The sequence below is a fragment of the Choloepus didactylus genome, chromosome X, assembly GCF_015220235.1.
Source record: "Choloepus didactylus isolate mChoDid1 chromosome X, mChoDid1.pri, whole genome shotgun sequence".
In the NCBI taxonomy this organism is placed as follows: domain Eukaryota; kingdom Metazoa; phylum Chordata; class Mammalia; order Pilosa; family Megalonychidae; genus Choloepus; species Choloepus didactylus.
This window is the reverse complement of record NC_051334.1, coordinates 140,181,612-140,252,079: the sequence shown is the minus strand read 5'-3', so window position 1 is coordinate 140,252,079 and position 70,468 is coordinate 140,181,612. Positions and strand designations below refer to the sequence as shown.

General features: G+C 37.6%; 1 pseudogene; it reads right to left on the bottom strand.

Moving 5' to 3' along the window:
• Positions 1-22,093: 22,093 nt before the first annotated feature.
• Positions 22,094-29,752, bottom strand: LOC119522368 (annotated as a pseudogene).
• Between the last annotated feature and the right edge of the window lie 40,716 nt (positions 29,753-70,468).

Here is a 70,468-nt window from a genome sequence, read left to right as displayed (position 1 = left end):
GGTACCTTTGTTTGGACACTTTTATGGCCTTAAGACTGGAAATTTGTAACCAAATAGACCCCATCTTTAACAGTGATTCCATTTCTGGTGTTTTGCAGAATGACAACATTAGCAAACCAGAACACAACCCTAGTGTCCATCAACTGATGAATGGATTAAGAACATGTGGTATATACACATGATGGAATATTATTTTGCTATAAGCAGGAATAAAGTCCTGATACCTGCAACATGTATGAACCTTGAAGACATCATGTTCAGTGAAATAAACCAGATGCAAAAGGACAAATATTGTATGATCTCACTGATATGAAACAATTATAATAAGAAAATTCAGAAGAGTCAGAATCTAGCATATAAGTTACCAGGGGATGGGATGGGGATAGGGAATGAGAAGTTAAGGCTAAATGTGTGCAGGGTTCCTATTTGGAATGACGGAAATATTTTCATAATGGATGGCGGTGATGATATGACAACATTGTGAACTTAATTAAGAGCAATGAAGTATGCATCTGAATATTATTAAAAGGGAAAATATTAGCTTGTATATGTCATAAAATAATACAAATTAAAAAAATCCATGTAACTACACTATACAGTGAACCCTAAGTTAAACCATGCATAATTAATAGTACAATTATAAAAATGTACTTTCATCAATTATAACAAATATTTCACACCAATGCATGTTGTTTATAATAGAGTCTATAACAGTTTATAGACTGTTATAGATTATAACAATTTATAGTTTATAACAGGAGTCTCATATGATATATGAGACTCCTGTACTTTTTGCATGATTGTTCTGTAGATCCATAACTTCTCTAATAAAGATAAACAAAAGATATGCACGAAACTGTTCAAAATAATTACCCCCGGGATGAGGAATTAGAAGGGAGGGTGAGGTCTATTTAATTTATACACTTATGGATTTTCTGGATGTTTGAAAATATGCATGATTGCTTTTATAATTATTAAAGAGCATTCCTATTTTCTACTCATTTCATCTGATGTATCCCTTGTCTAAACTTGCATCACCTGGTATCTGGATCCCTGCAACAGCCTCCCACCAGCTTCAATTACTTTATTAGTTCTCTGACCTTGGACTTTGAGAATCTCTATGAAATTAGGGGTTCAAACTCCAGGAGTTTTAAGGTTCAAGGGAAATATTGCATATGGATGAGTTTGAAAAATGCTTAGGCACAGTGCCAACATAAGGCATCACCTCTAACAGTGGACTGCAGAATAGCCCAGGACCTAAGTACTGGGCAACGTTAGGGGGATCATGCAGTTGGTACCACTGAGATAACAGAACTAACACACTAAGGGTGAAGGATTGGAACAGCCAAGGCACCTCCCCAAACTAACTTTAACATTCACATCACTTTTAATTTCAACTAGATTGTCCGGAAAGCAGTCTCCTAAAGGAATTCATCTTTGCAATGATAAACAATTCAAGCAGTTTGCTAGAGCTCAACCATTAGACTCACATTTATTTTCAAGCCTAATTCACATTATTAACATTCCAAGGACAAGGAATCCTATATAACAATGTGGGCACAGAGATAGAAATATATTCTGAATAGTTTCAAGTGTATCAGTTTCCTCCTAAATGAGCTACTTTAATAAAAGCTTTGGTCTGCCTAATGAAACATCTTATTACTTGCATTGAGCTGTAGCAAACAAATTGCATCTACCATATATGTAGTGCAGGTATAAAGCATGTTTACTGCTGCCCCCATTGCTCATTGTGTCTATGAAGATATCAAAACCTTTGTATTGGTATTATTTTTTCCTTCCTAGGAAGACAAATTGAAGAATTAACTTGGAGACTTGTATTGCAGTGGTCTTGCACTCCTATTATTTCTTTGAGTTCTTGGGCAACACTGTCAAAAGCTTCTTTTTCATGTGGCCATTGCATAGCTATTGGCAAATATAGTGGTTATTATTATGGTTATTATTGTTAACAACTGAAACTCTGGACCCAAAGTAAAATAATGGTCACAAAAGAATGTCTTCTTGGGCCAAGAATTAGAGGGGAAAGGACATTTAACACATATTTTGTGCCTACTATAAGCCAGTAAGTAATAACCACTGTTGATGTAGGAGTAGACAAAGCCCTCAAGAATTTTAGTGTACCAAAGGCTTTGAGCTTATAGGTATTTAACGAAACACTGTTCAAAAATTTGCTAGTTAAGTTGTCAACTAAACTTAGGGAACAGAAAAGCCCATGGTGCTTTCCATGCCTACAAGATAAATTCCAGACACTAATGATTAAGGAAGCTTAGGGCTTATGGAAAATAGTTTATATTTATGGGTAAGCCATGTTCCATTTTAAAGCTGGCAGACAATACCAGTTCTATGACAAATTTGTATGTATTTCAGAATATATACTATATTTGCTGTTTGTAATGCAGAAGGGAGGTATATTTTTTTAAGGAAGGCTTCAATTTCCCTTTGAATGGAGATCACCTACAAATAATCCAGCATGATTTTGCATTTCATAGACAAAGTACTTACTTTATGTGGTAGAATAATATTTTAAATCATTAATAGATGTGATCCACCTCCCCTCCACCCCTACCTGTACAATCATGCTCCTTAAAGCAACATACATTACAGTCTCTACTCAAAAATTTAATAGGGAATTTCTTTCCTAGGTGTTCTGGTTTTCTAATGCTGATGTTTTGAAAAATACCAGAAATGGATTGGCTTTTACAAAGGGGATTTATTAGGTCACAGATTTACAGTTCTGAGGCCATAAAAGGGTCCAAACTAAGGCATCAACAGAGAACACCTTCACTGAAGAAAGGCTGATGGTGTCCAGAAAACCTCTGTTAGCTGGGAGGGCATGTAGCTGGCATCTTCTGATCCTTTGCTCCCGGGTTCTGGTTTCAAAATGACTATCTCCAAAATGTCTCTGGGCATGTCTCTCTTAATTTCTCCAGATCCTGTACATCTAAGCATTGGGGGTCCTTTCTTAGCTTCTCCAGAGCAAACACTGGGCTAGCATCTCCAAACATCTCCAAGCATCTCAAAGCATCAGCAAGTGTCTCTCCAAAAGACTCTCTGAGCTGTTCTTGGGCTTTCTGTCCTCTCTTAGCTTCTCTGGAGCAAACTCTGGGCTAGCATCTCAAAACATCAGCAGCATCTGGACCTGTGGCAGCTCTTTTTAAAGGACTCCAGTAAACTAATCAAGACCAATCCTGAATCTCCATGGAATCATTCAATCAAGAGGTCATACCTTAATCAAAAAGATTAATCAATCTGCCCCCACCAGATTGCATTAAATAATATGGCTTTTTCTGGGGGACATAATATATACAAACCAGCACACTAGGTATTTGCAATTCAATTTAACAATCTCCGTTTTTTTCCTACTGTTTTCTCAGGCACTACTATGGCACTGACCTGGATTACAAGGGTGAATAAGACACAGTCCTGAGGAACTCCTAAACTGATTTTCACAGAGGTTGCACATTTCTAAAGTGTAACCAGCAATATATAATGGTTCCTATTTCTTTGCATCCCCACCAACACTTATTATTTTCTGTTTTTTAAATTATAGTCACCCTAGAGAGTATGACATGGTATGTGGTATCTTGTTGTTTTCAATTTCTTTTTTCCTGATTATGAATTATGTTGAGCATCTTTTCATGCACTTATTGACCATTAATATATCTTCTTTAGAGAACTGTCTATTCAAGTTCTTTGCCCATTTTTGAAATGGGGTTATTTGCCTTTTTGTTGATGAATTATAGTAGTTCTTTACATATTCTGGATCTTAAACCCTTATCAGATATTTGGTTCATAATTATTTTCTCCCATTCCATAGACTGTCTTTTCAGTTTCTTGATGTATAAAAGTTTTTAATTTTGATGAAGTCCATTATTTTTTATCTTTTGTTGCTTGTGCTTTTGGAGTCATATCCAAGAAATCACTACCAAATCCAAGGTAATGAAGGTTCTGTCCTATGTTTTCTTCCAGGAATTTTATGGTTTTTGTACTTACGTTGAGGTCCTTGACTCATATGGAGTTAATTTTTGTATGTGGTGTGAGGTAGTGATCTAACTTTATTCTTTTGCATATATATATCCAGTTTTCCCAACACCATTTGTTGAAGAGATAGTTCTTTCTCCAATTAATATACTTGGATCCCTTATAAAAAATTTGTAAATCCAGAGATATGTGGGTTTATCTCTGAATGCTCAATTCTATTCCATTTGTCTATGTGTTTAACTTTATGCCAGTAACACATTGTTTTGATTACCACAGCTTTGTAGTAAGTTTTGAAATTGGAAATTGTGAGACCTCCAACATTTTTCTTCCTTTGCAATTATTGATTTGGTTATTTGGGCCCCCTTGCAGTTCCATATGAATTTGTGCAACATGGATAAACCTTGAAGACAACATGTTGAGTGAAATAAGACACACACACACACAAAAGATGAATATTGTATGATCTTGCTTATATGAAAAACCTAGAAGAAGTAAACTTCATAGAGACAGGTGGTGGTTAATTTATTAAAAAAGAGGAGCAGGGTGGAAACAGGGAATTATAGTTTAAAGGGTGAATAGTTTCTGTTTGAGGCAATGCAAAATGAAGGGTAATGGATGTTGGTGATGGTAGCATGATATTGTGAATATAGTTAATACTAGTGAATTGTACAGTTGAGTGGGAAATTTTGTGTTCTATATTGGTGATTACAAGAAAAAATTAAAAGGAAAAATTAAAAGGAAAAAAAAGACAAACCTTTCGCTCATGGAGCTTATAGATTCACCAGATAAATTGCCTGGAGCAGCTAAAACCCAGGCTGTGCCCTCACATTATACTTATGCCAACAAAAAAGAAATATCAGTATTCTGGGAAAGTGGTAAGTCAAAAGTAGTTGGGAGGTGGGGGAGGGTTGTAGAGGAGATTGGCAGAATGATGTAGCCTTTCTGGAGGTCACTGTGGTGGTCCCACAAGAAGCTAAGTATGTGGGGGTCATAAGGTCCTGTGACCTCATTATGGGGTATGTACTGGGAAGATCTGAGAGCAGAGACATTAATGGACATTTGCACACTGGTGTTTATGGAGAGAGTATACATGGTTTTCAATTGGTGGAGGTGGCCTAAGGGTATTATTGACTGAAGAACAGAATGGTGAACTGTGTTAAGTGCACACAATGAAATATTGAGCTACTGTGAGAAGGAGAGAAGTTGTGAGATACACAAGGTGGTGAATGGATCCTGTAGACAGCATGTTGAGTGAAGTATGCCAGAAACAAAGGCAAACATTATAATGCCTCACCAATATGGAATAACTACAATGTGTAAACTCAGAATTGAATCTTAGAGCACAGCCTAACAGGGAAATGATTATTGTAATGGTCCCTAGATTGTAAGCTCTTAAACAGCAGTCAAATCTATTCCTGAATTGTAATAGCTATCTCCAAACTCTGAGATGTTGATCTCTTGGTATATAGCCTGATTGGTCTCTGGAACATTGGATATCTGTGTGACACCTGACACTCAGAGCTCGAGCTCAGCAGATATGAATATCAGTATTAACACATACAGCAACTGTTAAAAAAACAAAAGCTGAAAAAGAGCCCAGACTTCAATTAGAGATATGAATGAAGCGGATCTGGTTAAGACTAGGGCAAATCAGGCCAAAGGTTAAAGATTGAAACTGACTGTGTGTTAAAACTTAAACTTCCATGTGAGATCAAGGGAAGAAATGTTTATTTGGTGTAGGATCTATATTTTCTAAACAATGTAACTTCTACAGTCAGTTTGTACAAACACCACAATTACATGGAACTTTGAATAGGAAGTGAGATATGGCTGGTCTGTATAGGTTAGAGTGAAATAGCAACACATCCCAATGTAATTTGGGCAGAGAACAAAAATATATAATTGAGCCCCCCTTGAGAAGCTGGGGGAGGATGCGGCGGTGTTGGACTTCCTCACCTCGATTGTTGCTGATGTTCTCAAACACTAGGGACTGACGGCTTGATGTGCTAAGCCCTTTGTCTTGGGGCTTGCCCCTATGAAGCTTGTTACTGCAAAGGAGAGGCTAAACCTGCTTATAATTGTGCCTAAGAGTCTCCTCCTGAGTGTCTCTTTGTTGCTCAGATGTGGCCTTCTCTCTCTCTCTAACTAAGCCACCTTGGCAGGTGATATCACTGTTCTCCCCACTACGTGGGACCTGACTCCCAGGGATGTAAATCCCCCTGGCAGCACAGGATATGACTCCTGGGGATGAGTCTGGACCCAGCCTCATGGGATTGAGAACATCTTCTTGACCAAAATGGGGATGTGAAATGAAACAAAATAAAGCTTCAGTGGCTGAGAGATTTCAAATGGAGTTGAGAGATCACACTGCTCGACATTCTTACACACTATATAGATAACACTTTTTAGGTCTTATTGTAGTGGTATAGCTAGAATAGATACCTGAAACTACCAAACTCCAACCCAATCACCTTGACTCTTGAAGATGACTGTATAACAATGTAGATTACAAAGGGTGACAGTGCAATTATGAAAATCTTGTGGATCACACTCCCTTTATCCATTGTATGGATGGATGAGTAGATAAATGGGGATAAAAACTAAATGAAAAATAGGGTGGGATGGGGGGATTATTTGGGTGTTCTTTATTTTTTTATTCTTATTCTGATTCTTTCTGGTGTAAGGAAAATGTTCAAAAATAGATTGGGGTGATGAATGCATAACTATATGATGGTACTGTGAACAGTTGATTGTATACCATGGATGATTGTATGGTATGTGAATACATCTCAATAAAACTGAATTAAAAATAAAGTAGTTGGGAGGTTGGGGAGGGCTGTAGAGGAAGTTGGTACAACAAAGTTCAAGCGATGACTATAGGCTTTTTTTTTTTTTTAGCAATCCATGGATGTCGGAGACTGATCCATTCAAAATAAGATCTCCATCTTCATTTTCTAAGTTACTTTCTACTTCACAATTTTAAATGTAAAGCTTGTTTTCACCTTTCTCAAGAAAGTGAAATGACTTAAATGACCCACGGGTATGTATTATGAAAAACAATAGCAACTGAATTAATGAAGTCACATTTTTAAAGCATATTGTTTACATTTATCACCTTATTATTTCAGAGAAAGACATCAATAACCTTTCAAAATAATACCTAGGGTAAAAGAGGGCAACTGAATTTGTTTCCAGTAATAACATATTTTAAGGTGGTTGAGGAGTTTAACAGCAATAAAATGTCAAGGAGCCTGTGGGCATTGATGAGTTTCTGGGTGATAACACCATAAAACCATATTTCAAAATGTTACCTTTCTTTGCATGTAGTTGTTAGAGAGGTTTGCAAAGTATGTTCAGTGTCGCAGATGGAGACCAGCAGTTCGTGGTATATGCCAGGGCCACATGATGACAACTGTCAGCTTCTAACCTATTGAATCAAGGGCATAAAAGATCTCTTAAGCAAAGGCCTTTTTCTCCAGAGGATCATGAGAGCTCAAAGAAGTTTTGATAATGCATTGATGAAGCCTCCAGTTGATTCAAACTAAAAGACACATTAATAAAACCAGTTGATTTTTCACATGTTACAGTTGGTGCTTTTGTATGTGGAATACAGGCAAGAACAGAACTGATTGACCCTCAGTCAGAAGTTTGGAAGCTGTGGAATCTAAAGCTTATATCATGAATTTGGTGGGTAAATATATTCTAGAATGTCCAGAAAAGAGTTTTAAAGTTGCAGATGTAACAAATTTAAACAAATAGTACTCAACTATAAGAATGATGCTTATAAAGAATTTAAAATAGGATAGGAAAATGCTTCTGGGGCACTTTTCTGTATTGTCAAGTCTTGAAAACTAAAAATTTACATCTTTCTGGCACCAATGTAGCTAGGGTTCTGCACAAAATAGATACACTCACATGGGATTTAGAGGCAGAAATGAGGCAGTGGGCATCCTGCTGTCTGCTGCTCTCAAGCCCAGTCATAGAGGTGGTGGGTATTTCTGAAGCAGCCTTTTGGAATTTAGTCAGTAGCTTTGTGGAGTCTAGAGACAGTGTGTTAGTAGCTATGCATAATACCTGAATTATGTCAATAGTTTTGTGTTCTATATCTTACTGGTTCCAATAGTGGCCTCCTGATTGTGGCAAAGGTTCTCTGAGGGGCCAGTTGGGGATGTTGTTCTGAGAGTCATTCTCTGGGGCCCAGCCTAGATCTTGTACCTACATCACTTTTAAAGATCTCATAAGAACCTAATCCCTTAGGTTACATTGCTCTGTGCTTAAAATAGCTAGAGTGGTGTGTTTCCTGCACCTGAATCCTGACAACATGAAAAGAGAGAGATAAGACACCATTGGTTCTGTCTTAGAGGAGCTCACAGGCTAAAAAGTGATACAGAATACAGTCAAATAATTCCCATGCTGTTGATTAAATGCTAATCCAGTTATCTATTAGGTACTATGGGATCACAGAGGAAGGACTACTTTTGTCTACAAGAGTCAGGAAAGTTCTCATGTAGGAGTGACTTGGGGCCAGTCTAAAAAGGTAATATGAGCAGAGGGGACAGCCTGAGAAAGTCTGGAGGCATGTGAATCTGGCACAAATATTTTGGTGTAGCTGAATCATAGGGTGTGTGTGAAACAAAGATTACATTGGCAATTGCATACAGGATAGCTTGGTGGGGCATAAAAATGAAGCCAGGGAGAAAGTTAGGAAAAGAAAAGGACAGATGCAAAATAAAAACTGAATATGGTGGAAGAGAGATAAGTCAAGAAATTCTAAGTTTTTGTCCTGTAAATGCTGGTGCCACTAATGGAGATAAGGAATACAGGGGCAGGCCAGTCTTGGACTTGTTGAATTGGAGTACTATTTGGGATGTGTAGGAGAAGAAATTCTGGAGACAGTGATATATGTGAGCCTAGAGTATTGGGAAGGTTAGCAACCATGCCTATGGTTTTGGTAGTCACTGGCATGTAGATGGTAGTTGAACCCATAGTTGGGATAAGATCATCCAGAAGGTTCATGTAAAGTGATTTTAAAAAAAGAACCTAAATGCATACCTACAGTTAAGAGTGGAGCAGAAACACTGAACCAAGGAGGAATAGACACAAATATAAGAGGAGAACTGGAAGGCAGTGATTTCACAGAAGCTAAGCAGCATGTATATGATCAAATGCCAAATTGGACCATTTTGGATAGCAGGCATGTTATGAAGCCGTTCCTTCTTTAACAGAAAGAAGCAGTAGCCATTGTAACTGGAGCAGAATAAGTGAGGGGGAGAGTGGTGGGAAAGTGATCTGAGATGAAGTCAGGTAAGTTGGCCTACAAGAACTGACTTTGTGATTTTAGGTATGTTGCCACCAAGGGAAAAATTCATCATTGTGTTTATCTGAACTGCCCAAGACATTTTATCTTCACCTTTTATTGCACTGCCTCCTTTGTAAGTATCTTTTAAGTGCCTTCTTCTCTCCCTCTCCTATTTCTTCCCTCCCTCCCTCCCTTCCTTCTGTTCTTCCAACAAAAGCTCCCCATATTAAAGCATAAGTTCATTGCCATGTGCCTGTTTTCTCTTGTGTACCCTATAACATTTAGCACAATGCCTTGCACATGATGTCGCTCAGTAAATATTGGTTGAATATTTGATCTAAGCTACTTGCTTGCACCTGAAAGAGTAGTTAATGGAGTTAAGAAAACCAGTGTGCCATTCTATGACACTGTATGGAAGAGTTAAACCCTTGCAGAAGATTACCATGGACCCTTTACTTTAGCTTATTCTTTATCTTAAGCAAAAGCTCTTTCCCCATTTTATCATGAGATGGTCAGAGAAAGCATTAGCTTGTATCTCTAGCTTTTTCTTTCTAATAAAATGGTTTATGCCTGTCTCTTAAAGCTTTTTGCTAAAACTCCCATTACCACAGCAATCTAGCTCCTTTTGTCTCTAGTGATGCTAATATTAACACTTAAAAATAATGTTAATAACTAATAATTAACTTAATTTTAATAATATTAATAATGATAATGAAAAAGATGTAAAAAACATCATGATCTCTTTACTTCAGAGTGCTTCCAACCCCTGTATTGAAGTTTCTGTAGTCAGAGCTGTGGTTTATTGTGAGTTAAATCAACTTGTAACATTTTTTCTGGGAGTAGATTAAAACAAGCCTTTTTATTTTTCTTAAATATGAAGTGACTTGATAGTTAATTAGAAACCTTGCTTTACTTCAGAGATTCTTTGGGTTACAGTTGGAAAGACCTTTGTAAGAGATACAACAAAACTTAGAACACATTTTGAACAGACAAACAAAAGAATCATCAGCTTTTCCACACAGTGCACAAAAAAGGGAGAGTACAATAGTTAGAAGAAATCAGTGAAAACTCATTTCAGTAAATATTGAGGTGTCCTTTAGGGATGTATAGAATTTGTGAGGGTAGGGGAAGGAGAATTATTCAAGTAAGATTGGATAATAATCCAAATGAGGTTGGACAATGATGTGGAAGTTGGAATGAACATCAAATGTATTCGAAGGACAGAGAATAGGCTATTCTTACAGATGGAAAGTATTGAGAGAAGAAAAGAATGGATGAGTTGGTAGGGCAAATTATTTTCCTTCTCACATTTTTTTTTTTTTTTTTTTGCATTCTAGTTTTTGGGCATGCTTGACTAGCAGTACCATATGGAACCATTGTCCAGGAGTTTGCCATTAGTTGAATTGCACCTTGGAATTGTCTTCCTAGTTGTAGAATTAGTATAATGTCACAGCTGGCAGGGCACATAGAGGTCTTAAGTCCAACTACCTTACTTTACAAACCTGAAGACTGGAGTCCAGATAGAAATGGCTTGTTCAAGTCCACAAAATGAGTCAGGAATTTTAATTCAAATATACTGTTTGACCTTAATGGTGAAATTAACCTGCCAAATACCAGAAGGAGGAGGGAGTTTCATCTGGTTGATTATCTTACTGTCCCCGAAAGGGATTATTGCTGATTTCTGAATTGGGTGCTACAATTTGCACCTCTGTGAGGATTTAGCTTTGAACTGCTGCATGAAACTGAATGGAAAATGGAATTACCAAACTAGACAGGGCAAGAATCATAGGAAAGTCATAAAATGTAATATGAATGGATGTATTGTGTAAGTCTGTGGAATTGTATATGTGTGTGTTTCTCTCTGGGTGTTCGTAAATTCATGGACAATGGCTAGAAGATACATACTCAGCTATTAACGATGATACTTTTGTTGGTGGGGGTGAGATTGGGAGAAGGGTGGGGAAAATAGAGTACTTAATTTTTACTCTTTATTCTTCTGTACCATTTTCTTAATAATGAAAAAGAAATGAAAAGTCATTTAAAAATCATTCATCATATGATTCTTTTAAATAACAATAATGACAACAAATGGAAAATGGATGATTGTGAGATCTTAGGAAATAACTGACTTGACAATGAATAATGTTTAGACAGCTGTTGGAAAACTCTGACTATAGGGCTGCTGAATTTAACTATGTACAGTATATGCAAATATTTACCTATTGTGATTAAATTGCTCAGAAAGCTATGTAATTCAAGAGAGAAACATCAACAAACCATCCAAACTACTTTATGTTTCCATGCCATAAATTTGCAAACAGTGTCAGAGATAATGATGGGAACAGACGAACCTCCCCATAGCTGAGATCTTCTCTCAGGAACTGTTTCTATGCAGTCTCACATATGGCAAATGAAGCCCACAGCTGGAACTCACACTTACTAGCTATGTACATAGACAGTACATGGCAGGAAGCAAAAGAAATTTAGTTTTTATCAGGTTCCATCAGTGGTGCTGACATGCAGTGTACAGTCAAAGAGAGAGCAGAGATGGTTATTATGTGAACTGAAGCCAAGGGCAATGGATGTAGAACAATTAGTTCTACTTCTGGGTAATTGCTGCTTTCTGCAGTTGCTTTCTCTCCCAGTGTCTATTTTCTTCTCTACATGACATTGTTGCACATTTCCTACACAGAAGGCAATTAATAATGGAAGTCATGGTTGTTAGAAAAAGTTCGATGATAGACTAGTAGTTTATTAAACCTAGTTCTGTTCTTTAATTATCAAATAGCTATAACATGAAGAAATAAGGCAAGTGATTTACAAGTCTGATGAGTTAACAAATCTGTTGACACATCAAACATTTATTGAGTGCCTGTTATGTCCAAGGAAGAAAAAAATCTAATAGAAAAATCAGATATATCAGTGTCTAGTACACTCACGGAAATGAAGTAATCCCCAACACTGTAACTTGGTATTGCCAAGAGAATGGAAATATGAATCTTTCACATTAGTTTAGCTTTCCTAATAAATAATAATTTGAATCTGGGAAGCAGAAATTATGACAAATATTCCTTTTAAAAAGTAAAGTAAAATGTGAGATAGTTTGATCTGATTTGCTTATTTAAATAAAAGTCTATAGAACTGATCCAGAATTCCAAATCCCATGGCAGAGGGAGCTTTAAGCAAGCCTCTCTTTGTATTCCAGAATATTATTTTGTCCATTATATTTGCTTATGAGCTATCATGTCTGAATACCTATAGCCATATCTCATTTCAGGTGTTTACTTTTCAGAGAAACTGCTTATAGCCCCATGGTACTTGAGTTTATTTAGGGCCTCTGACTATTGACTTTCTGCAATCTTACTAAAAGTTTAGAAAGAACAGAAAGCTCTCTGCTTGCACACTGGAGTGGGAATCCATTTTTTTTTACCTTTTTTTTAATTGAGATTTTTCCATACCATACAACTATCCAAAGATCCAAAGTACAAGGTGTCCAATCAATTGCCCATGATACCATCACACAGCTGTGCATCCATAACAATTAATTTTCTTTTCAATTTTTGAACACTTTTATTACTCCAGAAAAGAAATAAAAACAAAAAAAAGGAAACTCAAATCCTCCCACACCCCCAACCACCCCCCCCCATCATTGATTCACAGTTTTGGTGTAGTACATTTGTTACTGTTGATGAAAGAATGTTAGAATACTACTAACTGTAGTATATAGTTTGCAATAGCTATATATTTTTTCCCTATATCCCTCTCTATTATCAAATTCTAGCTATAGTGTCATACATTTGTTCTAGTTCATGAGAAAGATTCCTAATATTTGTATAGTTAATCACGGACATTGTCCACCACAAGATTCACTGTTTTATACATTCCCGTCTTTTAACCTCTAGCTTTCCTTTTGGTGACATACGTGACTCTGAGCTTACCCTTTCCACCACCTTCACACACCATTCAGCACTGTTATTTATTCTCACAATGTGCTACCATCACCTCTGTCCCTTTCCAAATGTTTAAGTTCACCCTAGTTGAACATTCTGCTCTTAATAAGCAACTGCTTACCCATTCTTTACCTTCATTTTATATCCTGGTAACTCATATTTCATGTCTATGAATTTACATATTGTAATTAGTTCATATCAGTGAGACCCTGCGATATTTGTGCTTATGTGTCTGTCTTATTTCACTCAATATACTGCCCTCAAACTTTCTTCAACAACCCATTTTTTAAGATGGCTTTGTTCACACATCATACATTCCATCCTAAGTAAACAATCACTGGTTCCCTTATAGTCACATATTTATGCATTCAACACCATTGCCACTATCTGTATAAGGACATCTTCATTTCTTCCACAAAAGAGGAGGAAGAGTCAAAGAAGGTAGAGAGACAAAAGAAAGAGAAAAAAAGAAAGAGAAAAAAAACCACACAAAACATTATAGCTAGGAAGCAACAAAAGGAAAGATAGCATTAAGCTAAAGTAGAATAAAGAGCCAGACAACATTACCAATGCCAGGAGTCCCATATCCTTCCCCTGTTCCCCCATATACATTTAGCTTTGGGATATCACCTTTGTTATACTAAAGGAAGCATAATACAATGTTTCCATTAATTATAGTCTCTAGTTTGCATTGATTGTATTTCCCCCCCAATCCCACCCTATTTTTAACACCTTGCAATGTTAACATTCATTTGTTCTACCTCATGTAAAAAATGTCTGTACTTTTTATCACAATTGATGAGCACCCTAGGTTTCCCTGAATTACACAACCCCAGTCTTTATCCTTCATCTTTTGTTCTGGTGTTCCACATGGCCCCAACCTTCCTCTTTCAACCACAGTCAAAATCATCTTTGTTCACTTTATTTACATTGCTGTGTTACTATCTCCCAAAATTGTGTTCCAAACCTCTCACTCCTGTCTTTTCCTTTCTGTCTGCAGTGCTTCCTTTAGTGTTTCCTGTAGAACAGATATCTTGTTCACAAACTCTGTCATTGTCTGTTTGAGAATATTTTAAGCTCTCCCTCATATTTCTAGGACAGTTTTGCCAGATATAGGATTCTTGGTTGGTGGTTTTTCTCTTTCAGTATCTGAAATATATCACCCTACCTCCTTCTTGCCTCCATTGTTTCTACTGAGAAATCTGCACATAGTCTTATCAAGCTTCCTTTGTATGTGATGGATTGTTTCTCTCTTGCTGCTTTCAGGATTCTCTCTTTATCTGTGATGTTTGATAATCTGATTATGAAGTGTCTTGGCATAGGCCTATTCAGATCTATTCTGTTTGGCGTATGCTGCACTTCTTGGATCTGTAGTTTTATGTCTTTCATAAGAGATGGGAAATTTTCATTGATTGTTTCCTCTATTATTGCTTCTGCCCCTTTTCCCTCTCTTCTCCTTCTGGGGCACCAATGACATGTACATTCCTGATTTTCATTTTGTCCTTAAGTTCCCAGAGACATAGCTCATATTTTTCCATTCTTTTCTCCATCTGCTCCTTTGTGTGTAGGCTTTCAGGTGCTTTGTTCTCCAGTTCCTGAGTGTTTTCTTCTGCCTCTTGAGATCTGCTGTTGTATGTTTCCATTGTGCCTTCCATCTCTTGTGTTGTGTCTTTCATTTCCATAGATTCTACTAGTTGGTTTTTTGAACTTTCAGTTTCTACCTTATGTACCCCCAGTGTTTCCATTTTATGGTTCATCTCTTTTGCCATATCATCCCTTAACTTTTTGAATTGATTTAGTATTAGCTGTTTAAATTCCTGTATCTCAGTTGAAGTGTAAGTTTGTTCCTTTGACTGGGCCAAAACTTTGTTTTTTTTCTTAGTGTAGGTTGTAGTTTTCTCTTGTCTAGGCATGGTTTCCTTGGTTACCCCAAGCAGGTTTTCCCAGACCAAAACAGGCTCTGGTCCCAGATGGAAGAACTATTCAGTATCCAGTTTCCCTGAGTGAATGTCTTAGAAAATTGGTACACCCTGTGAAGCCTTGGGTCACTGTGCTTTTTTGCCCAGCAGGTGGCACCTGTCAGCCTGTAATTCCAGACTGCATAAAGATTTGTGGCCCATGGCTGTTTTCCCTCATGCTCTGGGTTCTGGTTCTGAATGGAAGGTGGGTAGTAGAGCTGGGCCCCACTCCTTTCCTCTTAGGGAAGATAGACCCCCTAGGGAGAGGTCATTAGCATTTTAATGGTCTCTCTCTGCCTGTGCTATCTCCACCCTTGTCTGGGTCAGAGCACTGGAAACTGAAAATGGCTGAGGCTTTCTCCACTGAGCCAGGGACAGAAAGCCCCCTTTGGGGCCAGTCTGCAGCAACCCTCCGGCTCTCCAAGGTCAGTCTTCACCCAAAGCCTCTGTCTGCTTGTTGGGGATTTGTATCTTATCAAGCAGTCCATGATTGTTAATTAAAACCCCAGTTGGAGCTTACATGAGCTATATTCACTGGCTCAGAGAGAGCTGCTCTCTAGCTCCACAAGGCTTTGCATCTTGGGCCATGGGGAGAGGGGGCTCCTGGTTTGTATCTGCAGTTTTTACTTACAGATTTTATGCTGAAATCTTGGGCATTCCTCCCAATTCAGGTTGGTGTATGATGAGTGGATGGTCATGTTTGTCCCTCTGCAGTTATTCCAGATTATTTACTAATTGTTCCTGGTTGTTTGTTAGTTGTTCCAAGGGGATTTACTAGCTTCCAGTCCTCTTTATGCCACCATCTTAGATCTCCCTGGGAATTCATTTTAACAATATTGTAATTATTAAGTAAGATTAGTTACATAAAAACATCTTAAAGATCTATAAAGCATAATAAAATATAAGGTATATTAAGCCCCCCATGAGGTCAGGCTTTCTTCTAGTGCACTCAGTTCTCTGGAGTAATTAGCCTTGGACCCAGAGTTTAGGAAGAAAGAATTTTGAAGATAAGAGCTTATTATTATGAACCCCATGCATAAAAATTACATACTTAAGACAAGAGGATTGTGGTACCTCATTATGAATCTTTTTCTGCTGCTTTTTAACACTCTTCTTAATGAGCTCAGTTATCTGGTTGAAATGCAGTAAACTAGGTAGGGGAAAAGGACAGTTAAAGGGAGTTTAGGTGACAGCAGAAGAATAAACAGCTGGTAGTCTAACAGTAAGAGGAGACAGAGAAACTTTGAGAAAGGCAAAGAGCTGTATTGCTGTACAGCACAATAACTGTGGCTCATAATTTTGGTCTTGAGTCATTGAGAAAATGTTAAATCAAGTTCCATGTCCTTTGAGATGACAGAGAAGTGTAAAAAGAATTTCCATCCAATTTGTTTCAAATATCTGATCTTGGGAGGCAAACTTCAGTTATCTGAAAAGTGTAACAATGTAAAGCATTTAATTTCAGGACAGAGTCAGAAAAGTAAGGTATTGCTATGGTTATATAGTTATGAATTACTCTTAAAGATGACGTACCTCAGCAGTTGCTTACAAAAATGAAGTCAAATCATTCCTATCCATGATTAACACTCCAGAATATTTCCAGTTATGTCCAAGGGTATAAAAAGTCTTATGAAACTCAAACCTATACATTATAAGTAATCATGAGGGCAGGGAGTATCTTGTTCACCATGGGATACCTGGCATCTATACAGCGCCTGGAACAGAGTAATCAGTCAACATTTTGGGCGATGTATTTTAATTTATATATGTATATATATATGTATGGATGAATGTGTGTATATGTAAACATATGTATGCATGCATGTATGTATGTAGATCTCACAAGACAAAATGGCATGCTGTAAAATCAAAGATTCTAGTATCTTGTACCATTTGAAATGTAGGTCTAGAGTCAGCTTTGCTGTGTACCTGTGTACCAAACAACAACAAAATTTCAGAGGCATATAAAATAAGCATTAATTTTGCTCACATGTCTGTGGGTTGGTTGGGTGTTAGGTGTTCTAGGCTGGGCTTAGGTAGGCAGTTCATAACTGCAGATTGAGTATGAGTTTTCTCAGTGTTTCTTGGATTAGCAGGTTAATCAGTGCTTGCTTTTTTCATGGTGATGATGAAAAAAGGACAAGCATAAAGATGGGATACCTCCTAAGGCTTAAGCTTCAAACTGGCACATTGTCACTTTCACCCACATTTCATTGGAGAAAGCAAGTCAGGTGGCTAAGCCCAAAGTAGAGGGATGGGGAAGTTCAGCTCACTCTACCATCAGTGGGAAGAATAGTAAAGCCACATGGCAAAGGAGTGGGTGCAGAGAGAAGTGATGCATTAGGGCCAATAATTCAATCTAGTGCACTTAAAAATTACTGACAATAGGTTAACAAGACTTTAAATTAGATACTTGTTATCACTCTTATGGGACAATAACTGGGTATTTTTCTTTCCTTTCAACAATAAAATAATGGTGAGATTGAAGGCAGGCTCCCAAAACCCACTATTCATTTAGATTTGGCAATTTTCCTGCCAATTCTTTATTTTCTATTTCTTTTGTTTTTTAAACAATCGTTTTAGTAGAGCAGTAGTAGAGTATCAGGAGTGAGGCATCTGCAGCCTCATCTTCTCTATGTCTGATGAATAGCAGTAGCAAAAATGTTACTGTACCTAAGTAAATAAATGACATTAAACCAGTTGCTATTTGGCCTGTGATTATGTCTAATTTAACTTTGCTGTTCAACAGAGGGTTAATGTATTCTAGCTAGTGGAAACTAGAACACCAGAAAACACTTCTTTGGTAAGTGAAAGTGTATTAGGTTGCTTGATTGTATCTTTTCTGCTTGACAGCTTTCCATGCTAAGGTGGGATCATTATTCCATTTAACATGTATTAGAGACATTGCCTGGCACTGATAGGAACATTAGTTTGAAATGGCTCTTGGAAGGGGGTCATAATATTTTCTAACATATCTCTGAACTAAATTTAGTTATATGGATAGATAAGTTAAAGTATTTCATAGTTGGATTCACACAAGTCTCTCATAAAAATACTGAAAGTAAAATTATTTCTATTCTTTTGCTTTCTTTAAGAGGATGAAAATAGCACAGTGTTTAAGTAGTATAGAGCATAAAGATCACCAGAAATAGTGGCCCTGCTGTGCTTTTTCCAAGAGGGCATTGCATGATGCCCTATATCAGTGGTTCTCAACACTTGACAGGTAACAATGGGAGGAAGGAGAGAAACCCCACCCATTTTTTCCCATTCTGAAATGTATGTTAGAATGCAAGTGAGTGAAATTCTTGTGATTTTAGCAATAACCTTGAATCTTCTCTAATGTACTAAAAATAAAGTTTTTCAATAAGTGAAATCATATAACATTTGAAATTTGTGTTACATATATATATATATATATATATATATATATATATATATATGTTATCACAATAAAAAGAGTAAACTGTAGCCATAATAAATGCAAAAACTTATTCCAAAAGGTAAAGTTATTCACACACTTTGGTAATGTATTATTAACAAAGTATTGTATCTGATGCTAACACACCTGTCACTTACAATGCCTTTGTTGCTTTAAAGTTCTGAAATTCCAGTTATGGGGGAACTTAGCCCCCAAATTTTTGTGTCAGATCTTTGCTCTTTCAGGCTCCTGGATTCCATGTTCAAATCCAATCATTATGTCCTCTTGGCTTTTCATGGTCTCTGCATTACACAGTAAAAGACAGTTATATTAGGTGGCAAATTGTGTGATACATCTACAACTGTTCTAGGAGTTAAGAGATGTGAGAAATCAATGTGGGCTAAGAGTTGTTTATTTGAATAAGTATGAGAATGGGTCAGTTATGCCCTTTTATTGAAATCACACAGCAATACTGTGAAGCAGGTTTTCATTCTCCCCATTTAGTGGAAGAGGTGACTGAGGCTCAGTAAGTTTAACAAACTTGTTAGTGGTCACAAAGATTGTAAATATTAGCTGTAAGACTGGGACTCAATTCTCTCTGACTCAAAAGTCAGGGTATATTCCCCTGACAACATCAAGCTATTTACCTAAAAGTGTGGGTAATAGGGTTTGAAGTGGGACTTGAAAGACAGATAGGGTTTAATAGGAAAAGGGGAAAGAAAGGGAATTTCTAGAAGTGAAAGCAAAATAAGCAAAGGAACAGGGATGGTATGCCATGTACTATGTTAGTTAATCATGAGACCAATCTGATTCATGTCCTGGGTTAGGAGCATGAAGAAAAGTTTGGAAGATTGGGCTGTTGGGCCTTGAAATCCATAGAATTGAAAATTTTGATGCCATAAGACACAATAGACCTTTTCTTCTCTGATGTGATAGGTGGACTAGGTCACTGTGAAAAAAAAATCTTCTTGGTTAATAAATCATATGAAGCATTAAGTTATTCTTAATTACTTAAGAGAAAGGAAGATATATAAATGGCCCTTAAAGATATTGAGGGATGGCAGACAATTTTTTCAGATTTTATGAAACAGATAGCTACCATATTGAAGAGGGAGCTCTGCTTTAAAAAGAATGATTCTATTTTTGAGATAATACATCTCCAATTTTGTTGAATTATTGAACTTTAATCAAGAGAAATCAATACCTCCTAAGCAATCTCTTTATGGCAAGATGGGACAGCTGGATTTTTAACTTCAGATAGTCCAGAGAGCAGTAGTTTCCAATTTTGAGTGTGCATCAGAAACAACTGGAGGCTTGTGAAATTTCTGGGCCCCAATCACAGAGTTTCAGATGAAGTAAGTCTGAATTGGGTTCCAAGAATTTCTATTTCTAACAACATCTCAGGTGACGTTGATGCTGCTGTTCTGTTGGTCACAATTTGAGAACCATCATCCTAAGCTGATTTCTCAAAGGACATATCTCAGAATCAATAAAATGATTTAAGGGAGTAGTGAGTGAGTGCTTTGCAGAAATGTCGTATGTTCAGTAAATTTATGGGTAGGGATTAGTAATAAGGAGATCACACCATCTGTTCTTAGGGAAAACAGTTCAGTAAGATGGAAACAATACAAGGCTTTGGAGTCAGATCATCTGGATTCCATCCCAGCACTGCTTTTTACTAGATACATGGCTTTGTAAGTTATTAACATCTTTGAGCTTCAGTGTCTTAACTTCTAAAAGAGGTTTAATAATATACATTCATGTTAGGATTGTTGGGAGGATAAAATAGAATAATCCAGGTCAAACATAGATGTTTGCTCTGATAGATTTGATGTGTTACAAATACACATTTTAACAATAAAAACAGTACTTAAGTAGTTCTTTTTAAAGGTGTGAGGAGAATGGTATGGCTTCACCTGTACTGTAACTCATTAAGTGTGTGTGATAGGTTGAATTATGCACCCAAGAAAAAAAAACATGTTCTTAATCTTAAACCATTCCTGAGGGTATGAACCCATTGTAAATAGAACATTATAAAGATGTTATTTTTAGTCAAGGTGTGCCCTAACAGAATGAGGTTAGGTTTTAATCTTATTACTTGAGGCTTTATGAAGAGAAAGCCACCTGGTGGAGATGAAATAGGAAGTCAGCAGAACCTGGAAGAGAAAGAAGATGATGTCACCATTTGATGGCGAAGCCAAGGAACCCAAGGATTGCTGGCCAGCTTGAAAGCTAATGACCCCTTGAGGAAGGAAGTCTTCTAGCCTCTGAAACCATGAGCCAATAAATTCCTATTTTAAAGAAAATCATTTTTAGAATATTTTGTACATTTTCGTGTTTGTACAAAACAAAACTAAGATAGTGTGCTTATTTATTAGTTGCCCTGAAAGTTGCTTCTTTGCATCAGTTTGTATTCCTTTAATGTCATAGCAGAGTAACATTGTTTTCCAGGAAGGATGTATAACTAGGAAATTAGTATTTCTGAAATTCTGCTGCTTGGGGTTAGACTTCTTCAATTTGGAATAGTTTTGAAGTACAAGAAAGATTGCTGTCATCAAGTTTCAGTGGAGGAGCTCTTTATTTCATCTGTCATGTCTGCCACTTTTAGGTATAAATTGAAGGAGATAAAGGGTCCCATGAGTTGGTAAAAGCTTAAACTCTTTTTTTTTCACAGATAACTTACTTTTAATAAAATACATCATTTTGTTGAAATGAGCTAAACAATCTAAACCTTTTAGATATTAGGTAGTGCAGGTAGGGGGGAATGTTTGATTAAATAAAATGAGTGTTAATGAAACAGATTCTAATCTAAACTTTCATAGTGAAAAATCATGAATCTAGATTCACTGTATGTCATGTAAGTCTACCATTTAAACAAGATCAACCTAGAGTAAACAAAAAACTTCCAAACTCAGGAAAAAATTTAATTTTAAAATTTGTAAAATTTTTACAATTTAGGAAGAACACTTGGTTCCATAAGTTAGTTCATTTAACTAAAGTTTTAAATTTCTTTCTCTTACATATAAAATCATTCTTTAAGCAGACAAAATGTGAAAAGGGGTGCATAAGGGGTGTTTATAGTAAAAGTTGTTATTTTATATAACTTATTAGATTACTTTCTTTTTATCTTGCACCTTACTAAAGTATTACACTCAATGTCAATTTTTCTACATCTCTTATATTTCTTTGTTATGCATTGCATTTCTCTTTTAAATATTAATTATACAAGTAATACATGCTGATGGTAAAAATTTTTACAATCTGTAAGTAAAACAGTCTGCTGTAACCCCTAATTACCCTCTCCTTTCCAAAGGTAGTCACTTTAACATTTTAGAATGTGCTTTTTTCTAAAAAGTTATATGCATTTTGGAACAAAGATCTGTGATGCAATTGGTGAATGATTTTTCAAGTCAGTCATTATATTTTCATGCCTCAGCATAATTTTGCAATTGCCTAAAAACATGTTGATGTGCTAGATTTTGTCTGTAAATAGATACAATTTTTCAAATATGTAGTCAATTCCCTAACTTATATGTCATTCTTCAAAAGCATCAACTTTCTCAAGGCATTTAATATTGCATTTTGTGCCAAACAACCTGTTAATTTCAGTGTCTGGAATATAAAATGGTGGGCCTGCATGTTTAGTTGGATCATAAGAAACAACAGATGCGAGGTAGTGGAACCCTTTTCTTGTTAGGGACAACATTATATCAACATAGCATTCTCGATCACCTGGATTAACAGTGACTAAGGCTCCTCTATCCCAAATCCTGTCAAATTTGTCAATATTTGCTCTGGAAATGTCAAAAATGCTGCCACAGTACAATGAAATGTCCCCTGAAGAGCTCTTAAATACTTTGGCTCCAGGAATTTCAGCAACTGGTTCTTCTGAGTAAGAAGGATTCTGCTCTGCAAAAAATTTTCGAATCCCAAGTTCACTGATCTCCACACCAACTACAGTGTGTCCTAGGTCTGCAAACCATCTCATCTCAACTGCTTTTCCACAAAGAGGAAAAAATATTCTGAGTCTACTCTTGCCATTAAGAAAAGTATCCAAATTCTTCTTTAATAGCTGATGTCCTTGTTCTTGATGAAATGCAATGTTGCGGCTCACCCACTTTTCTTGCCAGTCTTCCAGAGTTAGTACTCAGTTTTTCTGTACCTCATTATTGGGACACTCTTTAATTTTGTGTAAAGTTCTTGTATCATTCACAGTTTGGCAGACACCTTTGCTTCACAAGCAGATATCTCCAATGCTCTTCAGTTGCCTGCTGCCTTGAGGCTTAAACTCTTAAGGTATAAGATTAACTTTTTTTTTAATTCATTTTTATTGAGATATATTTGCGGGATACTGATTACGTGCTTCAACTTGGAGGGCCTGGGCCGGGGGAACTGATCAGCCCCTGGGGAGGGTGGTGGGCACGGGCGATAGAGCCCTCCACAGCCCCCCGGGCCTGAGAAAGTGGAGCCGGATGCAAGCCCCATTTCCTCACCCAAAATACAACCGTTAAAGGAAGCTTGCCGGAGAAAACCGCCCCCCCTCCCCCTTATCTTGCACCACACTCCCCGTTGCCTTGAGCAACTCCCGCCACCGCCAGTGCACATGCACAGTTGCCAAGGCAACTCCCACCCGCTGCGAACAGCTTCCGCGTCCTCTCAGAACCAATCCTAGCCTTTATCCCTTCAGCATTGCCATATAAGGACCCCACACCCCTACACCGACCCCGCCCTCTATGCCAGCCTATATAACTTGTGCTCACCCCTGAATAAACGCTCTTGGTTTTACCCTCCTGAAAAAAGCGTCCCGCCTGTTTCCTCTCGCCGCCCTCCACACCTTGCACGCCACCGCCGGGGACCTGGCCAAGTCCCCCGCCTCGCCCTCGCCTCCGGGAAAGAGCCCCCGCCGCCGGTACCCTCCGAGCAACACCGAGAGCCGAGGGTTCAGCAACCGGCCGCCCCCCGATGCAGTAGACGCGACCACAATATTCACATACCATGCAGTCATACAAAGCATACATTCATTTGTTCACAGTACCATTATATAGTTGTGCACTCATCACCAAAATTAGTTTTTGAACATTTTCATTGCCACACACACGAAAATAATAAGAATAAAAGTTAAAGTGAAAAAGAACAATTCAAGTAAAAAAAGAACACTGGGTGCCTTTTTTTTTTTTTGGCCCCCATTTTTCTACTCATTCATCCATACACTGGACAAAGGGGAGTGTGGTCCATATGGCCTTCCGAATCACATTGTCACCCCTCATAAGTTACATTTTTACACAATTGTCTTCGAGATTCATGGGTTCTGGGTTGTAGTTTGATAGTTTCAGGTATCTATCACCAGCCACCAATTCATTAGAACCTAAAAAGTGTTGTCTATATTGTGCGTAAGAGTGCCCACCAGAGTGACCTCTCGGCTCCTTTTGGAATCTCTCTGCCATTAAAGCTTATTTCATTTCCTTTCACATCCCCCTTTTGGTCAAGAAGATGATCTCCATCCTATGATGCTGAGTCTAGATTCCTCCCCAGGAGTCATATTGCATGTTACCAGGGAGATTCACTCCCCTGGGTGTCTGATCCCACATAGTGGGGAAGGGCAGTGATTTCACCTGCCAAGTTGGCTAAGCTAGAGAGAGAGAGAGGGCCACATCTGAGCAACAAAGAGGTATTCGGGAGGAGGCTCTTAGGCACAATTATAGGGAGGCCTAGCCTCTCCTTTGCAGCAACAGTCTTGCCAAGGGCAAGTCCCTTGGCAAAGGGCTCAGCCCACCAAGCCACCAGTCCCCTATGTCTGTGAGCACATCAGCAACCATTGAGGTGGGAAAGCTCAACACCCCTGAATTCTCCACCAGCTCCTCAACGGGGCTCTGCATATTTTTTCATCTTTTTTTTAATTAACTCTTTTAAATTAACTATGCCAAAAAATAAAAATAAAAAAGCATACAATAAAAAAAACATTTCAAACAAACTGTAACATAACAAGGGAGTAAGAAAAAGACAACTAACCTAAAATAACTACTTCCAACATGTTCCTACTCTACCCCAAGAAAATAACCTAACATAGCAACATTTCTGTAAACTTGGTCCTACCATACCCATCCAAAATTAACAAACCATAGTCATTTCTGGGCATTCCCAGAATGTTAAATCTACCCACAATAGCTTATGTGTTCTTATTGGGTTATTGTTTCCCCTTTATTAATTGCTCTCTATCACTACTTCCCCTACATTCTACATTATAAACCATTTATTTTATGTTTTTCAATGTTCACATTAGTGGTAGCATATAATATTTCTCTTTCTGTGCCTGGCTTATTTTACTCACCATTATGTCGTCATGGTTCATCCATGTTGTCATATGTGTCACAACATTGTTCTTTCTTACTGCCATGTGGTATTCCATTGTGTGTATATACCACATTTTATTTATCCACTCATCTGTTGAAGGACATTTGGGTGGTTTCCATCTCTTGGCAATTGTGAGTAATGCATCTATGAACATTGGCATGCAAATATCTGTTCATGTCACTGCTTTCAGATCTTCTGGGTATATACCAAGAAGTGCAATTGCTGGATTGAAGGGGAACTCTATATCTAGTTTTCTAAGGAACTGCCAGACAGACTTCCAGAGTGGCTGAACCATTATACAGTCCCACCAACAATGAATAAGTGTTCCAATTCCTCCACCTACCATCCAGCCCTTGTAGTTTCCTGTTTGTTTAATGGCAGCCATTCTAATTGGTGTGAGACATCACATTGTGGTCTTAATTTGCATCTCTCTAATAGCTAGTGAAGCTGAACATTTTTTTCATGTGTTTCTTGGCCATTTGTATTTCCTCTTCAGAGAAATGTCTTTTCTTATCTTTTGCCCATTTTATAATTGGGCTGTCTGTACTATTGTCATTGAGTTGTAGGATTTCTTTATATATGCAAGATATCAGTCTTTTGTCACACACTTGGTTTCCAAAAATTTTTTCCCATTGAGTTGGCTGCCTCTTTACTTTTTTGAGAAATTCCTTTGAGGTGCAGAAACTTCTAAGCTTGAGGAGTTCCCATTTATCTATTTTCTCTTTTGTTGCTTGTGCTTTTGGTGTAAAGTCTAGGAAGTGGCCTCCTAATACAAGGTCTTGAAGACGTTTTCCTACATTATTTTCTAGGAGTTTTATGGTACTTTCTTTTATATTGAGATCTTTGGTCCATTTTGAGTTAATTTTTGTGTAGGGGGTGAGGTAGGGGTCCTCTTTCATTCTTTTGGATATGGATATCCAACTCTCCCAGCCCCATTTGTTGAAAAGACCATTATGGCTCAGTTCAGTGACTTTGGGGGCCTTATCAAAGATCAGTCGGCCATAGATCTGAGGGTCTATCTCTGAATTCTCAATTCGATTCCATTGATCTATATGTCTATCTTTGTGCCAGTACCATGCTGTTTTGACCACTGTGGCTTTATAATAAGCTTCAAAGTCAGGGAGTGTAAGTCCTCCCACTTCGTTTTTCTTTTTTAGAGTGTCTTTAGCAATTTGAGGCATCTTCCCTTTCCAAATAAATTTGATAACTAGCTTTTCCAAGTCTGCAAAGTAGGTTGTTGGAATTTTGATTGGGATTGCATTGAATCTGTAGATGAGTTTGGGTAGAATTGACATCTTAATGACATTTAGTCTTCCTATCCATGAACATGGAATATTTTTCCATCTTTTAAGGTCCCCTTCTATTTCTTTTAGTACAGTATGTAGTTCTCTTTGTATAGGTCTTTTACATCTTTGGTTAAGTTTATTCTTAGTTACTTGATTTTTTTTGTTGCTATTGAAAATGGTATCTTTTTCTTGAGTGTCTCCAGGAACATCTGGGAGATTTTATTATTAATGCTGCCCTCCCTCCCTAACTGCTCAGACACATGCCTGACATTCAGGGTGGGAAACACTAACTACTCATGCAAACTTGGTGTACCAATTGGAACTCACAAGACTCACACCTCCCACTCACCAAAAAGAGAAAGTTTGAGAGGACTGGCTTGAGGGGAATAGGTGGCTCATGGATGCCAGCAGCTGGTTAGTTAGAGAAAGTGTACTCCACAAAGCTATAGATCTGACATATTGGAGATGTGTTTGAATCAGTTTACATATCCTAAAAGAGCCCTATCAAGTTAAGCAAATGCCAAGAGGCCAAAAAACAACAGAGAATTTTAAAGCAGATGAAAATCCAGATGATATGGATAACCCAAACGCAAACACCCAAATCAAAATATCAGAGGAGACCTAGTACTTGAACATTAACTTTTGTACAAGGGCAAACAGCTAGAGAAAGAGTGATCAGTGTTGAATGATCTGACAAGCTATAAACTACCACATGTGGTAGTTTTGATTCAGCCATCCACAGAATAAAAGATAGGGTCTTGGTGTCTAGGTAGACTGTGATCTTTGATCTGCCTTTGGGTTATAATTGTATATTGGTATGCTTCTACTTAAATAATAACCTTGGTAAGTCAGTGTCTCTCCCTGAACTTCTAAAATCTTGCTATTCAAAGTGTTGTTCATGGACCAGCAGCATCAACATCACCTGGAAGATTGTTAGAAATGCAGAACTTCAGGTCCTACCCCAGATGTACTGAATCAAAATCTGCATTTTAACAAGATCCCTGGGTAATTCCTATGCAGTTTGAGAAGCACCATAGTAGGTGTCTTCTAAGGGTCCTGGAAATCTATTGTTTTAGGATTCTAAGAGAACTTGGAAATGCATTTACTCTTATTGTTCTCTTTGAAATAATTACCTGAGTTGATCTTTCTTGTTTCAGGTTGTTTTCCTTCCCCTCCCCATCTAAAACCTAACCTAATCTCTTTTTCACTAACCAGCTCAAGTGTCACTTTCTTTGTGAAAAATTTTCATCCTCTTGATTTCCGTAACTGTTTATTTGTTTCTGTAACATAGTGTGTTATCACACTGTTTCTGCTAGACCAGTGATTTACAGGCATGGCTGTGGACATGAATCAGCTGTACAACTATTCAACAAGTAAGGATGCCCATTCAAGTACCATGAAATAAGAACCTTTGGGGAAGAAAGGGTTAGAGTCTAGGCATAGGTATTTTTAAAAAACTCCCTAGGCAAATTTGATGTGCTTTTTGGTTGAAGAACCAACGTGCTACAAAATAAGCTGTGAGCTGAGATTCTTTTTTTCTTTTTCCAATCTTTTGTGGCTGACATTGAGTAGGTATTCTACAAATTTATTGAGTTAATGTATGAATTATTTACTTGTTTTTCTTTTTGCAATAGATTAAAATCTTCAAGGGCCAGGCTCCTTGTCTTTTTCATCTCTTTGTATCCGGGACCTTTCAGAAGGCCTGGAAAATGGTAGGTATTCAACACATATTAGTACTTGTTATTGTATTCTTCCTAAAAGATTTGGAGTCAGAAAAATTTGAGTTTAAATCCTACCTCTGCCATTTTGTGGCTATTTGATCATAGCAGGTTACATGTTCTTTCATTCCCTCAGCTAATTTGATTAGCAGATTGTCTTTGACTGCCTACTATGCACCATACTAGGTGCTTGGGATACACTGGCAAACAAGACAGGTAAGTCTCAATTTTTTGGGGGGGGATACATTCTACTGGAGGAGCAGACTAAAGAAAACAGTTTAAAATACCAATAAAAGATGTTAAAATTGGGGTAAGAACTGTAAAGATAACAAACAATAGGCTGAGAAAGAGAAATAATGGGCAGGGAGGCTGAAGGAACTAACTTTATGGATAGTGACATTTAGGGTAATAATTAAAGAATGAAACAGATCTTACAACAGGAGGGAGTGTGCTAATGTTACAGAGCATGCCAGGAAGAGAAAACAAAGTATGCAGTGGACCCAAAACAGGAAAATATTCAATTTGCCTGAAAACTTGAGAGACCAATGTGATGGAATCTCAGCGAATGTGAGGAAATCAAAGCTAGGGAGTGTTGGTAATAAAATTAGACCATCAGGAATGCTCAAAAGTTGCCTTGACTTAGACACCTCTCCTCAGTGAGAAATAAGGTTTGAGTTTTTATTTAGTTGGGCTAGTGCATGACAACCCACTGGTAGTATGAAGGAAAACTGGATTGAAGCTTATGGTGTAGCCTAAAGGGGGCCTCTGCCTCTCAGTAAACTAAAATCTAATTCTGGGGATCTTATAGCCTCTGGCCAGACATTTAAAAGGAACTTGAGATGATGATACATGTGAGGAAGGCAGAAAAGATAAACATGACCAGGTTTTGAGGGAGTCTTGGCTAGCTTACCACTGCCAAGAAGTTTGTGATCTCTTCTTTAAGATAAAGTGTGAACTCATCTCTAAGATAGGGAGAATTATAGTGATTATATAAAATAATTAGTGTGAGGAAAAATAAGGTAATGTGTGTATAGCCATTCTTCGTGTCTGTCATCAAATTACCTATTCTTATTCTCAAATGATTAGAATTGAATTAAAACACTAGGGGCTAAAGATTGTGGGAAGAAGGTGGAGTTAGGGAGTTCCAGGACCCAGTGCTTCCATCAAAACAACTATTAAAGAGACAGTAACTATATGAAACAGCTATTTTCAAACTCTGGAGGGCAGAAGAACACTGTACAGCATTCAGGGAAGAACAGGTGGAAGAGGCTGATAAATTATGGTAAAGAATAATAAATTATCCTCTCCACCCAGCAGCTACTGGCTCCCATCTTCCAGTCTCACAGCAGGCCACCTTGGGGTCCAATGTCCGACTAACACACTGTAGACAGAAAGGGACATAAAAATCCTCTACTCTAAGACCAGGGGTGAGCATAGCCAATCACTGATCACAGCTTTTGATTAGCATCTTCAGATCATGGTTCCCAGCATTGAGGGTGACCATTGTTTCAACACAAACCCTGTCAGGGGCAACAGCACTGGGAATTAAGGATGATGCATTTCCTCAGGGCATTGGGGAACAGTTACTTGAAGGGCTGCATTTGTTGGTCTGGCCAGGAAGCTCAGCTTTGGGGAACCATGCAAGTAGCTCTTGGTGTCTTTCCTGGTCCCTCCCCAGGGCACTTTGGAGCCAGTCTTCCTCTCTTCATCAATCCCTGGACCTATTTTGGCTGATAAAGACTGATTTGGAAAAGTTCTCTCCAGCGTGCTCCTCATCCCAGAATTTTCTCTTCAGGCAAAAGCAGATTGAGACAACGAAAGCTGTGTAAGAAACTACACAGGTGGAGAGTCAGTTTCAAACACCCAGGGGTGGGTGGGTATGTCTGCTGGAGAACAGAGAGGACATTCAAACTCTTATAAACAAGGGAGGCCCAAAGCAACTGACAAACAGAAACCCAGGACAAGACAGAGACTCAGAAAGAGAAAACCCTACACACTGCGTTTGACTTGGGCAGACATTCCTGAAAGTAGGGCTGAAGCTAACAAATATCTCTGTCTTATCACCACCTGGTAAAAAAAACATTAAGAAACAGACATCTGAGGGCATAAATACACAGTTAACATTTTAAAATATTAAAATGTACAGTGTGTAAAAAAAAGAGTACAAGACAAATAAAAAAACAGGAGATGATGATCCATTCAAGAAAGAGGATAAAAATACAGAAAACAACAACAAAAAGGACCAGAATATGGAGATACCAAAGAAAACCTCAAAATAATCTCTAAAATGCTCAAGGACATGAAAGAAACTACAGGGAAAGAGCTAAAGAATTTCATGAAAACAATGAATAAGCAATATGAGAGTCTAAGTAAAGAGATAGCACTTTTAAAAAGGAACCAAAAAGAACTGGTAGAGTTGAACACCACAATAACTGAAATGAAAAATGCCTGGGAGAGTTTCAAGAGCATATTGGAGCTCAGAAAGGGAAGAATCAGTGAACTTGAAGGCAAAGCACTTGAAATGAGTCAGTCTGAGGAGCAGAAAGAAAAAGAATTATTAAAAGTGAAAATAGAGGTGGGGCAAGATGGCAGCATAGGGAGGTGTGGAATTTAGTTAGTCCTCTGGAACCATCAGCATACAGCCAGCAACAACTAGTACCAGTCTGGACCAACTGTTGGGGTCATCTGTGACCAGACAAACATCATATAACAGTCTGCAATGGGTAGAATGGCTGAGATTGCAGCATAAGAACTGTAAGTAAAGCTAGCACCCCTCCCCCACTGGCTTGGTAGGCTGAGTTGGAAGACTTCCCTGTGGAAAAAGGAAGAAGAGAAGGTAGCTCAACCAAGCTCCAACTGCAGTTTTAATTAATGAATTTGGACTACTGAATACAAGCTGTGAGTACAGATAAACCTGGAGCAAGAAGGAAAGGAACCCAAAGTTTTGCCTGGCAGAGAGGAGGTGGGGCTGATGGAAAAATATGTAAATAAATAAAAACAGAGGCTTTTGGAATAGGCTGAGCTCAAAATACTGGAAAAGGACTGTGCCCCAAGAAAAGGGGCACATAGAATTGGGCACCAAATCTGGTTCTTGACTGGTAACTAGGAGGCTGGAGACTGGCTCTGAAAAAAGGATTACTTTCTTTTTTCCTTTTATTTTCTCTCATTCTAATTAGCTACTTAGAGAAAGCCTCAGACATTTTCAATTGTCAGTGCTGACCCAGACAAGGGTGGAGTTAAGATAGGCAGACAGTCAAAGGAAGAAGTCAAATCTAAGAGGAAAACCCTTAAAGGGCTTATCTTCCCTAAGAAAAGGGGGAGGGGAGGCCCAGTTCAGGTGGCTGCCATCCCTCAGAGAATTCTGATCCTAGGGTCTGGGTTAAAAAAGAAAAAAACAGAAACAGCTTAAGTTTGGCTTCTGACTCACCCTAGGTCTAAACTGCACCCCAGGGAGACAGGGCCTGATGAAAATTAAAGGCACTGTTCCCCTTTACACTACTGGGGAGCTGTGGGCTGGCAAGTGCCACCTGGTAGGCAGGATAGGAAAAGCAGCATCTAGAGGCCTCACAGGAAGTCTGACACCTTGCTAGGTCTCATGCTCAGGGAAACCAGATACTGATAACAATCTCTTCCTGATTAGGGTAGCCAAGGAAACAAGATGCCTAGAAAATATAAAATTATGAGCCCCACTAGAAAAAATGAAGATATGGTCCAGTCAAAGGAACAAACTTACATGCCAAATGAGATACAGGAGTTGAAACAACTGATTATTAATCAAACATATCTCCTAAATAAATTAAAAATCAAATCAATGAGTTGAGGGAAGATATGGGAAAAGAGATGAAGGACACAAAGAAGACATTGGGTGAACATAAGGAAGAACTTGAAAGTTTGAAAAAACAATTGCCAGAACTTATGGGAATGAAAGGCACAATACAAGAGATGAAAAACAAAATGGAGACATACAATAGCAGATTTGAAGAGGCAGAAGAAAAGATTCATGAACTAGAGGACAGAACATCTGAAATCCTACACAAACAAAGAAAAGATAGGGAAAAGAATGGAAAAATACAAACAGGGTCTCAGGGAATTGAATGAGGCATATGGATATATGTGACTTGGATATATGGATATAAGTGACTTGAGTATCCCAGAGGGAGAAGAGAAGGGAAAAGAGGCAGAAAGAGTAATGGAGGAATTAATCACTGAAAATTATCCATCTCTTGTGAAAAACATAAGATTACGGATCCAAGAAGTGCAGCCTAACCTAAACAGAATATATCCAAATAGACCTACTTGAAGACACATAATAATCAGATTATCCAATGTCAATGGCAAAGAGAGAATTCTGAACACAGCAAGAGAAATGTGATCCATCACATCCAAAGAAGCTCAGTAAGACTATGAGTGGATTTCTCTGTGGAAACCATGAAGGTGAAAAGGCAGTGGCATGATATATTTAAGATACTGAAAGAGAAAAACTGCCAAGCAAGAATTCTCTATGAAGCAAAACTGTCCTTCAATAATGAGGGAGAGTTTAAAATATTTTCAGACAAAAGACACTGAGAGAGTTTGTGAACAAGAGACCTGCTCTACAGACAAATAGGAAAAGACAGGAGAGAGAGGTTTGGAGAACAGAGTAAAAATGTAGACTTTCAGTAAGGGTAAAAAGAGAGAGAGAGAATAAAAGTAAGATATGACATATAAAATCCAAAAGACAAAATAGTAGACAGTAGACATTACACTGAGTGAAATTAGCCAGAAACAGAAGGACAGATACTCTATGGATGACTAGTATGAACTGTCACTAATGAATGAAATTTGAGAGTTAATGTTGTCAGGAGATAGAAAGAAGTTAGAAAAAGGGCATTTGATGCTGAAGGAGTACATAAGGTTCAACAGGATTGATTGTATAGCTCCAGAAATGAATAGCATAATCCTCTGTGATAGTTCAGCAGCTATGAATGTCAGCATTACCCCACAGCAAATGTTAAAAATGCTGAAAAAGAGATCAGATTTAATAAGAGATATGAACAAAATTGACTTGGTTAATACTAAGATATATCAGATTAAAGGGAAAATGATGATATTGATTGTGTTTTAAAACTTCAACTCCTGTGTGAGACCAAATGAAGAGATGTTTATTTCATGGAAAATCTATATTTTCTGTAGCATGCTATATAATGTAACTTGTTTGGTCAGTTTACTCAAACACAATAATTACATGGAACCTTGAATAGAAGGTGAGACCTTGTTGTTTTATACAGGTTGGAATGGAACCCCAATACATACCAGAGTAATTTGCGTAGAGAACAAAAAGCAAAGACCCTATGAGAGACTGCGGAAAAATTGGAAATATTAAACTTTCCCACCTGGGGATTTCCAGATCTTTTTGCAACCACTGGGGACTACCATTGCATTAGACCAATGCCTCAATCTTGGAGCTTGCCCTTATGAAGCTTGTTACTGCAAAGGAGAGGCTAATCCTACTTATAATTATTCTTAAGGGTCAGCCCCAGTAAACCTCTTTTGTTGCTCAGATGTGGCCTCGCTCTCTAAGGCAGCACTCTAGGTAAACTCCCTGCCCTCCCTCCTACATGGGACATAAATCCCAGGGATTTAAATCTCCCTGGCAATGTGGGATATGACTTCCAAGGATGAGTCTAGACCAAACACCATGGAATTGAAAATGACTTCTTGACCAAAAGGGGGAAGAGAAATGAAACAAAATGATATTTCAATAGCTGAGAGATTTCAAATGGAGATGAGAGGTCACTCTGGAGGGTATTCTTATATGCTATATAGATACCCCATTTTAGTTTTTAGTGTTATTGGAATAGCTTCAAGAAAATACCTGAAACTGTTGAACTGCAATCCAGTATCCTTGATTCTTGAAGATGATTGCATAAGTATGTAGCTTATATGGTTGGATTATGTAATTGTGAAAACCTTGTGGCCCACACTCCCTTTATCTGGTGTATGGACAGAGAAGTAGAAAAAAGGGGGACAAAAATGAATGAATAATGGTGGGGGGCAGAAGGAGTATGAGATGTTTTGGGTGTTCTTTTTTACTTTTACTTTTATTTTTATTTATTGTAGTAATGAAAATGTTGAAAAAATTGAATGTGGTAATGATGATACCATAAACAACTGATCTTACACTTTGGATGACCTCAAGGTATGTGAATATATCTCAATAAAATTGCATAAAAATTGAAAATAGCCTCAGACTCCTCTGGGACACCATCAATTGCACTAATATATACATTATGAGATTCTCAGAAGGAAAAGAAAGGGAGAGAAGGGCAGAAGGAATATTCAAAGACATAGTGACAGAGACCTTCCTAAACTTTGCAAAACACATGAATATGCACATCTAAGAAGCCCAGAGAACACCAAACAGGACAAATATGAAGAAAAGTATAGCTCTTCATAGTATTGATCACATCATTGAATACAAAAGATGAGGAGAGGGTTCTGAAAGCTGCAAGAGAAAAGCAACATATTATGTACAAGGAAGTACCAATTATATTGAATGCCAATTTCTCATTAGAAACTATATCGTCAAGAAGTCAGTGGGTTGAAATACTTAAAGTGCTGAAAGAAACAAAACAGCCAGCCAAGAATTTTATATCTTGTGAGACTTTCTTTCAGGAATGAAGAAGTGTGCTGGTTTGAAGCTGTTACATACCCCAGAAATGCCATGTTCTTTTAATCTATCCCTGTATAGATCTATTGTGGGTGGGACCTTTTGATTAGGTTGTTTCAATTGAGATGTGACCCAGCCCATTCAAGGTGAATTGTAATCCTCTTGATGATGCCTTAATCTGGCCATTTTTCACAGCCTTTGAATTGTAACTTGCATTGGTAAAAGACAGTCCATTTCTGGTATATTGCATTTTGGCAGCTTTAGCAAACCTAAACAGGGAGAGATTAAGACATTCTCAAATAAACAAAAGCTGAGCAAATTCATCACCACTAGACCTACCCTACAAGCAATGCTAAAGGGAATTCTTCAGACTGAAAGGGAAGGTTACTCATCAGTGGTTCAGAGCGGCATAAAGCAATAATGACCTGGGTAAGGTAGCCATATGGGTAACTTAAAATACAGTATTATTGCAGTGTATTGTTTGGTGTGAAACCCAACTTATTACTTCCTATGGATGCTAAAATGCAAATGCATAAAATGCAATGATGTGTTTTGGACATAGCATGTACAAAGATGTAAGCAGTAACAAGTGCAAAATTAAAGGTTGGGGGACAAAGGGGTATAGGTAGAGTATATGTGCATGCTATTAAAATTAAGGTGATATCCAACCAGATATGATTGCTATATAATAAGCATGTTAAATTATAACCCCATTGTACCTACAAGAAAAATAGATGAAAAATGTATCCAAATAGAAAGGACAAGACACTCAACATGGTAAAACAAAAAAACCAAATAAATATAAAAGTAAACATTAAAGGAAGTGAGGGAAAAGAAGGCATAAGAATTACAAAGGTTAAATTGCAAAATGGCAGAGAAACACCCTGCATTATCAGTAGTGACTTTAAATGCAAATAGTTTAAACTTTCCAGTCAAACGGCAGAGATTGGCAGAATAGATAAAAAACATGACCCAACTTTATGTTGTCAGTGAGATACTCACTCAAAGATACAAGTTGTTTGAGGGTAAAAGGATGGAAAAAATATAAACTGTGCAAGTAGTAAACAAAAGAGAGTTAGAGTGGCTATATTAATATCGGATAAATTAGACTTTACATCAAAAACATTTACAAGGGAAAAAGTGATCATTATATATAGATAAAGGGGACAATTCAACAGGAAGATGTAACAATTATATATATATACCTAACAACAGAGCCCAAAATTATATGAAGCAAATACTGACAAATTTGAAGGGAGAAATTGACAGTTCTCTACTAAGAGTAGCAGGCTTTAATACACTGCTCTCAATAGTGGTTAGAACATCTAGTCAGAAGATCAATAAGGAAGTACAGGACTTAAATGATACTGTAACACAACTAAACCTAACAGACATATATAGAATACTTCATCCAACAAAAACAATATTGTTTCTGCTCAATTGCACATAGATCATTCTCCAGGGTAGACAATACATTGGGTCACAAAACAAGTCTTAATAAATTCAAAAAAACATGGAAACCATATAATATATGTCCTCCAACTACAACAGAAAGAAACTAGAACTCAGTAACAGAGGGAGAAAGGGAAAACTCACAAACGTGGAAATTAAACAACATACTCTTAAACAATCAGTGTGTTAAAAGGAAATCAGTAATGAATTTAGGGAACATCTTGGGGCAAATGCAAAAGTAAATACAACATACCAAAACTTATGGGATACAGCTAAGGCAGTGCTGAGAAGGAAATCTGTAGCTCTAAATGCCTGCATTCAAAAAGAAGAAAGAGTTCAAATCAGAGACCTAATATCAAGACTGGGAGAACTAGAGAAAGAAGACAAAACTAAACCCAAAGCAAGCAGAAGGAAGGAAAAAACAAAAGTTAGAGTGGAGGTAAACAAAAGAGAAAACCAAGAAACAATAGACAGAATCAACAAAACCAAATGTTGGTTCTTGGAAAAGATAATAAAATGGACAAAACTTTAGCTAGACTGACAAAGGAAAAAAGAGAGAGGATACAAATAATGAAAATCAGAAATGAAATGTGGGGGCATTACTACTGACCATGATGAATAATAAAGGACTATAAGAGGACACTATGAACAATTGTATGCCAATAAATTAGATAACCTAGATGAAATGGACAAATTCTTAGAAACACAGAAACTATCTACATTAACTAAAGAAGATATAGAGAATTTCAGCAAACCAATTACCATTAAAGAGATTAAATAGTAATCAAAAATCTCCCAAGGAAAAAAATCCCGGAACCAGATGGCTTCACAGGAGAATTCTACCAAACATTCCAAGAAGACTTAACTCAAATTCTGCTCAAACTCTTCCAAAAAATGAAAGAGGAGGGAACATTCCATAATTCATTCTATGAGGCCAACATCACCTTCGTACCAAGCCAGATAAAGATACCACAAGAAAAGAAAACTACAGACCAATCTCTTATGAATATAGATACAAAAATCCTCAACAAAATACTAGCAAACAAAGTCCCACAGCATGTTAAAAGAATTACACACTATGACCAAGTGAGATTTTTTCAGGTAATGTAATACACCACATTAACATAACCAAGGAAGGAACCTCTCCCCGACATGGTTAACTCAATTGCTTCAGAAAAGGCATTTGACAAAATCCAGCACCTCTTTTTGATAAAAACACTTAGAATACTAGGAATTGAAGGAAATTCACTCAACATGATAAAGGGTATATATGAATAGCCCACAGTCAACATCCTCCTTAACAGTGAAGGACTGAAAGCTTTCCCTTTAAAATTAGGAACAAGACATGAATGCCCACTGTGATGACCATTATTCAACACTGTACTGGAAATTCTAGCCAGAGCAATTAGACAAGAAAAAGAAATGAAAGACATCCAAATTGAAATGAAGGAAGTAAAACTTTCCCTATTTTCAGGTGATATTATTCTATGTAATGAAAATTGTGAAAAATCCTCAACAAAGCTCCTAGAATTAATAAAACAATTCAGCAAAGTGTAGGGGTACAAGATCAACACCCAAAAATTGTTGGTATTTTTATACATGAGTAACAAATATTTGGAAGAATAAATCAAGAGAAAATTCTATTCACAATAGCAACTAAAAATCAAATATCTAGGAATAACTCTAATCAAGGATGTAAAGGACTTGTACACAGAAAACAACAAAACATTGTTAAAGGAAATCAAAGAAGACCTAAATAAATGAAGGACGTTCCTTGGTCATGGATGGGAAGACTAAATATCATTAAGATGTCAATCCTACCCAAAGCAATTTATAGATTCAATCTAATTCCAATCAAAATACCAAAAACCTTCTTTGCAGAAATGGAAACCCAATCATCAAATTTATATGGAAGGGTAAGGGGCCCCAAATACCCAAAGCCATCTTAAAAATGTAGAGTGAAGTTGGAGGGCTCACAATTCCCAATCTTAAAACTTACTACAAAGTTGCAGTAATCAAAACAACATATTAATGGCACAAAGACAGAAATATAGGCCAGTGGAATTGAATTGAGAGCTCAGAAATCAACTTTCACCTTTTTGGCCAACTGATTTTTGACAATGGGGCAAAGACCACCCAATTGGGAAAGCACAGTCTCTTCAAGAAATGGTGCTGGGAAAACTGGATCTCCATTTGCAAAGAAAAAAGGAGGATCGTTACCTAACTCAGTACACAAAATACAACTCAAAATGGATCAAAAACCTAAAAATAAGAGCCAGAACTAACAAACTCTTAGAAGAAAACATAGGGAAAAATATTCAGGACTTTGTTTTAGGCAATGGCTTCTTAGACTTAGCCCCCAAAGCACAAGAAAAAAGGAAAAAGATAGATAAATGGGACCTCATCAAAATAAAACATCTTTTGCACCTCAAAGGACTTTATCATGAAAGTTAAACAACCTATGCAATGGGAGAAAATATTTGGAAACAGCATATCTGATAAAGGTTTAATATCCAAAATATATAAAGAAATCCTTCAATTCAACAACAAAAAGACAAACCCAATGTAAAAATGGGCAAAAGAGTTGAACAGACTTCTCTCCAAAGAAAATATACATATGGTCAGAAAGCACATGAAAAGATGATCAACATCATTATCCATCATGTAAATGCAAATCAAAACCACAATGAGATACCATTTCACACCCATTAGAATGGCTGCTATTAAAAAACAAACAAACAGAAAATAGCAAACAATGGAGAGAATGCTGAGAAATAAGAACACTCATTCATTGCTGGCGGCAATGTAAAATTGTGCAGCTGCTGTGGAAGACAATTTGGTGGTTCCTAAGAAAGCTAAATGTAGAACTACCATATGACTCAGAAATCCTACTACTCACTATATACCCCAAAGAATTGAAAGAAGGGATTTGAACAGATATTTATACACCAATGATCAAAGCAGCATTATTCATAATTGCCAAAAGTTGGAAGCAACTCAAGTGCCCATCAACTGATGAACGGATAAAGAAAATATGGTATATACATACAATGGACTGTTATTCTCCTGGAAAAAAAGGAATGAAGTGCTGATTCATGTGACAACATGGATGAACCTTGAACACATCATGTTGACTGAAATAAGCCAGACACAAAAGGACAAATATTGTTTGATCTCACTGATTTGAAACAATTAGAATAAGCAAACTCATAGAGTCAGAATCTAGAATATACGTTACCAGGGGACAGCCTAGGGATAGGGAATGGGAAATTAAGGTTTAAAATAAACAGGGTTCCTGTTTGGAGTGATGGAAATATTTTGGTAATGGATAGTCATGATGGTAACACATTATGCATGTGATTCACGTCACTGATATATGTATATAATCTGAATATGATTAAAAGGTGAAATGTTACATTGTATATATAGTAACAGAATTTAAAAAAAACATGGATCTACTCTACACAAACAGAGGTCCCTATGTTAAACAATGCACTTTCCATTAAACGTACTATTATTAAAATGTGCTATCACCAATTGTAACATATTTTCCACACCAATGAAAGGTGTTGGTGCTGTGGTGGTGTATGGGGTTCCTCTTTTGGTTTTGCATGATTGTTCTGTAAACCTACAACTTCTCTAATAAAAAAAAAATTTTTGTATGAAAGCAATTCACAATATCATCTTGCTCAAAATATTCTTTTTACATTGTCCATCTATTCTGTCATCCCCGTGACCCAGTATCAGCATATGTTTGGTAGCCACAATTTCTGAGCACTGAGATACATTTAAAATTGACTTAATTCAAAGACGATAAACAAATGACTTTAATTCACTGTTCTTAGTCTTGGGGTGGATTTTTATCTGGAAAATATGATTGAGAAGGAGAATAACTTTCCTCCCCTTTTCTTCTTTGCCACCCACCTCAAGCCCTGGCAGTCAGCCTGATGTTTGTGAATATGGCCCCAGAGGCTTGGGTAAAGGTGTTCACCAGTGTTGCTATATATCTGAAAGTGCAAGGAGTAAAAGGATATTCCACAGGTGCAACAGGACTCAAATCAGAAGGGAAAAAGCAGTTACAAAAATCATTCTGAATTTGGTAGTAAATAGGAAACAAGCTTTGAGTGTGTGCACATTTGTGCAAGTGGGTGTGTGCAGTGTGAGCAGGTACAGGTAAGTATATGTGAGTGAGTGTGAGAGACTATGAGAGGGAATGATGCTTGTGTGTGAATGTGTGTGTGAATGAATATTAAAAAATGTGAGTGGGTGAAATTGAGTGTTGAGTGAGCATGAGATGAATGGTGTTCGTGCATGAGTGCAAGTTTGAGTGGGTACAAGTGCAAGTGATTGTGTAGGTGTGAGCATGTGTGAGAAGTGTGTGCAAGTGTGAGCATCTTTGCGTGTGTCTGCATGAGTGTGCAGGTATGAGTGAATGTGCAAGTGTGTGAATGAGTAAATATAGAGGATGGGAGTTAGTATGTGCAAGTGTGAGAGTCTGTGGTGTTGATGCTTTTGTTTGTGTTAGTGTTTGGGTGTGAGCACATGTGCAAATGAAAGTGAGCATGGGAGTCTGTGGTATTTGTGTGTGAGGGAGTATGTGTGTATGTATGTGTGTGTGTATGTGTGCATGTGAATATATGAGCGATGAGAGAGAAAGCAAGAGGATCTCAACAATCTTTTTTTCCCTTCCAATCCGGGAGTCTGTTCCTCATTTGCTTTATAAACCAGGTTGCCATGGGGTGTGGGGAGTTCTTGAATCAGCCTCTTTGCTGGATGATATATATTCCCTTTGCCAAGAATAAGTTATTTTTGTTTAACTATAAATTAGGTCATTCATTAGTATGGAAATCAGGTTTTTTAGAACTAAGATAGCTTATGTATAAATACTCTTTCCCTTCAGTTCTGAACAAAGAAATTATTGTGGTTTAAATGCAGTCAGAGTCGTAACTAGTGTATGCCAAAATGGTTGGTGGTCTATACTCACAGTACTTTGCTGCTGGTGCACTTTGGTTTGAGGGGAAGGACGTTCCCAGTTGGTGCTAAAAATACATGAAACTAATATACAAACAGTTGATATGGGTGGTTGGTAGCAATAGAATCCCTTTCTCCTCTTCTGCCTTTCTTGTCTGCAGGTGAAGCAGCTACACATGTTGGTGGGAGCAGGCATCAAGGGGTTGAGGTTAGGTGTAATTTGCTCTGGATTTTGAATACAAATACAGATGTCTCCAAATAGAGGTCCTTTTTTGTTTGTAGATCTTTTCTCTCCTCTCCACCTCTTCCCTTGCTTACCCTCTTCTTCTCTTTTCTTCTTTGCTTTCCTTTTAAAAATCTTTAAAGTACCCAGAAGTTCTCTCAATTAAAACCCACTATTAGGTAATTTGGTCCAACATTAGCCAATAAGCAGCATCCAGGAAAATCCAGCTTTTAATGCCATTAAGAGTTTATCAGGTAAATATAAGACCTGTCCATATCATTGAGAAAGAGATTCTTTTTTCAATTGGAGAAAGAAAACTGGAAAAGGCTAGGATGTACATTCCTGTATCACACATTGAACTTATTGATAAAACCACCCCATACATAAAATCACCTGGTCAAAAAACGGATCCTTGATTTGCTGTTTGGGTAAAAGAAAGTGGGAAGGCCTTTGCTTTCAACTAAAAATCAAATGGTGGGTTGTGGCAATTAGCTAAAGATCTGGCACCACATATACTGATTTGCTCAGCATATCCAGAAAATAGTAGCTAGCAGATATGTGGTTTAGGTATTAGCCCAGGGAAATATCACTCAAAATATGTTTTTTTTTTTTGCATTCTGCACAAATATTTAATTCTTACTGACACACAATTACATATAACTTCAAAACTCTTTATTAACAATTATGATGTTCAGGCTTTCTAAAATGACTTCAGGGAATTAATCACCTGGGGAAACAGCAAGGATCCAAAATACGGTTTTACTGGTAACCAAAGTTTCTGATTCTTTGATCTCTATAAGAGTTAAGAAAAAATGGGTGGGAAAGTAAAATATTCAGTCCATTTTTTTTCCAACTTAATTATTACTAGTAAGAATATAAGCTTACTGTTCTTACTGAATTCAATTAAACTATATCTACCTGGACATTATGAAGTCAACTTCAAATGGGAAAATTCCAGGTCTTATAATGGAAAGATACAAGATATAATATCAACCTTATAATCAATATTTAGCTTCAATATGCTGCAGTCAGCATTATAAAGCTGTGTATGTAAAGTCTAGAACCTAGGCATCTAGGTCAGTTCCCAAATTCCAGCTGTTTCCTTTGAAGAGTTGGCTGCTTAGAACTTGGCCTTTTGAAAAGACCAGTTCTGTTCCATGATGTGTGTTTACACACGTGCACATGTGCATGTGTGGTGTTTCAGGGAGCATATGAGTGTTTTCAGTGGTTTCATTCCTCAATATTGCAGGTAGTTTGGGAACCAGTATGGCCTATTCTTATTATACTGCAAAGCTGGGGTTAGTTTTGTTTAAGAAGTGCTGGTGTCTTCTCAAACAGACTTCGGGTTGCTTTCTGTGGCAGTATCAGAGTCAGGGTGCCCAATGCACAACCATCTATGTAATATACCATGAGAAATTGCCCACCTACAGACATGGACTCTAAAGGTCAGTAGAGATGAAGGAAGGAGATAAGAGCCTGGAGGACTAGCAGGGTACACTGGGGGACTACATGGGGTGGCTCTAGGCATCCAGTGTGAAAACGCTGGATAATTAGAACATAGAGTGGGTCAGGAAGCACCTACTGCACATTTTCTCTGCTTGGAAGGAAGTTTAGCAAAGTGGAAAGTTCCAGAAAGACCCAACTTCAAATTCTAGCCTCACATATTTACTAATTGTGTGAACTTAAGCAAGTAATTAACTCTGAGCCTCAGTTTTCTTATATGTAAAATATAGACAATTAGTAAATACCATATAATTATCATGTAATTGTAGGTTGTAAGAATTAGAAAGTTAGAAAGTTTGCATATTATCTGTTTTATGGAATTATTCAATAAATGATAATTATATTATTATTAACTCATTGGTCCAGTAATGGCTTTAACTTTATGCCCATCATATATGGGAGTACTTGATTTAGAGAAGATGTGATCTTTTAGGAGAAGTAAGAACTTACTTCTGCTGTTCCACAGTATTCTCTTCTTATAAGGTCTACTTCTTTTCTATGGAGCTAGTTTCAGAACTTTGCTCACTCTCCTCATTCACTTGTCATTCCCTAGTTTTTACTTTTACCATTTCACTATACCACTTTCTACCTGAATTTTTAACTTTATAACAAATATCAGCTGGCTCATGTAGTACTTCTTTGTGATTTAGAAAACACACTCTTTCCTCAAGGCACTTTACTTCCATCTGCAAGAAAATTGTTGTAAGAAACATATAAATTTATGATGTCTGTGAAGTGAGTGGTATTCACTAGAGTTATGCAGTCCACAGCATGTACAACTATCCATGGTGGCCCATGATCCCAATGTTTATCTCCTCTCCATTTTGGTAACCTGGATCTTATCTGTTCCACCTTAAAGTACTAAACTCCAACTACTTCTAGACTGCAACATCTTGTCCTTATAAGTCTTTGTATCAGTCCCAATAGAACTGCTTATATCCATGATCCTTTGATGCTTTCACTTCTCTTCTGATCTCTTGTATCAGTTTTCTTTGCTGTGGAACAAATTACCACAGATTTATTAGCTTAAAACAATACCCATTTATTAGCTCATAGCTATATATATTAGATGACTCAGTTGGGCTCTGTGCTCTGGGTCTCACAAGGCCAAATCAAAATGTCACCTTGTCTGGGCTCTTATCTGAAAACTCCAGGAAATAAAAGAAACTGCTTCAGGAGGCAGAGCAAGATGGAGGCATAGAGAGGTTTGAAATGTAGTTAGTCCTCTAGAGCAACTAGTAAATAAGTCTGGAACAACTGCTGGGGGACAACCATGACTGTCCACACATCATTCACCAGCCTGGAATGGGTGGAATGGCTGAGATTGCAGCATAAAACTGTACGTAAAAACTGTGGAATTGTGCCAGGAGCCCCCTCTCCCCATGGCAGGTTGAGCAGAAAAACCTCACTTTGGGAGAAAGCAGCAGTCCCAGCCTGGTGCAAGTGAATATAGCTCAACCTAGCTCCAACTGCAGTTTTAATTAACAAATGTGGACTGCTGAATACAAGCTACAAAGACTGACAAATTCCAGCAAACTGCAAAGTACCCTGAGGTGGCTCCCAGTGGAAAGGAGGTGGGGCTGATGGAAAAAAATTAAATAAAATACAGAGGCTTTTGGAGACAGTCAAGCTTAGAAGACTGGAACTATCTCTTGCCAACAGGTAAAACTGAGGGACAGGGGACTGGCTCTGAAAAGGGGTGTTCTTTCCCCCTTTCTTCTCTCTCAATTTGAGTGGCTCAGTGGAGAATGCCTCAGGCATTTTCAGCTCTCAGCGTTCTGACCCAGGCAAAGGTGGACTTAACAGAGTCAGAGAGACAAAGGAGTAATTCAAGTGCATAAGATAAATCCCTAAGGGGTGTATCTTCCCTAAGAGGAGGGAAATGGGGCCCACCTCAAGTGCCTGCCCTCCCTTCAGAACTCAGACCCCAGGGCCTGGGGGAAAACAATCCAATCAGAAACAACTTCAGCTGAGAATTAAAGGGGCCACACATCTTTATACTAGTGGGGAGTGACAGGCTAACAGGCGTCACCTGCTGGGCAGGTTATGAAAAGCATAGTGGCTAGAGGCCTCACAGAAAAGTCTGTCAGTCTTCTAAGACACACACCCTTAGGGAAACATGATACTGAATAGAGCCCCTCCCTGAGACCTGACCCTGGTCTGGTCTGGGAAAATCTGATTGGGGAAATCAAAGAACCAGATGCCTAAACAACAAAAAAAAACTACAGATCTCACTAGGAAAAACAAATATATGGCCCAGTCAAAGGAACACACTTACACCCTAACTGGGACAGAGAAATTGAAACAACTAATTAAAGATCTTCAAATAAGTATGCTAAATCAATTCAAAAACCAATTTAACAAGCTAAGGGAAGATATGGCAAAAGAGGTGAAAGATATAAAGAAAACACTGGGTGAATGTAAGGAAGAATTAGAAGTTTGAAAAAAAAAAAAACAAGTGGCAGAACCTATGGAAATGAAAGGCACAACACTAGAGATGAAAAACACAATGGAGACATACAACAGCAGAGTTCAAAAGGCAGAAGAAAACATTCAGGAACTGGAAAACAAGACACCTGAAATCCTACACACAAAAGAACAGATAAGGAAAAGAATGGAAAAATATGAGCAACGTCTCAGGGAAATGAATGACAACATGAAGCATATGAATGTACATGTCACAGGTGTTCCAGAAGGAGAAGAGACAGGAAAAGGGGCAGAAGCAGTAATGGAGGAAATAATCACTGAAAATTTCCCATCTCTTATGAAAAACATAAAATTACAGATCCAAGAAGCACAGCATACCCCAAACAGAATAGATCTTAATAGACCTATGCCAAGACACTTAATAATCAGCTATCAAATGTAAAAGACAAAGAGAGAATCCCGAAAGCAGTAAGAGAAAAAGATCTATCACATACAAGGGAAGCTTGATAAGACTATGTATGTATTTCTCAGTAGAAACCATGGAGGTAAGAAGACAGTGGTCTGATATATTTAAGATACAGAAAGAGAAAAACTGTCAACTATGAATTCTATATCTGGCAAAACTGTCCCTCAAATATGAGGGAGAGTTTAAAGTATTCTCTGATGAAAAATGAGAGAGTTTGTGAACAAGATACCTGTACTACAGGAAATATAAAGGGAGCACTACAGACAGGAAAAGACAGGAGTGAGAGCTTTGGAACACAATTTCAGGAGATAGTAGCACAGCAATGTGGGTACACTGAACAAAGATGACTGTCAGTATGGTTGAAAGAGGAAGGTTAGGGGCATGTGGGACACCAGAAGGAAAGAGAGAAGATAAAGACTGGGGCTATATAACTTACTGAAACCTAGAGTGGTCAACAATTGTGATAAAGTATACAAATATGTTTTTACGTGAGGGAGAAAAAATGAATATCAAACTTGCAAGGTGTTAAAAATGGGGTGGTATTGGGGGAAAATACAATCAATACAAACTAGAGTCTATAGTTAGCAGAAATGTTGTATTATGCTTCCTTTAATGTTACAAAGACAATATACCAAAGCTAAATGCCTATAAGGAGGATATAAGGGAGGAGTATGGAATTTTCAGCATTGATAATGTTGTCTGACTCTTTTATTGTACTGTATTTTAATTTTATCTTTTCTTTTGTTGCTTTTTAGCTGTATTTTTTTCTTTTTTTTTTCCTTTTCTTTTGTCTTTCTACCTTTTTGACTCTTCCTCTTTGTGGAAGAAATAGAAATGTCCTTATGTAGATAGTGGTGGAGGTGAATGCATAATTATGGGATTATACAGGGAGCCATTGATTGTTTACTTAGGATGGAAGATATGGTGCATGAACAAAACTGTCAAAAAATGGGTTGATGGATGAAACTTGAGGACATTATATTGAGTGAAGTTTTTGACACAGTGGGACAGATGTTGTATGATCTCACTGATATGAACTAATTATAATATATAAACTCATAGACATGAGATAAAGATTACCAAGATATAGATTGAGGCTAATGAATGAGGAGTGGTTGCTTATTATGAGCAGAATGTTTAACTTGGTTGAACTTAAGCATTTGGAAATGAACAGATGGGACAGTGGTGCATTATTGTGAGAATAACTAACAATGTTGAATGGTCTATGAATGTGGTGGAAATGGGAAGTTTAGAGTCACCCATTTCACCAGAAGGAAAGTTGGAGGCTAAAAATGTGGGAATGCATAACACAGTGAATCTTGTGGTGGACAATGTCCATGATTAACTGTACAAAAATTAGCAATTTCTTTCATGAACTAGAACAGATGTATGACACTATAACTAGAAGTTAATAATAGAGGGGTTTATAGGGAAAAATGTACCTATTGAAAATTATGTACTACAGTTAGTAATATCTTAAAATTCTTTCATCAACAATAACAAATGTACTATACCAATACTATGAGTCAATAATGGAAGGGAGATTAGGGGTATGGGAGGATTTGAGCTTTATTTTTTCTTTTTATTTCTTTTCTGGATTAAGGAAAATATTCTAAAATTGAAAAAAAATTAATTGTGGTGATCGATGCCCAACTATATGATGTCCCGTGAACAACTGATTGTACACTTTGGATGATTGTATGGTATGTGAATAATCTCAATAAAAATTGAATAAAAAAAAACTGCTTCCAAGCTCATTGAAGATTGTTGGTAGAATTCAGTTCCTTTCAACTGTCTGTCGGACCTTAGTCTGCCACCCAGAGCTGCATACAATTCCTTGAGGTTGCCTATATTCCTTGTCACATGGTTTCTTCCGTTCTCAAAGTCAGCAATGGCACATCAAATCACTCTCGTGCTTTGAATCAGAATTTCTGACTTCCCCTCTGCCACCAGCCTGCAAAACTCTCTGCTTTTCAATGACTCATGTGATTAGATTAAGCCAATTTAGATAATCTTCCTTTTGCCATGTAAAGGAACACGATCACAGGAATGACACTAGGGGGCAGAGATTATGGGGGCAAATCCTGCCTATTGCTTGACTTCATTTCTTAACCAGACTGGACCTCATTGTTCATCACTTTAACTACTATTTTGCCATCAGCCTTAAGTTTTTTCACCCATTGTTCTACTGACCCATCGGGGTAACAAAACTGTGGCTTATAGAATGGTCCTTCTCAATTCCTATTGCTAGGCTTCTGAGAAAAGTTGGGAATTGAAGCTGACATACAATTATGGCTTTCAGTGCTGTTACTTACTGTCAGGATTATTGTGGTAGTTCTCCAACTCCAAAATTAACACCCTCCTTTCCATCTCTCCCACTGCTGTTAGAATGATCCTTCTAAAATACAATTCTGATCATGTCATTCTTGTTTAAAATCATGAAATAGCTTCCCATAGCTTTCAGGACAACATCAAAGAACCTTAATATGGCATTTGAAGGTCTCTGGAGGTGACCTCCACCCATCTCTATGGCCTTATCCCTCACAACACCCACATAGGAACTCCACTTCTAATTATACCAAATTAGTAATTCTATAGTTCTTTGTTTATGCCCTGTTTTCTCATGCTTCCATGTTGTATGTACAGCTATTTGTTTTTTGACATTCCCTCCTGTTTTTTTTTTCTTTTTCTTATATGCATCCTTCAAGGCACTGTTCAAATATAACCTTGTAAAGACTTCTCTGTTTCATGCATTCTTTTGCTTCAAAGTTATCCATTCCTTCCTCTGAAAACTCATATCCCTCAGATCGTACTGAATTTATGACTGTGAGCACTCAGAGGAAGGGGACTGACTTATCCATTTTTCCTTGCTTTCCTTTCTCCTGACTTGGGGAGTGAGATTAGCACATAATAGGTAATCAATATGTGTTTGGAAAATTGGAGTTATTATAGATGAGAGGATACAGGCAAACTTTTTAGGAGCTATTAATCAGCTGAACTAAACCTTCAAGACATATTTCTGTTAAAGTTCTGGTTAGAATTAAAAGCTAAAGCTACTGTGATTTTTAGCTCTATGAAATTTAAGCTTTTCTCAAGATTATACCTGTCCTTTTTTCTTCATCTAAAATAGACCAAGTGTTTGTAAGAGATGGAACCAAACTAAAAGGGCCATTGTGGGTGTACTTTTATAATGTTCCTTGGTCTTTAGTCATAGTTAAAACTTTTAGCTAGGTAAACATTCTATTATCTGATAATTCAGGTTGTATTAAAGGACAGTGAGGTAGAATACCATTCATAGGAGGATGCTGCAGAAATTTGTTTTTAATTCTCCTTGGCTTTATTGCCTATGCTATTACTGCCTACTACCTAATGTATTTGCTTCACTAATTAAGTTTTTCCAATTTCCTTTATAGTCCCAGGATTTTATCTTTGTGCTTGTTTCATATCAAAAAATAAATGAATTTAGTATATAGAGGAATGGAATTTAAATTCTCTCTGTGTACCTTAAGAGTAACAGAAAATCTTTGCCTTCAAGTATCGAGTATGACATTGATAGAAACCATGAAGCATACTGAAGGCTGTATATGGGAAGTCCCAACGAATTTTACCACCATCAATTCAATACAGTAACAGTGCTTATTTGGAATTCTATATTTTTCTTAATACAGTTTGGCAAAAGGTGTCATACCTGAAATATAAAACACTTATTATGTTTATTTCATTTATACATAATGTTTATATTGTCTGAATATGGTCCTGTAATAACAGTCATAATAAAACAAGTGTGACTTCTGTTACACTTTAAAACTAAAGAGTCATTTTTAAATCCTTTTGTTATTGAATGTCATTTTACTATGCAAAAATTAAATTAAATCTCAACTATTGGGTTATATAGCTAACTCAATTATTTGTATTCCAGAAAATAATATGGGCTTTCTCTTGTTCCATTAATTCCCAAAAATGTTCTTAATTTAGAATGCTTTCCTTCCTGCAGATTAATTCTTTCTTTGTCTATATACACAAGAAGCTTCTACTGTTAAATACTCAGCGGTCTCTGGTGAGTCCAGGTGATCCTGCAGCTTCTAGCAGCTCAGAGTCTGTCTTTATTGAATTTATCATAAGCTAACATTTCTGCAATGATTCACCCATAACTAGGAAATTTGGTGTTGACATTCTGGAGCAGGAATATTGGATAACCATTGTTAAAACAAACAAACAAAAAACCTGTTTTTTGAAAATCAAGGTCTGCTTACCAGTGTATTAAAAATGCTGGGTAGAAAATGAATTTAGATAAGGACACAGCAGATCAAGCATAATACATGAAACTTAAAAAAAAATTCTACAAAGTTCAAAAGAATAGCACTGAATTAGAAAACAGAGTGCTTTTTCCACTGTGTTCTTACATTAAAACATTGAGTGATAGATTTGGGAGAAAACCTAAAAATTAGTTGGTTTAGCCCTGTCACTTTACATATGAAATAACTGAGACCCAAAGAGCTATATGAGTTACCTAAGATCATATAGCTGGTTGGTGGCAGAATCAGGACTATGCTGCTATCTTCTTGGGCAGGGTAATTTTTACTGTACTTTGCTGATTTTCTCTATTTGTTTTTCAACCCCAAACATTTTAACAATAGTAGGACCATTTGAATTAAATAAAAAGTCACTTTCTTTTAAAAATCATTGATATTTTTCCATCCTACTTGGCTGTACCCCATCTGTAACAGCTGAGGGGATTTAGCTAGTAACATGTTTGGTTCTTAAGATCATCTTGCTAGTTTTGAAAAGGAATGATTTGAGAAATGCTTGTTACATGCTTAGTAGAGTGGGCAAATCTGGTATGTGAGAGAAACGTCTTTTGTACTGTATGAGAGTTCCTTTGTTGCTTTACACTGTAGACCTTTTTAATGGAAGGAAGAGGGAAAAGAGGCTATTCTGCTATTTTTCATTTACAATTCAGAATTATGTCTTTGGTGGTACTGAAAGAAGTTCCACGATGGGATATTAGAAAGTGTTAGGCCTATTTGGGCAATTATTTATCAGTCTATTTCAAGCCTTCCCACATTTAAAGAAATTGTGTAAAAACTGAAATAGTGTACAATGAGTTTGATGAAATCTTTTAGGTACTTTTTGGTTACTAGGGCAGCCAGCATCTCCTTTTCTCTCTTTTTAATGTGACTTCCCTCTCTGCAGCTTGACGTCTCTAGAGTATTTATTTTTAAAAAGAAACAAAATTCCTGGCTTAAGGCACAACAATAAATCCCTCATTCCAACATATTTTTCTAGAACAAAATTCAGATTAAGAAGTGACATTGTGTTCTCTTGCAGGTATAGCCTGAGGCAAAATGGTTCAGTGGTCAAATTTCAAATTTGGCTATTGAAGCCTTTGTCCTCTTCGGTGTATCAGTTCAACTACTCAGTGCTCTTGAGCTGCCTTGTGGATGTCCTTTATGTTATATGACCAAGCAGCATGGTAAGTACATTCATTACCTCAATACCACCCGCACATCCCACCCCAATTACAATTTAGTCATACTATGCCCATTCTTGCAGACCCTGTTTGCTGTTTTCAAAAGGAACAACTAGCTGATATGGTCAGTTTTAATAGAGGTTGATTTGTTCACATACTTGCCTCCTGGTTTAATAGTCACATAAAAATTTGCTGTAGCAATACTTTATCCCCAAAGTTTCTCAACCTTGGCACTCTTGACATTTTTGCCTGAGTAAATATTTGTCATGGGGATCTGTCTGGTACATTATAGGATATTTAACAGCATCCCTGGCCTTTACCCACCAGATTCCAGCAGCAATCCCAAAGCTGTGACAACCAAAAATGTCTCCACACATTATCAAATGTCTCCTAGAGGATGAAATTGCCCCAGGTTGAGAACCACTGCTTTATCCTGAGGGGATCCTCTGTGGCTGTAGATGGGGCAATTGAGAGAATATATATTTTGGTGACTATTTATGTCTCAGGACTTGAGAATATGCTTATGTATTTTGAAGTTGCATAGTTTGGGCCTTTTGGTGTTCAACTTAATTTGTTGTCTATCTTAAATGAGTAAGGTTGGAGCACTTATATTTACATTCCAAACCCCAATTGGATTTTGTTCAGTATTTATTGGGGTATACTTTAAAGTGTACAGCCCAGTGAATTTTGACAAATGTGTGCTCTCATGTAGTCATCCAGATCAAGATGGATAACATTTCCATCATTTTTTCAAGTTCCCTTGTGCCCCTTCCCAGATAATCTTCTGACCTCAAAGGCAATGATGGATCTGCTTTCTGTCACTATATAGATCAGTTGCCTTTTCCAGAATTTCCTAAAAATAGAATCATACAGTATTCAGCCTTTTCTTTCTGGCTTTTCATCCATGTTTTGCATTTATCAGTAATTTATTCTTTTTAATGTTGAATAGTATTCCACTGTATAATCCAATTTGTTTATCCATTCACCTGTTGACGAACATTTGAGTTAACTATAGTTTTTGGCTATTTTGAATAAATCTGCTATGAACATTTGTGTGAAAGTATTTTCATAGATATATATGATCACTTGTCTTATATATATATACCTAAGAGTGGAATTCCTGTGTAATACCCAGTGTTTCTAAAAATATTTTTAGACAATCAAAAAAGTATCTTCTAGTCCACAGAGAAAGTCAGTCTTGGAAATTTCAGCTATGAAATCTATCTTTAAATATGATTAAAATGAGGACATGAGAAATCAAATGGAAAAGAGAAGTATATAATAACAGTCAAGAACATGGAATTTGGGGTCAGCAGACTTGGACACAAGTCTTAGCTCTGCCATTTAATAGCTATATAACCTTTGGCAAGTTACTTTGTGTCTCTGTCCCTCAGTATTCTTAACCGTAAAAAGGAGATAATAATAGTAGCTAACTCATAGATTTGTTGGGTGAAGTAAATGTGACAATGCAAGCAAACACTGAATAGAACTTGGCACATAGTAAAGACTCAATAAATGCTAGCTGTTATTATTTTTGCCATTATTATTGAATTGCAAATATAAATGCTAATAATTTATGGGACATTTATCTAAATGTGGTTCAGAACATGGCTCAGAAATGAAGACCATTAAATGGGATGGGAAATTGGGAGATCAGGAGGTGAGTACAAGGAAAAGGGCTGTTAAATGTCCTGGGGCGGTAGAAGCAAGAGAAAATACCTTAAGAACGACAACCCAAGATGACCACTGATTCAGATGAGTCGGCTAGGGTAATCAGTCTACTAGAAAAGTGTAGATGCAAGAAGAGTTGAGGATGATGGTAGGGGTTCACTCAAGAAAGACTGAGATTGAACGATGTGCTCAGAACAAAGGAGGGGTTAGGGAACCTCTCAGTTCAGAGTTTAGGACTTGGGATTCTCAATTACTTTTGAGTCTCAGACCCCCATAGGAAACTTTTGAAAGCTAGAGATACTTCCATTAGAAAGACACAAATATACATCAGAATGCAAAATTTTGCCTGTCAGGGAACTCAGGGACATCCTAATACCCGGTCATTGATTTCCTAGTAATCCACATTCTTTGGTCAAAAGGGATACCCCTGAATCAGGAGCCTTGGACTTTGTGAGACTTGAAACCAAGGATTGCATTTGTAGCACAGGCATTTCTTTAGAAACTAAAAGGACTAAAATAAATCATTCAGTATTAAGAAGGAGTAGAAAGATAAGGGTGAATTAGAAAGGCAAGAAAGTGAATGACCCAAATATTAGGTTATGGGAAGAGCTGGCCTTGGTCTGGTATTCTTGGGAGTGAAGCAGAAAGTATGTAAAGTCACAGGGGAACACTGTGTGTGCTGAGCCAGGCTCATTGAATAACGAAGCTGTTTCTCTGGAATTTATCAGATAGTGGGAGTTATTAATATAGATTAGAACATAAAAACTGGAAAGACCTTTAAAGTTCATAAAGTCCAATGGCATCATTTTATGCATGAGGGAACTGAGTTACGAGGGGGTTTGCCTAAAAGCAGATGGTTACTTAAGAGCTGAGGTAGACTAGAACCTTGTCCTTGTGGCTTCCAGTCCAGGTGTTTTCTATCACACTGCATTGCCTTGTCTCCTTCTTTTATTTAGAAAGTAGCTAAGAAATTAGAAAAATAGAAAATATTTTACAGTATCCCAGATCTTGGGATGAATTTACTACCTGTTTTCTCTGAATGACCCATCTTTATGATGCTTGGGTTAGGGAGTAGGACTACTAATTTTTTTTCTAATCTAATACATGTAAGTGTGTGTGTGTGTGTGTGTGTGTGTGTGTGTGCGCGCGCATGTGTATAGTAGTCTGATGCATATTTTTTAACCTCATGGTAAAACTAAATATGTAAGACATGTTGACATATTGATGAAGAGGCAGGTTTCTTGGTAAACAAAAAGCCCCTAGATGTGTATCTCTATGCATGTACATGTTTTAAGAAAAAGATACAAAGGTACAGAAGGATTTACAACAAACTGTTAACATTAATTACCTCAGGAGGATTGGGATTGATGGTGGAGAGGAGATAGATGGGACAATTACAACTTGCTTTATGAAAATAGTATAAAATTAAGATATAATTTTAAACTAAGTGTTTTTTAAATGGGATTCTATACTTTTGTTCATCCAAGAAATTTATTGAGCACATTTTCTAGATATGGCATTATTGTTGATGCTCTAGGACATATAAAAAGGCTGGAACTTTGTCTTCAATCTTATAATCTAGTTGAAAAGCTCAGATATGTGCATAAAACTGCCACATGAAAGAATGTTCTAGGTGTTAAAACAGTGTTGTAGTGCTATTAGAATTCAGGGGAGGATGAGAGCACTTGCAGTTGAAGTGATCAGGAAAGCATTGTGGAGCAGCTAGCTTTTGAGCTGGACTTTAAAAAATGAGCAGGTCAACTTTTTTTAGTTATCCAGTAAACAAAATGAATATCACATGAATATGCTAAAAATTAATATCATAGCAGTGTATCCTTACATATATACATGATACATGTTTGTTATATGTATACACATTTTTTAAAAAGATAGACTCATACTACACATAATGTTTCACATCTTTGCTTTAAAGGTACTGTAGACATATTTTCATGTAAATAAATATAGATTTATCTCATTCTTTATAACAGCTATGTAGAATTCCATTGTATGGCCATATGATAATTTTATTGACCTAATCCTTCACTGGTGGATATTTAGATTGAAAGTTTATTACTATCACAAACAGTGCTGCTAAAACATGCTTGTACATCAATCTTTGTACATTCATGTATGTTTTTCTGTAGAAAAGAATCCTTTCAATTGGAATGTCTAGGTCCAAAATACGTGCAATTTAAATTTGATTAGGTATTGTCAAATTTACCTACAGATAGCTTATAATGATTTGTTGTCCTACCAATAACATACTCAAGTTACATTTTATCCACACTCATCCTAACACATGGTATTCTAAGTTTTTATCTTTACCAGTCTGATGCATGAAATACAGTATCTCATTGTTTTAATTTGTATTTAATTATGAATGAGGTAACATTTTATATGTTTATGGGCCATTTTCATTTCTTTTTCTCTTGCTCATTTTTCTATTCAGTTATTGGTTTTTATGAGCCCTTTGCACATTAAAGAAATTCTCCTATTTTCTGTTTTATGTGTTGAAAACATTTTCCAGTTTGTTTTTTGGTCTTTTTTTTTTTATAGGGTCATTGTAGAGCAGAAAAATAATGCAGAAAATACATAGTTCCCATATACCACCCCACCCCCCAGCACAGTTGTCCCTATTATTAACACTTTGCATTAGTATGGTACCTTTGTTACAATTGATGAAACAATATTGGTAAACACCTACAATTAGCTATGGTCCATAGTTTACATGACTGATACTTATTTTGCCATATAGATGTTTTAAAGTTGTAAATAGTCAATCCTTAAACTCTACTTTATTGACTTTTCCTACCTATTGGGTAAGACTTTGAATGGAGGGCTCATATCAAGGAAGTATGAGCTAGAAAGTATAGGCTGGAGCTTGACTTCCTGGCTAAGGAGTTTGGCTTTATTATGCTGGTAGTGAAGAGCCACTGTTGAATGTAGAGAAAGGGACTGGCAGGGTTTCAGGAAGATGGGTTTGGCAATCTGGAGAATGGCTAGACAGAAGGGACAAAAGAACAGAATTAGGGAGATCAGATAGGTGACTTCGGTATTATTAGTCAAGCATCCTGGGACACTATTCTGACGTAGGGGAATTGCAGTGGGTTGAGAAAGCTTCTGAGAGACATTTCAAAGAAATCATTGACAGAATTTGGTGACTGCCTGGGTGACAGTAGAGTTATCAATCATTCTGAACTTGAATGTTTGTGAGTCCATTGACTGAAATTGAGGCTGTCTTGATTTGAAATACAAGTAACTTTTCTTTCCTGCTTGGTGCAATTCACCAAATATTTACTATGCAGCTGCTATATGCCAACTTCTATGCTTAGACCTAGAGATACAAAGACACACATAAGCTCTGACCTCAAGTAATTCACAGTTTAGCAGAGAAAACAGACAGATGTGTAAGCTGAATATTACACTGCAGTGTGCCAAGTGCAACAATAGAAATGTGCACAAGATGGTTCAGATGAGGGATGGGAAATTTTGCCTCTGGTGGGAAGATGGAGCATAACAGAGGTTAGTACACATGAGGACATTTTTTCAAGGATGAAAAGCAGGTGCCAAGTGAAAAGGGAGTGGTGGTGGAAAGTATTTCAAGAAGTGTGAAGAGCTTCACAAAACCATGTAGGTCTGAAACACTGTGGTGTGTTTGAGGAGACTGTAAGTATTTATAGCCTAGTGTGACTGAGATTTAAAGTATAAAGGGGAACAACGGGAGATGTGGCCAAACTGGAAACCAGAGGCTAGGTTACGGACGACTTACTATACCCTGCCAAGGACCTGGGAGCTTGAAGCCTTTGAGGGGTTTTTACCAGAGATTAACTGATTAAGCTTAAAGTTTAGCAAGATAACCCTCCTTGGAGGGGGCGGAAGATAGTGTCAATGAGACCAGTTAGAAGACAACTGCAAGAAGTGATGAGGGCCTGAACTTGGCAGGGGAATAGTGTGGAGTTAATTTGGGAAACAGTCAGGAAAATCTAAGCTATGCATAATTTATAGACAATGTGAATTTCGACTAATTGTTTTTCCTAAGGCAGTTTGTAATAGATCTAGTAATGCAGTCTCCCGTGGGATTCCTAATGGAATAGACATGTAAAACTGGTGGTGCAGGAGTGGGAAGCAGTCAGCTGTTTATCTTGAGCTTAATATAGTGGTTATCAACGTGTTTTCTGCCTCCACACTGTGAAATTGACACCCATCAGTAACCTGTCTCGTTACCCTGTGGTGATTTTAAAATTGGAGGAGGGGACTTAGTGTGAGGGAAGTTATAGAATCTCCAAGGAGAGGCATGTATAGTTTGAAAAAGCCACTGGAAATTCTACTATGTACCATCCTTTCTCCAAACACACACGTATGAGAATCACTGGCATATTCTCAGTATTTGGAAGGAGACTATATGCATACATCTATCATCTATCTATCTATTTCTCTATCTGTCTATCTATCTATCTATCTATCTATCTATCTGAAACAATTGGCAAATGAATTTACATTCACACAGAGATTGTATACAGGCCTTTACTAAAACAGCCTCTAGTTATAGATTAATAGGAAGCAGCAGCATTGCACTCTAGTTTTCTTCTCTGTGATGCTGTGATTTTTAATGCAGTATCACAGATAAATATAAATCAACTCACTGGGAGAAAGTTAACCCATGGAGAGACAGTTAAGGGTCAAAGCATGGAACAAAACCCCAGTCTAGATAGAAGGTGATACAAAATGACTAATTGCTTTCATGCTGATATGAGCTTTGAGCTAGCTGCTGTTGAAAAGCTTCCATGTAGTGTGGGAAATCATGGTAAATAAGATAGGAAGTACAGGGCAAGAAGAGTGCTCTCTTTAGTGGAGGACCACATCATTCACTGCAGTGACGCAGATCTGAAGTAACTTCTGTAGGGGTCAGGGCTTACCCACATCAAAATGGTGATTTTCTTCCAGGTCCTTCTACCTCCTCCTTGTGTCATTGGCTTCCTGCCTCACCTGCCTAGTACCATTATGTTACATCTGGCCCCCACACAATTCCTTCCCCTCAAGCATAACCTCCTTATAGTAGAAATGTGTTCACACTGTGGTGAGGGTAGCTGATAGAAATTTAGCTTGGATCAGCCCTATAAATGGGTAAGTAACAAACACTGGGAAGGGCATTTGATTTATGCAGTTTACAGACCAGTATCATTGGTCGTGGAAGAATGGTCTCCATCCTCACAGAGCTTACGGTCTAGTAGGGAATATGGACAATGAACAATTATAATCATAATGATTCTTACAAGAGAGGCAGCACAGGAAATGAATCATGAATGATGGGACATTTAGGCTGCAGCAAAAATTGGAGATCTTCTGGCTGAGGTTGTTGCAGTTTCTTTTCTGATACCCCATAAAACATACCCTAAAATTATCAGGGTAGTTATAATCAATCTACCTATCAGGCTGATTCTTGCTGGGGACAGAATCTCCATCACAGTGTAGCGGAGGAGTATAGCTTTCTATTCCCTGCCTGTATTTTCTCACTTAACTCTTCCCTTGGTTAGTGTTTGAGACATCATAAAATTGAAGAAGAAAAACAATATGTATAAAATATGGATCATATTCCATCATATCAAGTTATGTTTTTATTGGATAAATTCATCACACATTCTTTTTAAAGATTATCCATTAAGAGAAACTCCCAGCAAAGACAAAAAATGCAAACATGGCTCAAACTGACTGCCCTTATTCATGAATCCTCCTTGTAGTCACTCTGGAGGCAGTGCTTCTTGCCCTCTATCCTGTCACTATTATGTTTGTTTAAACCATTTCAATTCACACATGCCATAGAGGCTTTGCACCAGAAGACTCTTTCTGCCTCATTCAATGAAGGGTCTATTACAGGCAATCATCTTTGCTCATTTAAGTAACTGTGCTTGGGAAACTCACATACTCTGGAAACTGATTTTGCAGAAACCCGAGAAACTCAGGAGGTAAGGTACCTGAGAATGGAGGTCATTTTGAATTCCATTTCCCAATAGTCTTGTGGAAAAGTGTCAGGTGCAGATGTTTGAAAGGTTAACTTCCTCTCAAGTTGTAAATTCTAGCCTCAGATTATCTTTCTCTCATAAACTGTCACTGGGTCATTATACTTTCTGATATTCACCCCTGCCACAATTTATATCCTATTCATAATAATCAAACTCCCTACTGGAACATTCAGATTTAGTCTATGTTGACATCAATTGTTGCTTTGACTATCTGAAAATATAGTTTACAACTCTGAAAATCTTCTGGCATGGTATTTAACTTAAATTGTATTATTGTGGAATTATTTACAACCTTGTTTTCTTACTAGTGTCAAATGGGTTATTGAACATGGATTACTGCACTCACACATAGTTGGTGGGGCTAGTGCAGCCAAATGTGTTCTTTGCTCATGTATTTGACACCATTAATACACTGGGATGGGTACAGTCAGAAACTGGAAGTGATGATTACAATTGCTGCTACCAACTGGCTCCTTTAGGGTGAAACTTATGCTGTTGTGTTTCAGTATCATGGCCCAGTAAGACAAGACTGCCTGAACACAGGATCAAAATAGCAATGATCAGATTGGCAATCTGAAACAGGAATTTGATTCTGAATTGGCAACCAGAAGGTTTCTTATATTAGTGGTTGACAGAAGATTAAAGGGATCCAAGTCTTGGAGGCCAAGACCCTATGGCAAGGACAAAGAGTCTAGAGTTATGCATGGTCAGAAGTACACTTAAGGTCTAGAATCCAGGCATATGGGCACAGAGCAGGTTAAAAATCAGGTCTGTGAGGTCAAGGACATCAGAAATCCAGAAATTTATGTAGTTTAAGATCAAGAACCAGCTATAGAAGCACAAAGGCAAATCCTATTTTAAGTTGGAGGTTGTTTAAGGCTGGGTTCTATGGGAGTTCAGACTGAAGCTAGAACTTTTGACTGGGTGGAGAGAGCCCGTGACCCATGGGTATGATCAAGAGATCAAGGAAAGAGCAAAAAAAATGTATTCTTAACCTGGCTATGGCAGGGCTAGGAGAGCTGGGTCCAGAAAGAATCATAAGTTCAGTGAAAAGTGATTTGGAATGAAGATCTTGAGAATAATGATGATAATGGTAATAATAGTAACAGCAGCAAATACTTATTAAAAATTTACTGTGTTTCAGACCCCAGGTTAAGTGTTGACATGCTTCCTCTCATTTCATCCTTGCAACAACTCAATGAGTAGGTACTATTTCTATTCTCATTTTTATAAATGTGAAAACTGAGGTTCAGAGAAGTTTAGTAATTTTGCCAAGAACAATCAGCTAATTTATTTGCAAAGACAAGATTCAAATTATGTACACTCCCTCTGTTTGATTGGAAGTATATAGGCTAATATTATCCCTCCCCCCCCCCCACATACACACGAGAAATAAAGATCCTCATGAACAGAAAGAGATATGGTAAATCTGGCAAAATGACTGACTTAATTAATGCTTATGACTGCCTTTTGTGCTTTGTTCTCTGAATAACTGCCCAACAAATAGTCTTTCGTTTGACTCTATTGGTCAGCTCAGCAGGTGTGTTCTGGAAACCTACCCCTGTCTAGTATTACAATGGACATTCTGGGTTTATCTTTCCCACATGTGATCATTAAAAGGAAAATAGTTCAGAAAAGTAAAATTTAACTTCAGTAGATTATATCTAACTATGTGGCATGACTGCTTAATTAAATGAATTCTTCCATTCTTGGATAATAATTTTTTGACTCTTCATCCTTGGCTGATTGTGGCATGATTAAAAATGATACTCTTGTGAAGTTGTCTTCTAGGTCTTATTATAAAGACAGGAAAAGCTGCCCATTCCACCCTGACTGTGTTTAAGAACTGTATATTGCCCTTCAGCCACAGACAAAGTTTACAGGCCTTCTGCTTCTATCTTACACCAGATCTTTGTTGCCCTTGTTTCAGATAAACTTTCCTTGTCCAAGTGCTGCTTGAAAGATAGCCCCAGGTATTGCTGTCACATCCCAGAAGTCTACAGGAGCACTCTACCCTATGAAGCTGGCCTTCTAGAAAATTAGTACCTATATATACTTCAGCTCAAAAGTCAGTTACATGTCTTTCATTTGGCACATGGACCTATCCAGATGTCTACTTCTGATGTCATCGTGTTTTGTGGTATCATACTAGATGGTATATATAAGAGTCATGGTAGGTTTTAACTAATAGTGTGTGCAAATTAACTCCAGAATCACAGATATGTGAGGGTCATTAGTCTCCTGTTTTTTTCTTCTACTCTCCTTTCAGTAAGACTTACATCTCTGCCTCTAACCTTCTATGCAGCATATCACTTATGTCCTAGTTCCTCATTTTCTCACACTGTAAAATGGGGCTAATCTTTCTTCTGCCTTTCTTGTCCACAGGGGTAGCAGGAGGATGAATGTGTTCTGCTTGTGGAATCCTGTAGGCCCTTGGGGAAAATGACACACTATTAATTCAAGGCAGTAATACCGAGAAAGAATGGAAGTCAGGAACACAAATAAATTATTTGGAGTTTGATCATCTTAATGTAAGTTTACCCAGGGTATTTTATAGTGTCTGTACAGATGTCAGAGGAAGCTACAGATCTCTTCAAAGCCATTAAGAGTGTTTTCAGTAATATTTCAGTAATATTACTGAAATATTTTAGTAATATTAATTTTAGTAAAATACAGGGTCTCCCTGTAAGTAGAGGCATTAAAATAATTGATTATTGGAACATATTAGTGTTAGGTTCAGGCCCTGGGCCCTCACCCCATCCCTGCCCTTAGGAATTTTGCGATAGAGCCATCACCCCTCATCCCGCCCTAGGAACCCTGAGGGTCTGCAGTAAGCTACTGTCCCCACCCTTAGGAATCCTGAACGTTAAAATTTTAAACTTTCCCACTTCCAAGCCCCCACTTTCAAATTGGCCAATGGAAACTTGCCAGCTACCCCCTTTCCCAAAAGGAGCCACTGAGAAACTGCCATACCTAGACCTGCCAGCCTCCACATCCCTGGACAAAGGATTTCCCACCAACCATCCTTTATAAGCCCTACTGTTCCCTTGGCTTGGGGCTGTTGCCATTTTCTTAGGCTTCAGCCCGCCTGAGCACGGTTGGACAATAAAACTCCTTTTGATAGAGTTTTCATCTTCTCTTCTCTTCTCGATTGAAAAACATAACAATTACTTTATAAAAGAAATCCTAAGAGAGACACTGACTATCTCTCAGACTAAAAACTCACACAATCTGTGATTGCAAGTCACAAGTGTCTTTAGGAAGATGTCATAAGAGAAAATAGTGTCTTGAGAATCTGATGAGAAAAGTATGCCTGTTTTTCTTCTTTCTTTTATTCTCTACAGAGCGGGGCAAATAACTCCAGTCATCCATGGTATAAAAAATAAGAGGTAAAAAACTACTGACCAGTCCTCATGTCTGAACAAAACTGACATTGGAGGGTGAAATGGAGCCTAAAGGGACTACATACTTTCAGGCAGTTTTCTGCTATCCCCATGGAATAGGAAAAGATGTCAAGCAATGGTTGAGGCATTCTGCACGGATGGTGAGGCTCTACTTGGCTCCTATGACAATAGTTCATAAAAAGCCTATTTTTCCTCAGTTACCATCTGTGGCCCAGTGTGTGAGAGGATGGGAGTGGAGGCAGCTGGGGAGCTGTCGAGAGACGACTCTCTGTGGCTCTGCTCCCATTACCTGGCCTGCTTGAATAACAACACTTTACCCTGCCGAGCTCTTACCTTTAGATTGTTTACTCTTGGAATCAGGAAAAATCCCCAGAACTACACACAGTCTCCAGGCAGTCATTATGGCTAAGATCTCTTTCCCATTTCCCCTCTTAACTTCCCATTGAACTTTATGTGCTTTCCTCCATTCACTTCTACTTTGTGGATTTAAATTTCCTGTTTTTCTCATTTAGGATTTTTTTTATATTGAAATCAATGTCCCTTCAAAACTATGAAAGGAAGAGATGAAGTTTAACAATAGAAGTAAATAGTCAATCACTGTTACATCAGACAACATCCCATCATCCACTCAGGAGCCTCTTATAGGAAAGATTACTTCTGTTGCACAGGATGGCTGACTTGATTAAAATATTTAGTGTTTCAGTTTTCATTCAAATACAGTACCATCATCAAATCTTATCATGAATATTTACATATTCATCAAGGTAAAGGGAGGCTTTTCAGATTTTTCTGTTAGGTTTCCTTTGAACTCTTTTATAACTGAAAAGGACATATTCACTATTGTTCTTTCTTTCTAACATGTCCACAGAATTGTGACATCAAGTGTAAGGGCCACTGGCCTAACTTGGGGCCTGTGAGACTTGGCGCTTAGCAGCCTGTGTGACCTACATCAGTTAACGTTTAATCCACCATCTCTGTGTCCTGGAAAGAATGTGCAGCTGGACTGTGTATGTATAGAAACCAGACCTTATACATCAAGAGTTAATCTATAGCTTACCTCCTTCCTGAGCCCCCTTGGAAGTTCTCTACTCCCTTCCTGCACATCATAATCGATCACTCCTATGTCACAAGACCCCTGTTCTAGAGGCCATGCTCTCATACCCTTAGGAATGTCTTTGTGTAAAAAGCCCTTAAAACTAGCTTGACTGGTTAGCCTGATAGGGCAGTCAGCTACCCTGCTGAATGCTGTACTCGCCCCGTGAAGACAAAAGCCGTTTGATTTTTTGCTGATTTCTGCCTCCTTGTGAGTAAGCCCTGAATAAAGTTTATGTTTCAGAAAATATTTGGTGTCTTTGTTCTTTCGACTGGCAAAGTCCCTTGGGTTGTGTGGCACCACGCAAATAGTCCAATGAGTTCATAGAATGTAAGATGCAAATGTTATAGGTCCTGTAGAGTTTATCATCTCTTAATGGTAAAGCTTTTAACAATAGCAGTGTTTGGCAGAATGCCCCAGAGCAGGCTTTTGTGTAATCATAAAGGTAGGTAGTGTGACATGGTGGAAAATGTAAAGAACCTGAAACCAGAATTTCTGTCTCCTATGTGTTAATTAGTCACTATGCCACAAGCCTCACAACTAGTAAGTGGGAAAACTGGGACTCAAACCTAGGTCTGTCTGACTATGTATCCTGTGTTTCTAAACTTTAGCTATCCAGGCTATCAGAGGTATAATAAGTTACTTTAATGAGAATTTACCATGTTCCAGACATTGCACCTTACATGCATTGTCACATTGAACATGTCACAATTGAGGAGACTGAGACTTCAGAAGATCTCTGTGTGACTCTTAGAAAGTCACTTTATTTCCCTATATCTCAGTTGCCTCCTCTTTTTCCAGGCTTCCTAAGTAGTGACTGCCCAAAATAAGAAAGTAAATGGGTATATGTGATCATAACATTGAGTTCCTGCCATCAGGATCCCTTGGGCCAGAAGGCCTTCTCATCCAGTTTGTTTTTGTCTTCTGAAACTTTCTGTGTTATTTGGTATTGCTAGCTGCTCCTGTGTTTCTGTTTCCTGCCTCCCCAATTACTCCCTTCCATTTTTGTCCTCTCTATATTCTATGTCTTCAACTTCTCCTTTTTCTTATAAGCATTTGAATATATTTATTTATCTTCCCTTTTAAAACCTATCACAAAACCCTTCCCTCCAAACTCTGTGCTCTTCCTATTAATGCTCTCTTTCCACTTAAAAATCAAATCTCTTGAATGAGTTTTCTTCATCCACCACCTCAATTTTCTCCCTTACTGGTCACTGTTCTTTTCATGTTACATGGCTTCTGTCCTGACCACTGCCCCCTCCCTCTGTATTAGTTTTCTATAGCTTCTATAACAAATTCCCCAAATTAGTTGCTTAATGTAAATTTATTATCTTACAGTTCTGAAAGTTAGAATCCCAATACAGGTCTCACTTGGCTAAAATCAAGGTAGTGGAAAAGCTACATTTCTTTCTGGGGGCTCTAGGGTAGAATCTGTTTCCTTATGTTTCCCACTTTCTACAAGTTGCCTGCATTCCTTGGCTCATAGCCCCCTTCCTATACCTCAAAGCCAGCAACATTTTATCTCTGGTTCTCTCTTCTGCAGTCACATCTCCCTCTGATCACATCCAGAAAAGGACCCATGTGATTAGATTTGTCCCATCAGGATAATACAGAATAATCTCCTCAACTCAAGTTCCTTAACTTAATCACATCTGCAAAGTTCCCTTTGCCATGTAACCTAACATATTCAGAGACTCCTCAGATTAAGACATAGGCATCTTTAGGGGACATAATTCTGTCCACCACACATCCTAATTCGTTCTCACTAAAATCACTAAAGACCTCACTGTTGAGAAATCCAATATGTATTTTTCATCCTCATTTTACTGGACCTCTTAGCTCCATATGACAGCACTGAACAACTTCCTCTTTAAAACTTTCTCCTAATGTCCCTCCTTACTTTTATGGCTAGTCCTTCTTTGACTCCTTTCTAGGCTTCCCCTACTTTGTTTCTCCCTTAAACACTGGCATTCTTTAGAATTCATTCTTCACTCCAATTCTCTTCTATCTCTACAAATCCTCCTTCAGTTCTCTCATCCAAACCTATGACTTCAACTGACATTATACATGCTTATGCCCACATTTCTTTTTTTTAATATTAATTTTATTGACATATATTCACATACCACACAGTCATAAAAAACAAATTGTACATTCGATTGTTCACAGTACCATTACATAGTGGTACATTCATCACCCAAATCAATCCCTGACACCTTCATTAGCACACACACACAAATAACAAGAATAATAATTAGAGTGAAAAAGAGCAATTGAAGTAAAAAAGAACACTGGGTACCTTTGTCTGTTTGTTTCCTTCCCCTATTTTTCTACTCATCCATCCATAAACTAGACAAAGTGGAGTGTGGTCCTTATGGCTTTCCCAATCCCCTTGTCACCCCTCATAAGCTACATTTTTATACAACTGTCTTTGAGATTCATGGGTTCTGGGTTGTAGTTTGATAGTTTCAGGTATCCACCACCAGCTACCCCAATTCTTTAGAACCTAAAAAGGGTTGTCTAAAGTGTGTGTAAGAGTGCCCACCAGAGTGACCTCTCGGCTCCTTTTGGATTCTCTCTGCCACTGAAGCTTATTTCATTTCCTTTCACATCCCCCTTTTGGTCAAGAAGATGTTCTCCGTCCCTCGATGCCAGGTCTACATTCCTCCCCGGGAGTCATATTCCACATTGCCAGGGAGATTCACTCCTCTGGGTGTCTGATCGCACATAGTGGGGAGGGCAGTGATTTCACCTGCCAAGTTGGCTTAGCTAGAGAGAGAGGGCCACATCTGAGCAACAAAGAGGCATTCGGGAGGAGGCTCTTAGGCACAACCATAGGGAGGCCTAGCCTCTGCTTTGTAGCAGCAATGACCACATTTCGTAGTTCTTTAATGAATTCAGACCTATATCTCTGAATGCTTACAGCCAAATCTTTATATGAATGTCCCACACAGTACCTCAAAATCAGCATGTTCAAAAGGGAACCCATCATGGCCTCTCTCTCTAAGCCATCTTGGCAGGTGGACTTGCTGCTCTCTCAGAGGTGTAACTCTCCCTATGGAACATGACTCTTGGGGATAAGCCTGAACCCAGCATCATGGGATTGAGAAAAACTTCTTGACCAAAAGGAGGAAGAGAAATGAAACAAAACAAAGTTTCAGTGGCCTAGAGATTTCAAATTGAGTTGAGAGGTCACCTTGGAGGTTATTCTTATTCATTATATAGATATCCCTTTTTAATTTTTTGTGTATTAGAATAGCTAGAAGGAAATACCTGAAATTGTTGAACTGCAACCCAGTAGCTTTGATACTTGAAGACAAGTTTAACTATATAGCCCATATGTTGTGACCGTGTGATTGTAGAAAACCTTGTGGTTCACACTGCTTTTATCCAGAGTATGGAAGATGAGTAGAAAAATGGGGACAAAACAGTAAATTAACAGTAGGGGCATGAGGGATGGGTTGTTTTGGGTGTTCATTTTTACTTCTATTTTTATTCTTCTTTTTATTAGTTTTTTTGGAGTAATGAATATGTTCAAAAATTGATTGTGGTGATTGTACAGTTATATGATGATACTGTGAACACTTGTTTGTACACTGTGGATGATTGTATGGCATGTGAATATATCTCAATAAAATTGCAAGGGAAAAAAAAGAAGGAAAACAAAAGGGAACTCATCAGTCCCCTCCCTTATCACTCCAAATAAGTTTTATTTCTTTATTTCTTAGTTTATTCATTGGAACCACTAACTACCTAATTGCCCAAACCATAAACTTTCTCAGTATTCGTGTCAATGTTCCTTCCCTCACCAGCATCCATCACCTCTGATCAGCAACTATAGGTGCTACTTTCTTTCAGATGTCCTTCCCATTCCGTTTGTACCGCCATTGCCTCAGTGCTTGACCTCATCATTTCTCTCTTAGATTACTGCAAAGACCTTCTTGCTGGCTCTCTATCCTCCCAATCTTTCCTCCACATCAACCCCAAAATGACCTGTTTAAAAAATATCTTAAGGTCCATTCCATGATTTTCCAGAGCTTTCAGAATAAAATCTAAGCTGCTTAGAATTGGCATATAAATACCTTTATAATTTGGCCTCATCTTATCATATTTTCAATTCACCGTGTCCACTCCCTACCCACTCCGACCCCTATAACTTTCAACACTCCCACACACCCTATGATCTAGAATTATCCTGTTTTCTCAGGCTTTCATTACTTAGCATATGCTGATTCCTTTGTTGAGAATATTCTTCCATCAACCTCCCCAGATTCTTACCCATTTTAGGAAAAAAACACAAACAATACTAGGAAGAAGAAAGGGAAAACAGAAGAGATTAAACTGTTTTAAGAAAATACTATATACATATTTTAAAAATTATTTTAATTACTCAACAAATAGTATATTTTGTCCCTATTAAAAAATTAAATCCTTACAGATAAAGCTAAAGTACTCTATAATGACCCACTCCCATTATATGTATTGTTCACCAACTTGTTTTTTTTCCTACTCCTCTCTGTTATGTGTATCTATCCATACCAGAACATAAAGATTCACCTCATTCTTTTTAATTTCTGCATATTACTACATAGTATGGCTATGCTACAGGTTTATGTGGACATTCTGTTATTAATACTAGACTAGATGATACTATGAAGGTATTTTGTAGATGAGATTTATTATCTATAATCAATTGGCTTTAAGTAAAGGACATTACCCTCCATAATGTGGGTGGATCTTTTCCAGTCAGTTGAAAGCCTTAAGAGCAAAAACTGAGGTTTCCTGAAGAAGAAATTCTGCCTCAAGACTACATCAACTCTTGTCTGAATTTTGCAGGCCTGCCTTACAGATTTCAGATTTGCCAGGCACCACAATGACAGGAGTCAATTCCTTAAAATAAATTCTTAAATATATGGGTACGTATATCCTATTGGTTCTGTTTCTCTGGAGAATCCTGACAGATACCATCATCTCCTGATTTTTGCTTTTACAAGCATTGCTACAGGGATTATCTTTGGTAAAAATCTTTGGTTGTGAACATGTGCAAATATTTCTCTAGGATAGATACCAACATATATTATTTCAATGATAATGTTAATTGCCTCCCATAATGGACATTATCCATTTATTAGTCTGACTCTCACTAGTTCATAACTTCCTTAAGAAAGGAGCATATCTTATGGTATTTGTACAATCAGGCCTAGACAGAGCATGGAATATAGTATGTGTTTAACAAAGACTTGTGAATTGAATGTGCCTGGCTTCTCCCATTGAAACAATGATTTTTTCTCACTTCCCAAAAAGCTTCTTTACTTCTCTTTTTTCATGTGGCATTAATCCAATTATCATAGTAGTGCTTATGCAGAGGCCTTCAAATCTTGAACTGGGGTTGCTTAAGAGACATCTGTTATGGCCATTTGAGCATGGTTTTGAAGCTGCCACCATCTTTAGATTATCATTTCTTCATGATTTGTCCTATGTCCTCAAAGGACAAATCAATTCCGTTTACTGCATCCAGCCTTTTTAGTAGATGTGCATCTCTAACTGTCTTACTCTGGCCTCCTCACTGAATGTAAGATGTCAGATGATCCAGATGATTGCTAATTTTCCAATAAATTTTAATAATTCTTTGTTCTTTGTCTATCACTTATCTCCCCCACCAGACTTATAGCAAGTAATAATTAGAACATACTCTGAGACTTTCAGATAATGGTGCTATAGATATTGCATAAGACAACTGCAGAAACGTCCTATTCGTCAGTTGGTGAGTGTTCACATGTCCATTACACTATGTCCCTTTATTCCAGAGACTGTATCACATGCTGTTTTTATCTGTAGCTAATATGCATGCTAGCTACATGTGGGTTGAATCAGTTAACTAGATATCACAATGGTTGTTAAATAGATTTGACCCATATTATGAAATAAGTAAATGTTATGAGATTTGTTATAGGAATTGGCTCATGCAACTGTGGGGATGAGCAAGTCAGAATTCCATAGGGCAGGCCACAAGCTGGGAACTCTGTTGAAGATTTTCAATGACTTCTTCAGGAGAAGCTAGACGGCTGAAGTAGAGATGGAAATTCTTCCTTCTCACTGCTGAAATTATCTGTTCTCCCTTCAAATGATTGGATGAGACTTTTTTCATGCTGAAGGCAATTTCCTTAATTGATTGCAGATGTAATCAGACATAGATACAATCAACTTATTGATGACTTAAATCCACAAAATATCCTCACAGTAACAATCAGGCCAATGCTTGCTTGGCCAAACATCTGGTAAACCATAACTTAAACAAGTTTACGCATGAATTTAACCATCACTTACTGTGCTAAGTTATGCAATGTTCTTTATTTCAATCAGTGACCCAATGCCTTTAGTGAGTGCCCAGTTTGTGTCAGTCACTGTTCTAGGTGATGTTGATGCAGTAGTGAACAAGACAGATATTGTCCCTACTATAATGGGGATTTTAGTCTAGTTATTTCACAGAAGTGAGATTTGCAAGGGGCAGTGATGGTGAGGGTCTTCTTCCTGCTCCACCGGAGCACAAGACCCTTTCACTTCACTCTGTACCCTTGGACAGACTTTATTGCTATGCCCAGCTGAAGACCTGATGAAAGGGCATGCTATGTTTGTTCCCATCTCTGGGCCTCTGCTTGTCTTTTACCTTTACCCTGTTCTCCTGTGTTTATTTTTGACAACCTGATTTTTCAAGATTCAGCTTCAGTTCTGCCTCCTTCCATCCTCTTATCCATCTTTGGACCTAACTTATGAGCACCCAATTAAATGATGACAAGCTATTTCAGAGTTGGCCATATTGTCTCACTGATAAGACTCTAAGCCCTAGAGGGCTGATTCCACATCTTCTGTTCTCTAAACTATGAGGCACAGAGCAGGCAATCAATAGATAATTTTGCTAATTTAGATCAGCATCATTTAAATACCATTCATGAAGAGAAGAACATGTGGGAGATGCTGGAGTTTTGCAAGTTAAGTCAAGCAGTGTTTTGTAACATTTTATTTCATTCAACATTTAATTAATATTTATTGATCATCTCTGTGTGCCATATACTGTGCTGGATGAATAAAAATGGTCCTTTTTCCTCAAGGAGCTCATAGTCTGGTTAGACAGCATAGAGG